General features: G+C 41.4%; 1 protein-coding gene and 1 long non-coding RNA gene across 2 annotated transcripts in view; both read left to right on the top strand.

Moving 5' to 3' along the window:
- The first annotated feature begins 39,472 nt into the window (after nt 1-39,472).
- On the top strand, nt 39,473-54,956 carry LOC146444680 (uncharacterized). The gene is made up of 3 exons (XR_014850589.1): nt 39,473-39,535; nt 53,769-53,859; nt 54,766-54,956. It is a non-coding gene; the product is annotated as an uncharacterized LOC146444680 (long non-coding RNA).
- A 15,284-nt stretch (nt 54,957-70,240) lies between these two features.
- OLFM4 (olfactomedin 4) overlaps nt 70,241-72,089 on the top strand; it is a 22,870-nt gene continuing 21,021 nt past the window's right edge. The window contains exon 1 of the mRNA XM_085058894.1: nt 70,241-70,325. Coding sequence (XP_084915020.1) covers nt 70,245-70,325 — 81 coding nt within the window. The 5' untranslated portion in view covers nt 70,241-70,244. The remainder of the gene's footprint in view (nt 70,326-72,089) is intronic.

Genomic DNA, 72,089 nt, shown 5'->3' with positions numbered 1-72,089 from the left:
TTGGATTTTTTTTTGTGCCTTTGGGCTATGAGAATGTAATTTTGGGGCTGTTTGGAGAGAAGTGAACTCCTGTTTTCAAATGACCTCCTAAGAATTTAGCATGCCTTTTGGCCTTTGTCAGTAAAATAGAAAGAAAGATTTGCAGAGGAAGAGAACAAGATCTTAATAGTGGGTAATGGAGTTGGAAATCCCAATAGCAGACTGTTGAGATGCATTAACTCCATTTATTATAGGAAGATTCATCAGGAGAGAAGACTAAATGGGAAAACCCGGGAAAATGTATTAAAATAAATAATTAAAAAGATAACTTTTAACTTTCTGTATTCACAGACGTAGTGTTTCATGAAACAGAACAACAAAAAAAGATTTTTCCAAAAAGTGCTCCCAAAACAGTGCTGTGTGTGTATGTGTTATGATTTCATTTTTTTTCCCAGCCTTTGAATTAATTAGCTACCATGTTGAATTCTAAGTGCAATAATTAAGCAAATTAATGCTGCAGTGAAGTTATTAATGAGGCAAAATATGCTAATATGCTTTTGATAAAGAACTCTCTTTTTCTGTCTTACCAAGAAACTGAAAAAGCTCTTTTATTTCAGGCCAAACACCTTATCTGGAGTTCTTAGAGAGAGGGTTCTCAGTCACAAGCTGGTGAGCAAATGCTTAAAGCAGGGGTTAATATCTGCATTTTTAGACACCAGTAAAATCTTTCAGAAATGTTGCAGTGACAATGAAGTTATCAACCTGGTTTCTAGCAGCATCAACAATGAGGAAAGGAAGGTGTTCTATGACCTGTACTTCCATTATGGAAGAGGATAATACCTGTTAAAGGATTGCTATTTTTATGAGGATATTTTAAATATTCAATTCATATGAAGCAGTGAAGGCAATTATTACCAAGACATAATAAAAAATACATTTCTCTATTCAGTGTGTCTGGTGCCATTATGTTTTCAGATTGCAAAAAAATATTCTGCATTGAAACATGATGGTAATTATTCAGTGGCTTGGAAATATGTGCATGTAACAATCATAACAATAATAACTAATAACTGGTTTCTGTAAACTTTGCCCAAGTGTTTGGAGATGGGCATGTAATCTGTAAAGCCATTTAAAACATGACAATAAAAGACTGTTCCTTGAAATGCTAAAAGTATCCATCTATGAAGAAAAACAGTCATGTTATAACTTAGAGATCCCTTGTATGGCTCCTGCTTTCTCTGCCTCTGCCTAACAACCACTTCTTTTAATCCCTGACAATCCAACATACACTGCATTTCCCCCCATTGAGTTCTTGTTTATAAGCAGTTTCTATGACTTTTAGGTATAGCTTCTCTGGGAAAACCTTTCAGCCTCTTCACTTTCACTCCTTACGTCCCCCTTGCGGTACTTTATCCTTCTTGTTATTTGCATCAGTTTGGTTGGATTTCCAAGTGCTGAAGGGCTTCTAACTGGTTCAAAGAGGCCCTCGAGCCAAGCCAGGCAGCTGTGTTCATTAGTTTCTTGTTTTTGTGTTTCATCCGTTTTTTTTGTAATTTTATTTTTATGTTCAGCAATATACATGCCTTGGAGATTTTCTTATCAATCTCATGAAAAGATGTATTCTTGCTGCCTCCCAGGATTTAATTTCCTTCCTTTAAACCTTCAGGATATTTTCCTGCTCATTTGCTGACATGTCTTTTGTTTTCAAATATGCTGTTAGCAGGTCCTTTTTTGGTACCCAACTAACCCCTTGGACATTTTTTAGTTATTTTGTAGTCAGTAAAAGTGGTTCAGGTAACATTATCTACTGTGTTTTAACTCTAAGCCAAGAATAATCTCTCCTCTTGACATGCTTATTTCCTGAAAATGCTAATTTTAGAGCATTAAAGTGGTGAGAAATAATTTCTCCAAATTTTCTCCCTGCAGGCAGTTTGACCGGTTTACTGGACAGTGGTTGAAGTTCTCTGTTAAAAAAAAAAATTAGGAGTTTTCTGCTGCTTTGATCTGTAACTGCAGAATCTACTTTCCTTTAACTTGTTCCAAGGCTAGCAGTTCATCCATATATTTATATCCTTACGGGCTGGGATCTGTATCGAATGGTCTCTGCTGTTTAGATCTCATCACTCAACATTTTTGCATCACTGGGGATGCAGGTTGCATTTGATTACAGCACAGCTCACCCATGTATTTACCCTCACCTGCCTTTTTGATGCATGCTGACTCTGCCATTATGGATCTCCAGCCTTCCTCTTGCCATTTCTGCAGTGCCTCTTCTGCAGGTCTAAAACTTCTTGCCTGGTTTTTTTTTTTTTTTTTCCTTTGCTTTTGGATCACTCTCATTCACATTGTGGCATTTTCAGGGCTCATCCCTGATGAGGAGCCTGCTCCGGTGAAGGATTTGTGTGTTTGCATGTTAGCAGGCACATTGCTGTTTGGTGCCCAGCAGAACAGCCAAGAGGTCCCCATGCCAACTGGTGAGACTCCTCCTGCAAGCTGGAGTTACGGATTGAATGGCCTTATACACTGGAGCCTCAAACACTGGCCAGCATTGAAGGCAGATGTCCAGTCTCAGGGAATTAAGATAGACTGAACTCCAGTTTATACCACCCTATATTTGGGTGTCTAAACATCAGTTGTGGGTTTAAAAGCCACAGTATGTGAATAGTATAGGTAATTTTAGTAAATTATCTTTCAGTGGGGTTTTAGAATATGGTAAGGTAATTGTTGGAACTTAAGTTAGAGGACATGGGAGGATGTAAAAAAGCAGAGGGAAGTATTTGATGACATCTAGCAGGTACATTGACAAGACACTTGTCCTTTATGGTCTGAGTCTGAAAATACTTTTTGTGCCTTTATCTGGTCTTGCGCATGTGGCTTGAGGTGAAGACACCCAAAACAGAGTCTGGTGGAGGTTCTCAACACATACAGCTCCTGCACTTACAGGGAATGCTGTAGTTCCTAAAAGACCCTTTCCAAATGCAGGCACTTTTTAAAGAGATTCACTTCATGAAGAGCACCCAGCTGCATCATTTGGTGTTAGCTTCAGTGTGGTCATACCCTGGTTAAACTTGGACTGTTGCTATTTGTTAGTGTTCCTGAGTTCCTTGGAATCTTTGGCATGGATCTGGACCTTGCTGTGCTCACACTGCACAATAGCAAAATGGAAAGGTCACCTCTGGAGTGAAGAATTCACACTGAATGGAGCTGAAGTTTGCACGTTACCCTCTCCCCCGAAGACTGTCCTCTTGGTTAAACATAAGGGCTCTAATATCAAAGACAGAAGGTCTTTCAATTCAAAGGCCAGGATATTTTTCTATAAATAGTGGCAGTGCCTAAAGAGGGTCTGAATTAGGAGAAAATATGCCAGGAATGATTGCAGCCCTTTGTATATTAGTTTGCTTTTCTGTATGGTTTTCTTTGATCCAAAATGTGTTGCTGCTTCACTTTTGTGGAGGTTCTCACATGATTTCCTTAGTCAACAGCAGAACTCCATCAGGAATTCATTAGATAGTGTTTGTACAGATGTAAAGCTCCCTCTAAGTGATCATATTATTATTTATATTGGGCCCAATCCTGACCCTTAGTCGCATAAATATTTCCCAAGAAGGCAGTCAACTGATGTGACAGAGAGGACTGCTGCAGTGAATTTAAATTTATGCTGCCAAGGCAGCAGTAATATTTTTCCTTGGTGCATATGAGTTTTGTTATTAATCCTAATTCTGGGTTTTTTCCTAGTTTTTAAATTGATTATAATGAACTACACTTATATATTGTGCACTGTGCACACTTCTATAAATATACTTTGAGGTAAGTGAGGAAAAGCTTACTTTTCACGTTCCAGGAACCATTTTAAACCTTTTTCTGTACTTCATTATATGTTCTATCTGGACTTCTGTGAGGTTTTGACACGACCCCCTACAACATCTTTTTCTCCAAACTGGAGTTGTATGGATTTGATAGTGCACTGGTGATTGGATGAGGTATTAGTTGGATGATCTCATCCAGCAGACAGAGGTCACCAGTTCAATGTCCAGATGGACATTGGTGACGAATGGTGTCTGTCAGGGTTTGCAGTGGGACCAAACCTGTTAATATCTTTATCAAAGGCATAGACAATGGGATTGAGAGCACCCTCAGCAAGTTTGCTGATGACACCAAGCTGCGTGGTGCAGCTAACATGCCTGAGGAGTGGGATGCCATCCAGAGGAACCTGGACAGGCTGGGGCCATGGAAACCTCATGAATTTTAACAAGACCAAGTGCAAGGTGCTGCACTTGGGTCAGGGCAACCCCTGGTAGGAGCACAGGCTGGGGGATGAATGGATTGAGACAAGCCTTGCTGACAAGGACTTGGAGATGCTGATGGATGAAAAACTGGACATGACCTAGCAATGGGACCTTGCAGCCCAGAAAGCCAAACATGTCCTGGACTGCATCCAAAGCAGTGTGGGCAGCAGGATGAGGGAGGGGATTCTGCCTCTCTGCTCTGCTCTGGTGGGATTCCACCTGGAGGCATGCATCCAGCTCTGGGGCCCCCAGTACAGTAAGGACATGGAGCTGTTGGAGTGGGTCTGGAGGAAGGTGACAAAAATGATCAGATGGATGGAGCATCTCTGCCATGAAGACAGGCTGGGAGAATTGAAGCTGTCCAGCCTGGAGAAGAGAATGCTCTGGGGAAACCTTATTGTGGCCTTTCAGTACCTAAAGGGAGCTTATAAGAATGGCAGGGACAAACTTTTTAGCAGGGCCTGTTGCAACAGGACAAGGGGTAATGGCTTTAAATTATTAGAGGGTTGATTTCAAGGAGATATAAGGGAGACATTTTTTGCAATGGGAGTGGTGAAACACTGGCACAGGCTGTCCAGAGAAACTGTAAAGGTCCCATCCCTGGAAACATTAAAGGTCAGGTTGGATGTGGCTCTGAGCAACCTGATGTAATTGAAGATGTCTCTGATCATTGCAGGGGAGTTGGGCTAGATGAACTTTAAAGACCTCTTCCAACCTAAACTATTCTATGATTCTTTGGTAAATGATGATCCAACACAGATGTCAACCTTATGTGATACTGCTGAATTTTGGGTCATTACTGTAGAACATAGCATTTCTGAGGTCGTAGTACCCAATTATTTGGCTGACAATGCAAGGAGAGAAAAGAGATGTTCTACAAATAGGGTAAGAGAAGATGAACAAAGAGCTTATTTTTCTCATAGGAGACCGTAGCAGTAAATATTTGGGGGTGTTTGGCATGAGAACATATCCTCTCAGCTGAAGTGGAGTTAATGGCTCATCATCTCAAAGCCAAGGGAATCAGCATGGTTGCAGTGAAGGTTGAAGCTGGTGATTGTTTTCAGCACTAAGCTGTGGGATGTTGATTGGATGAGGTGACCTCAGAGGTTCCTTCCAGCCTAAGCCTATGATTCTGTGAGGATTTATTGCTAAATGAAGGTTGGAAATGGCATTAGATGTTTCTTTGGCTTGAAAAAATACTGCCACTGTTGTATGTGCGAGTGCATGTGCACATAGGAAAATGGGAATACTCCTCCTACTGCAACTAGTGAATATTTTGGCTCTGTGTACATGAGGGACCGTGACACATGCAATGGATAAAACTTGCTCCAGGGTAAATACCAAATCTTTGCTGGAGGCAAAGGCTTTCCAGTGAGGAGGGTATGGTATGACCAACAAAGACTATTTCTGTTCTTCAGAACACACAGCTCATCTTACAATATTCAGTTTGAGACAGGTGGCATCGCAGATTCACCATGCTGCTGCTTCCCTGCAGTGTTGAGCTGAAAGCTTTGTCAAGCACTGGAGAGTTACCACTTTGGAGGAGGAAAGCTAATGTGCAATAGTTATGATAGAAGAAGTCTCATCAGGGACATAGAGGAACCTGGCTTCCGTATGTCTTCATAAAACCACTTGAAAATGGTCCTTTTGATTCTAAGATCCTGTAAAACCATATTCCTCACATGAATGTAGTGAAAAAAAGTCATCTGTCAGTCTGGAGACACTGGGTAGGACTGAGAAGTAAAAAAGCATTAGGTCTTAGAAATGCACATCCTCCTGAGGCACCCCTGGGAAGCTTGGTCCATGTATCAATGTTGAGTACAGTTGGCATATGAGGGCAGAGAAATGATTTCACTTCCCAAACACCACACATCTTTAGCCCATCTGGAGCACAGCATGGTTAAACTTATGGTGACTGAAGGCTCTATGAATGAATCTAAATGATTGTACTGAAGGTTTCTCAGCCAGCTGTTTGCATCCACTGTCTGGATCCCTCATGCTGGTGATGGATGGCATGCTGGTGATGACAAACCCTTGCACTGATGAAGCTGCACAGTGTACATGGGCTCTGCCTGGCTATGTCCTCTTTAATCAGATAATTTTATATTGCATAAATACTTGCAGGCTGGTGCTTTTATTTTAGCACAGCCTGGTTTGCACTGGGCAGACTGTGTGTGTTTTGTTGCCTGTCTCCAGCCTAGTTCAGGGCACCTTTGAAGGAATATCTGTTTGCATTCCAACTGGCTGAGACATAGACTTCAATTTTTTGTGCTCCTTTGCATCCAGGCAATAAATCTTGTAATAGCTTAACTTTTTATATGAATGCTGCCTCAGGCAAGGACTGTGTGGCCTAGAAAACAGGAGGTTTAATATTTTATAAAATCTCCAAATGCTGTTTTGCTGCTACCTCTCCTTGAGTGAATGGAAGCCACAGTGGTTTGATAGACCTCCAGACTCTGAACAGCATCAGGGAACAGAAATAATCATGGACCATCTCAGTTAACTGACATTACACAGAAATCAAACTCTGGGGAAAAATGGTTTGAGTGGAAACACTTGAGGAAATCACAGTCCATTTGGGGAACAAGCAAAATCTATTAAAAAACCCAACCTGTGCCCTGCAGGTAAGTAATTTGAGGGAAATTGGTCACTTGTCTCTAATAGTAGCAGGGCTGGGGTGTGTTTTTAGCTAGGCAAAGAGCTCACGTGAAGGTAGACATGAGGTAAAACAGTGAAGTCAACAGCCTGGCTCTGGTCTTTCAGTAGTGTTAGAACTTTGAATTGTTGAGGGGACATTACTGTGGACACTTTATTTAGGTCCATTGGGCACCACTTGCAGCAAGCCATTGGGAGGCAATTGGATTTGTTATACTGGAGGAGTACCTTGCATCCACCAAAACAGATATAATTCCCTTGCTGTGTGTAGGTTAGGACTGACCTGTGTGACAGTGGCACTTGCAGATTCATCCGTGACATTCATCAATACTGACTTAGGGCTGCTTTTAGACTTTGATGCAGTTGGAGCCCTTTTGTCTTCCTCAACTGTCTCTCTGGTCTCAGGACAGAGCTTTGAAAAGCCAAGTGAAAAACAAACCATGAAGAATGCAAAGAAGCCAAGAGACTCCATGACAAAGCTTAAGACCATAGCAATTTGCATTTTTCCAGGTATAACATACACCCTTCTCGAGGTAAAAAGGATCCTGTCTGCTGCTCTTGGTATCTTATGCAATCTATTCCCAACAGTGCAACACAAATCCTGTATGTATCCTGTCATGTAATCCAGTAATTATACCTTGGCTGTGGGCTGAAGTGACTGTTGGTAGGACTTGGGTCAGGAGAGCATTTACTCCCAGGGTTGAATGAAAGGGAGGAAGGAGTTAGGGGGTTGTGCCTTCCCCTCTGTCTTTTTTTGGTGTGATCGACTATGACATGTCGCATGCTGTGGTTGCATCCACTCCTCAGTTTTCCCCCTCAAAATGATTGAAGCTAGCCAGGAAAGGCAATACGGCTCACTTAAATACTTGAAATGAAACACAGGATTAAATGGTTAGCAGAACTGTATTTGTACAGTCCCTCTGGAGACTGGAATGAATTGGTTTGAGTCAGGAGCTCACACTGCCATTTGCGAGCCCTGCTTGGGATCTCTCATTTTAAGCATAAGCTTAAAATGGTCAGGGACGAATCCAGTGTTGCAGAACCTGAATGCATTTCATCATTAGCTTTTTTTTTTTTTTTTCTTAACAATTGCTGTTCTGACCACATTTTCAACCAGAGCCACCTGACAGTGATCTGAAATGAGCAGAATCACTCCCTGGAATTTGTCATCTCCAGGTGGTATTATCAGTTGAGAAAGATATCAGATGGGACAATTCATATCAATTTTTCTCAAAAAGAGGTGGGGAAGAGATAAATGATGGCTCTTGAACATGCTTCACTTATTAATCTATAACAACTGAATGGGTTAAAACTAGGAAATATGTTGGGCAAGGGTAAGTGGGACTAGGTTCTTCTGCAAAGTTTGGAATGAAGTACCTTTGGAAAGGTGCTTTGCCCTTCACATGGGTGGCAGATAAGTAGTCACTAGGAGGCTGAGACAGCAGTTCAGGGTGCTAGGGCTTCAGGCTGCTTTTTTCTGTACTTCTTTCCAACTCTCTGTTCCCATTTTGCATTTTTATACCAGTGCAGCTGCTCAGCTTGGTTCAGCATTGCCTCTGCTTTCTGCATTCCTGCCCTTCATTCCTGCACAGGTCCCTCACTCCCATCTCTTTCTCTTGCCTCTTTGGACAGCCTCTTGCAAAATACACCTTGGGACACCAATCCTACAGGAGAGTCTTCATGGAGCTTGTTTCCTCTGTGCAGAGATTAGTGGTGGAGTGTTGCAAACTGCGCCAGGGAGAAATCCCAGACAATTAACAATGCAAGAAATAGTCAACCTGGGCTCTGTCTAGTCTCTCTCTCTTCCCTTCCCCCTCCTTCTCCCTCCCTGCTTCTTTCTTGGGGACTTTGTCCTTTTTTCTGGAGTTGTGCTTGGCATGTTGATGCAGGTCCAGTGTGTGAAAAAACAGCCTGGGTCTGGTTCTGAATTTAAGGGGGATTTCTTTAGAGCCATCTGCCATCTCGAAAATTAAAGCAGGGAAAGGTCATTGGGATAAACCGATTTGCTAAACAAAACGGTTAACAACTCATGAATAAAACTTAAAAAAAAAAAAGAATATCCTGAGGGGAGGGGCAAACTTTTTAACAAGAGAGAAACACACCCCAAAAAACCCAGTCTGCACACTCTGATTTCCACCCACCCCTTTCCAGTTCATTTCCATCCTTTTGGGGAAGGGACTGATCCCCTTCTTTCCTTCCTGAGCCCCCCTCCCTCCTCCTCCTCCTGAGCTCCCATGCCCTTGTGTATGTCTTGGGAGAGCAGGACTTGCAATCTGTGCCGGGGATGTGGCCGTGAGCTTCCTAATGACTTTCCAGTGGTAATGTCCAGGGGGCTTTGTGCCTCCTCTTAGCAACTCTGCAGCAGCAGCAGTAGCAACCAAGTCACTTTTGTTCCTTGCTTGCTTCAGCAATGCCTCCTCCTCCCTTTTGCTGGGTTTCTTGCAGGTCACATACAGCAGCAGTGAGCCTGCCCCTGTGCACAAGAGAGAACACACAGCCCTGCACAGGCACAAAAAGCAGCAAAATCCTACTCCTTCCCCTCCCCCATATCAGCCGAAAGGAATAATAAGGATTATAGGGAAAGCTGGCTGTTGGAATATGGCTCACTGGCCATGCTGGCCACAGCTACTGCACTGCTTATCTGGGCTAAGCCTGACAAGGGAACAAGCTACCTGAGATGGAAAAAAGGAGGTGAGGGAGGCTCACAAGCCACCCATTACCTGCTTTTGTTTCTCTGCCCAGCAATCAGTTCTCTATATTCCCTGATGAGACCTTTGCACAAAAACAAGCAGCAGATAGTTTCCATGTTTGCTTACCACTCTGCAGGGCCTGCCCTAAGCACCAGTTCTCAGGGGTCCACTAATGGAAGAAATCCTTACAATGGCTGCTGTCTGCAAGACCTGCTAGGGGTTATGGGGGCCCTCTTGGAGATGGCTGAAGACAGACCCTAAAGATCTGAAAAAAGCTCTTGCAAGGAGCACTGTGAAACTGTTCAAAGGGACTGTCTCTGAGGGTGAGTGTCACATCTACCCAAACAGCAGCACTCTGGATCCTTGTCCTTGCCCTGTCCTCTAAACCATCAAGGTCATGATACAGCCTTCACTATCATGCCCTTAAGTCTGCAGGAATGATGAGAACTGCCCACAACCTTAAGAAAAAAAGCTTAAAACATCCAGTGCCTAAAGGATGCATGCCTGCCTCTCTACGGGCGATGAGGACGCAAAGGGGCTGTGTTTGGTTTTCTCCCCTCACGTTATTCTTCTCACCCACAAGTTCCTGACATGGGAAAATCTCCCCCACACTCTGACAATTGCCAGAGAAACTCAGGCATCATTTCATCCAGTCAGCAGGGTTTTGTCCACATGCAGCCAAAAAAGCTGTGAGTGTTTTGGTGTGGTATCTCTGGAGTCAGGTTCTTTCTTAGACTCACCAGGCCATTCTGGCAAACAGCTAGATGGGCTTGCTTCTCCCCCAAACCATGTGGGGCAAAGCCAAGTGCTACCAAGGCTACCAAGGAAGAGGGTCTGAGAACACCAAGGTATGAAAATGAGAAGCTAAGGTGTCAGGAGATGGGGTGTGATCAGGCCTGGATGCCATCTGAACCACGGTTTTGTCATGGGTCAGAACCACTGGCTCTGCTGCCATGGTCCACTCGTGGGTTACCAAAGAGCAGTTTGAGGTGGGGAGTGCTGCCTTGCCTGTGCTGCTGAAGTAAAACTACATGGGCTATTATGTAAGCCCTTTCTAAAGCTACTTTTTGTTGGTATGTTGGGAAAAGTAAGAGCACGTTAATGAAATTTCCCATTTATTTATCTGAAGTCTGATGACATCAATTGAAAGACATCCATTCAGCCAGTTCTTTTATAGTGGCTTTTAGTGTGTGCTCTTTTCTCTTTCCTTTCTCCATTTTATTTAGTTTTAGAATGGTTAAAACGAACAATATTAGGGGAAAATGGAAGTACTTGACTGAAAAGAATTAATGAATATTGTTATAGCTATTGCTACAGCAGAGTTCAGCTTTTCTATCAGCCTTACAAGTGAAAGCATCAAACTGCCAGAGCAGACAAGGAAGGTCCCTCTGACCATGCAGCTGGCTTTATCATCAAACTCAAGTGGGCAGAAAGGCATTTTCTGTGCTTTTGTTTAACTTCTCAGTGTAAATGAAGTTGGCCTACATTGCTGATATGCACCTATATCAAACTCATACTTGACTTTATGAATTGTTTATAGAATTCACACCATGAATTTTGCATAAAATAGTTGCAGAAGAATTGTGCCTGGACTATATTTGCTTTTCCATGAGTGAGGTGGTGGGTACTTAATGTTTAATTGATTAAGAAGCAGGACTGTCCAATATATTTTCTTTCTAAAATGCACAGTATAAAACCAAGAACGTGATACAACTAAGGTCAAAACACCATCAGGAGAAAAATCTCAGGAAGCTTGAGCTGCAGAAACATTTATAAGGAGAAAACTTCAAAATGGGTGATAAAATAAAAAAAATGTTGTTCCAGGATTAATTTTTACTCTCATTATGTACCTCATTTTCCCTTAACTCATCCTACATAAGTACATGTAGCTAGTGACTGCTGTTTATGCTTCCAGGTGATTTTTCCTTTGGTTTTGGGAAGTTGAATATGCATTTAATATGTTGCTTACCTGCTTTGATCTTTGACAGTCATTAATACAATTTTAATTTTAATTTTTGGACTACCGTGCTTATATTTAAAGTATTAACCCTGAAACATCATTCTTCTCCAGGGAGATGATTGCTCCTGACTTGATCTATTTAGAGTTAGAAAGAATCAAAGAGCCCTACAGGGTTATGGCAAAGCACTCGAGATAAGTGTTTTCCCCCCCATGTATTACTTATTTATTAAAGCTGGTGGAGCATAACTAAAATGGAGAAAAAAGACCAAAGAAATACAGAATACAATGGCCTTCAGATTTTAATGGGAGATATGGCTGGAAGCAATTTCTAAATTATTAAATAAATCGATTTTATCCTTGCAGTCACCCTCCAAGGTGTATTTGTCAGCCTTATTATATTCATCTTCAGTGCTATTCAAAACCACTTACAGAGAAACATGTTTTTCCTAGCCACAGTTCTTCAGCCTTCCTAATTAAACATGAGATTTACATTATAGGTACAGCATTCTTTCCTTTTCTTTCTCTTTTTCAGCCTTCATTTTTCCTTTCCTCAGTCAGTTCTCCACATGTTCGGTTTCTAGGCCCAAAGACAAGTAGATGTCAGGCTAACAAACCTGTAGGCAGCTCTGTTCCCATTTAAAATTCAAGACCTATTGGCTGGAAACATTTTTTAAGATAATGTGTGCAGCACAGCCCTGCTTCTAGTGTTCACAGAGGATGACAGGACACAAAGTGTTAAACAGCGTATTTGTGGCAGCAGGGTTGTAATAAAAGGTTATTGCACAAAGGAAAATACTTAAAAAAAGTATTTGATTTATCATTTAAGTGGTTCTGTGCTCTCTCACTCTCTCTCCGTGCAGACACACACTACATAAAATCCATTTGCTCAGCTTTTCCCATGAGTAATCCAACCACAGTGGTTTGGAGCAAAAACCTGAAGAAGCAATTGAGAAAATTCCGGTATTGAAAGTTATTATTAAATGCCCATCGATAAACCAAATGTGCTGGCGTGCTGAGAGGAGGAGAGGAAAGTAGTAAAGTATTTATTTCCCGAAGATCAACTTTACAGTCTCCAGCAATTAAAAATGGATAAAGGCAGTGCATTCTTCCCCCTTCCCCCAATTGCCAGTGGTGCTGATGCTCAGCACACTGAATCACAGGAGGAAATTGGGAGCAATTTTTGCTCCTCCCTTTATGGAGAGAGGGAAGATCTCTGCTGAGAACAAACACTTCAGAGCAGCGGCATGGGGTGTACCTTTTGTGACCATTCCCTCCACTGGCATCTTTGCTGGAATACTGACTGGGAAAGGTCTGTGAAGGGATGAGTGCATGGAACTCAGAGGTGAGGTACTTTACAGCACATGCCTAGAGGTTGTGCTTTTAAACAGGGTTTCTTTGTACATGCAAAAACCTCGCTAGTGTTCTGCTTTCTGTGTGGGTTTACCACAGTGAAAAAGAGCACAATGGTACTTAAAATAGATGACTACCTCTCTAGAAAATATACGCCCGCTGTGTAGTGTTCTTCCAGCTGACTCTCTGCTCATTGTTTTTTCCAAGATATGTAATTTTTATTATTACACATTGTACCCATAAATAATATGCAACTTGAGAAAGAATGAAAACATTCCTCAGCTCAATTAAAAAGCAGGTTATCTCAAGGCTAGAGCCGTTGCCAAGTACATAATGGCTGTTTCACTTTACTGCCACAACCGCTTTATTGCCAGAGCCAGGCTCATTACTTTGGGCTACTGTGCATCTCAAGGCTTTGCTCTGAGCAATGCAGAAGCTGGGTAGCTGCCTCATCTCAGGAACTGCTCTGGGAAACGCTGTGCCTCTTGCACACCTCCCCACTTCAGCTTTGCTGCAGGGGACAATAATTCACTGTTAATCTATGGGCAGCAAATTACATCAAGCCTTGTGCTGAGCAAGGTGTTTGGGAACAGAGCCCATTCCCCACTTCCCTTTATTCCTTCACTGCTGCTTCCCCCTCCCTGCAGCCCCCAGCTCTGTGAGCTGACAGATGGGCCCATGCCCACTGGTTTTCATCCTGTTGGATGCATGGTGAAATGAGCCTGGGCAAGGCACAGCCTGGAAGTTCCTCTTCTCTTGTGCAGCTCCTCTCCTTAAGTCACAGTTGCATCCTCTGTTGTGAAGGCACAGGGTGGGATGGCTGCAGGAACAGACCCACACCACTCAGCGATGTACCATCTAAAACTTTTTTCACTTTTCACATTTAGTAATGTGAGTTTAGTGGGGGGATACTGATTTTTTTATTCCAAGAATTCTGTTCTATCACATACAGATGCACAACACACATGAATCAGACCCCCAGCCCCGTTCCAGTCTAGACTGGCACCTTGGACCCTGGGGGGCAAATGCTTGCTCTGGAAGAGGGACATGTCAGGTCCTCGGTGACATCTCAGCCCCTACACAGGGTGGTTCCACCTGGGGCAATAGCTGCTTCACTGTGTCAGCTGTCCTAGTACATAGGTTCTCCTGCCCCCAGGGGACTGCTGTTTTTAACTATTTATTACTTTCTAAATTAGACTGTTGGCATAAGCTGCCAATGACTTTGCTAATTACATTGCCCCAGGCCAATCTCTCTGACTTATTCCTTACTAAGGCCAATTAGCAGTTGCCAGAGTGGTTTCTGTCACCCGCTGGCCTTCCGCCCCAAATGTGAGTTCAGCGACAGTTATATAATGAAGTTCACCTAAACCTCGGTTTTCTGGATCATTGTTTCAATCAGATAGAGCTGGGCAGATGTAGGCAAGGTCTCACAGGGGGTCTTTTGGAGGGGCTAGTGCCTCCCTGATGGCTCAGGACCTTCTTAAAAGAGATCTCACCAATAGTTTTGAAAGAAGTATCTAGAGCCCTACCTGGTCCTCTTCTATCTAAGCCTTCCCATGACTTCTTTCAAATATTTTGAAACTAACTTGAAGGCAGACACAGGACAAGCTCCATCTGCCCTCTGCATGAGTGCATGGGGATGCAACCACTTGTCCATGACATGTGAGGTCATATAACACACATTGTTCTTAGTGATTGTAACAGAGAAACTGCTGTTTTTCCTGTCTCCGTGTAAATCTGTGCAGGACATGAATGAAGATAAAGCAGTGACATGGGCTCTTCTTGCAGTCCCTTAATGATGTGGTGTCCCTGCTCAGAGGTGTAATGACTGGTGATGCTGACAGTGAACACATTGGTCAGTCTCACTTTTCAGTGGGGCATTCCACCAGAAAGCTCAAGAGGCTTTATGGGGTTCTTGCAGAGAGAAGCAAGCCTTGTGGAACACAAACTCAGTGAAGAGACTATAAAGCCCTGTTGGTAGGTGAATGGTGCTGTTTTTTTAACCTTGTTCTGTTTTTAAGCTTATTTAAATTATGCCAATGCAAGGGCCTTGGTGGGCCAATTAGTCAAACATTGCTGTTGATTTTAATCATGGAAATTATACAAGGCTGAAGCTTTTCTCCTTTGGTTTTTCTCATCTGCACTCCACTGTGGAATGTGATTGCACTGCTTATGTTTATGATATCAGTGCCAGAGCTAGCTATAAACTAGTCCATCTGGGTTCTGCTAGCGAGGTAGCAACAGTAACAAAAACTTTGCCCAGGGTTTGCATGACCCTCACTGTAACACTACAGACACAGGATTTAGTTCCATTTTTATTTACCAGCCAGCTGGGGTGAGAAAGGAGGCATGGTCAAGACCTGGAAGGAAGACAGCTGTCAAGGATGCCCCTTTTACTCAGAATATAGGGGAAAATGATAAAAAAGGACTAAGAATGAGAGCTGATCTAGGACAACATGGCTTTTGCCCACAAGGGTGGCAATGGTGAAATGGTTTATTGAGGTTTTCAGGTGGAGGGGAGCTAGGCATTTTTTTGACAATAGGCTCAACAGAACCAGTTGTAACAGCTCCATTGCACTCTGGGCTGCAGTCTGCACACCAGCACACAGTTAGTTCTGAGGATATACAGCCTCATGTCACCAGACCTTTCCCAACTGGAGCAACAAAATGGCTACTTAGGATATACAATAAATCCCATTCCTTCAGGACTGCGGTGCTGGCAACTAGTCCCCAGAGATTCACGTCACTGAATTACTTCATGCAGTTGTTTGTGTAGGCACTGATAAAGTCTTTGCACATGCCTTTGAAAGTAATTTACAGTGAGCACTGTAGAGTTCGCTAAATATTCCTGGTGCTAAATTCTTTACAGGGAATCATTTGAACATGATGATATCCTTATCCACTTTCAAAGGCAGAATTGGACAGGTTTTAATGATAGCCACTGTCTATGCATTTTATGCATTTTGGCTGAGTTTTTCAAAGCATGTAGGTAATGAGGACATCCAATTCCCATTAATTTTAGAGGCACCTTAAAAGGCTTTATAAATCTCAGCCTTTATGCTCTAGCCAAGAAGGGAAGATTGATTTCCATAGTGAGAAAAATTTTAGCAAAGTACTGATAACGTACTATAATAATGTCCATGATAGCTCACAGAAAAATTAACCTCATTATCTGCACCATGTATGAATTTCTCTTCTTAGTGGCTTACCTTGCGTATCAAGGTAGTTGAAGGCTATGATTGCTGGTGTGGTCGATGTTACATTAAGGCTGAAATTGCCAAGCACTTATCTTTTTTTCCTGCTCTCCTCCTGGACTCATGAAGTTGCTTAGATTGCTTTACACAGCAATGTCACTTAGATTGGACTAAAATTTGTCTAGGAAACAGTTTCCTATTCCTAGAGCTTCTAGACATGTTTTGTAGGAGCTGAGGTTTTTTTGGCAAGATTTTTTCAGTTCAGATCAGTTCAGCTTTGATCACTTTTGACCACTCTTTTTATGGTATTTTCTTCTTCCCCTAGGTTTTTCTTTGCTCTCCTTTTGATTGAGTGGAATTTGTGCTTTCTCCTGTAAATCTGTGATCCTTAAGCAGTCTGGAGACTTTATATAAATTTCTGCGAGCTACAAGCTTATATATAAGCTAATATATTTCAGTCCTTTGATTGCTCACGGGCTGTTTTCCAACAAATTTTACTTTAGGTTCATAGTTTTGAATTTCAGCTGCTTTGGTTGTATATAAAGGGTAAAATGATATCTTTGCTAAAGACAGTGATGTGGAAGAGAGACAGTGCTCTTAGTTCACATGCATGTGTTCGTGCATAATGAGGGAATTTGTTCTTTATTCAGAAATTGCTTGCACGTAAATTGCAATTGATATACATATCTATAGCTGTAGAAACACACAGATATGGATATCTGTCAGTGCAGCTCTCACCATTGCTGTCTCTCAGCACCTGCAGCTTCACCTTCCAAATCTCCCAGTGCTTCTCACCTTACATCACCACTCTCATGTGGGCAAACTGAGGCCCAGGCTGCCAGCTGGAGTGAGTGACACTTTTTGCATGCACCATGTAATTTTGTAGGTATAAACACACATCTCTTGATGAACAGTGATTATATCCACGTGGTGGGACCTGATAGTTCCTCCTGGCTGCTGGTTCTGATCACAGAGCATGGCTGTGCTCTGCCTGTTGAGGTGGACTGAGGACTTGATGTGGGGACACCCCTTCTGCGTCCTGATTTCTGTACAGTGGCAGCCTCCCATGCCTCCTGCACCTACCTCTTCACTGACCACCCAGCTCATGAATGGTTCTTGATAAAGAAAGAGCTACCATTGTACATATAATGGATTTAACACCTATACTCTCAGCTGGGTGGGGTTCAGCTAGCACAGCTTTGGCACCGCACCAGGGTTGTGCTGAGTGTCTGAGCTCCTGTTATTCCAGGTATATGCACAATAGCTTTCCAGACTCCACTGGAGTCCATGACTAGATTGTGACAGGGGACAATACCAGATCACAAAACTCATGGACTTAGCTCATGCCTATGTGATAGATACCTCATGGTGGGGAAAACTAAACCCACCCCTAGAGACTGTGTTGGGCTCATTGCTGTGCAACCATATGGAATGACCATTCTTACAGTTTGGCAGACAAGCTGTAAAAACTCAGCATCTCTGCATGGAGAGGTTTTACTGGGAGATGTGGTGCTGTACTGTGTACTCTCCAAAGCAGAGCTATGCATCCAGTTCCTTCTGTGGAAGTTTGCATGGGAATGAAAATGTGAATTATATGGTTCAGGTCAGTCCCTATTATGTGGCTTGCTGAAAAATGTATTGGTTTCTTACAGGCAAAGCTGTTCCCATGAATGCACTACACTAAATTCATCCTTGTTATATGCCCAGTGAGTTACACTTGGGCTGAGTTTCATCCAGAATTTTTATAGGTATCAGAATTATATAAAGCCATAATTATTAAATGCTTCCTTTTTTTAGAGCCGCAATATGTAATTGTCATGTAGGTTGCTGTGGTTTATGCCTTTAGTTACATTGCCAAGGTACTTAATGTTTAATAAAATCCTTTCATAACCCTTTGTCATTAATACATAACCTGAAAGAGCTGGGACAACAGTCGTGGAATCTAAATGAAGCAGTAAGCTTGGCACTTTTTAGTCTTCCTCATTATCTATCTTTCAAAGTAGGCTAGAACTAAAACAAACAGATTTCCTGGAAAGTGTTATTAAGACATATAAGACTAGTGTTATAGGAAGGAGCCCTGTGAAACAATTGTATATAGGGTAATTTTGTTGACAATGTTTATTTTTTCAGAAAAAACCATGAAAACAGTATCTCGTTAGAACAAAATATTCATTGAAGTGTTTTTCCTTTTTTTTTTTTTTCATAAAGTTACTCTGTATGCTTAATAAAGTTCCTTTACTGAGCAATTATGGCATTTTGTTCATTATGCATTACAGCTTGTCACATGTGATGAAGAAAACAGCAAACCCTTTCTCTGTCCTTGAAAACCAAAAATGTAAATAGTGGCATTAGTCCCGAGGGAAGAGCTGTGTTAACTGTGGAGCACTGCGTTAGAAATCCTGGATATTGTATGTCCCCATTGTTTAGTTTGTGCGGGGTGGTTACTGTGGGATTTAAACCATATGTCGCTTGAATTCCAAAATTGGCCTTTTCAGTCAGCTGTGCTTTATCATTCAGTATTGATCACAGATAATATGCTTTGCAAATTAGGGGTGGTTACAGTGCCTTTGTCCATAATAGATGTTGTCATTCATGTAGAATAGCCTGAAAGTGAAGAACATTTTAAACGGGGTTAAAGCTTCTATAGTCATCATTAATGAATTTTCTAATGCTGTCAGGATTCCATAATCGTGTGAAGATCAATAGCTATTACAGTATAATGTAAACAAACAGAGAATCCATTAGGAATGGAGGGGTTTTACTGAAGCATTTTACTTCTCGCCTACAATGCTACATTAGTTATTATCAGGGCAAAACTGAATAATTGAGTGTATAAAACAAAGCCTGAACGAGATGGTGATTAATGAAAGTGAGGCTATAGCTGAACGAAGACAGTCTTCATACCTTTTTTAAGTGAAATGAATTTGAACATGTTTAGCTGTAGTAACAGGATCCCTTTTAGGTATTGCTGTGGTACCAGAATAGTTATGATCTGGATGTTTGAAAACAGTGAAATAACAGGACAGTTTTGTTGTCTCACACCAACACTTACATTGTGGCAGTGCAGAGATGCTCTGCTGGGGTGGGACCTGCATTACAACAGACACCGGAGAAATGCAGAGGAAATGGAAGCTCTTGTCCCTGAAGGGCATGGTCTGAAATATAAAGCATAAGAATAAGAAACAAACAAGGAGGTGAAGGGATGACAGGAAGAGTGGCTGGTGTTGAGCTTCTCTCAGCATATTTTAGCATCGTCTGGATAGCTGTGAATCTCATCCAGCTGGCGATAGCAGCCTCCCCCTAAGTCCATTGCTGAGTTGTGGCATTGTGAGCATTTGCTGTTGCAGAATGACTAAATGTTGAACTCAGATGACAGCACGACAAAATCCACCACAATGGAGTCTGATAAAGTGCATTTCTTTTGTACAGTCTGTGATATTGGGTCACATGTGTGATTTCTTTAGAGCTTCATTAGCTTGATTGCAATGACAAAACTCAGAGGTACTTGTCCTTACTTGCAAGGAACATTGTATTTCGTCTCATTGTTGTGTGCCACTTATTGAAGCTCTCCTTACCAGATAATAGGAAAAGCTCAGACCTGGGAACTTGCCACAGGTTTGTGGGGCTGAGCCTGTGGAGGATTATTGGTGCTCCTCTACAGCACTTGGACAAGGCTGTGCGTGTGTATTTGCATGGAGGGAGGATAACTGCCCAAGAATGAAATGTGTGTCACACTCTACCTGCCAGCCTTCAGTGGGAAATGTCACCTGGAATATCTGTCATGCCACAGAAAATGGCTCCACTCTGTTTCCCTGTCTGCTAACTTACATTACAAAAGACATGAGAGATGTGTGAGCCCAGGATGCAGCACAGCTCCAGTTCATGGTTGTTTGTTCCATACTGTTTTCTGGTTGGTTGATGTTTTAAGGGGGAACTGTGGTGTGACACCAGAGGACCCACCTGCCTTGACTGTGACAGGATTACTCAAGGGTTCCCAAGGGATTTCTTTTCTGCTATAGTGCAAACCTTACTGTGACTTTGTGATTCAGATATTCATAAACCCACATGTCCCACATATCTAGAGTCTAATAAGAGCTGACCTCACTCAGCAGACTTTCCTTATGTGGTGCCATTAATGTCTCTACTAGGCCGCCTATTTTCATGAAATTTACAGGAACTTTGAGTCTGCTGTTCCTCTGTGATATTTGAAACAGCTTGAAGAGAGGCCATATGGAACTAACAAACAGAGGGACTGCATCTCCTTAAGAACCCGAGGAACAGAAAAGGGACAAGACACTTCCATCTCGAAGCAGTTTCCACTCTGTAACACACCACAACTGAAATACAATACAGCATGTCATGAATATAAAGCTACTGATTTCCATTTACCAGCACTTGGACACTCCGAGGAGCCCAATCAGTTATGAACATATACTGGGGAGCCTTCTCTGTCCTGTCTGTGAAGCTGAGATCCCCAGTCATGTCACTGCTTCCATTTCTGTGGCAAGGCACAGAAGAGCATTTGGCTTAATCTTTCCTGAGCTGACAGTTTGCTATTTGTGGCATTTTCTCAGATTACATACTCTGTGTATCTGACAGTAGCTTGTGATTTTCAGCAAGTGGAATGCAAGGGAATGACATGCATCCCTGGAAGTCTGGTAATACATCCACAGTGGGCTATTCTCAGAGCCCTGAAATGTCGAGCCTCTGTGAACAAAGGGCCTGGAGAGGCTGGGTCCACTGGTGCTTCCATCCAGGCACACATGTCCCTGTGTTTGCTATCCAACTTCCAAAGTATTACTTAATTTTTGTCCGAGTTCAGATTTGCAGGACTGTACCCAAAGAGTTGATCTGATTTCAAACCTGGATTTTCTTTTTTTTCTTCGCCTAAGAAACAAGCTTGCTGTAATTACCCTGGTCTGAAACTTGGCTGAGAGGAAAAAAGCATTGTGTAATTTTCTGCTATTTCTGATTTCTGAGATCCTTCTGGAGCCTTCAAATTTTGTGCAACTATCGTGTCTCTTGGAACATTTTTCTGTCATTCTAAATTGTCTTGCATTTGTTGTAAGCTCTTGAGGCTAATTGCAGCAGAGCTGTGTACTTAGTCCTCAGCGCTTCATGTCTCCAGGCCGCAGACTGGTCATGTGTGGGTGCAGATCCACCATGGCTGACTCTGAGCATAACTACTTTGGCTTGGTGTGGCTTATTCTTTCAGACACAGCACTGGCAGAGCCTGGCTGTATCCTTTCCTTCCCCAGCAGGGCTGGGAAGCATTTTAGCATTTAGCACTTTTGCACCACCGAGGCTACACCTGTACACTGCAGGCAGCCAAAACCTGTGGGCACTGTGTGTCCATGTCCTGGGAATGGCAGGAGCATGTGTGTGGCTCTGCATGGAGCTATGCCCCCTACAAAAAGGGTCATCCCAAATTAGACAGAACTCAAGGACAGGGTGCTGGCTCTGAGGGGAAGTGACACAACCTGTTTTGTGTCCATGGACCTCTTCTCTCCAAAACAAAGCAGCCTCGTGCAAACTGCATATTTAGGAAAATCCAAGGTCTGTGCTAGTCTGTTAAAGGTGCCTAGACATTGTGTGGGAGACAGTAAATCGTTATAGAGCAAAACCTTACCAGGGAATGTGCGTATAATTGACCAGTATAGACAACTGCAGAGCAGGGCTCAAACTCTCACATTGGCCCTGGTTTATTTTCCTGTACAGTCTGCTGGAACCAGGGTGGCTCCTGAAAAGTCTCCCGGTTTGCTTATACTCTGCAGATGTGAGCTCACCCTTGGCAGGGCTTTGCAATGAGGTGAGCTTGCTCTGCCTGCATTTTGAGTGGACTTGTTCTCATTCTGCCTCCACTGAGAGCTGAAAGCCAGCCTTGTGACCAAAGCATTCTGCTTTGACTGCATAAACTCTGCAGAGTTCCAGGGTTTATTACTTTTGGCTCAGGGCTGGGCAAAACTTCAGTTTGTCCATACATAAACTCAGTGCTAGTAACACCTTATACCTGGGGCCAAAGTGCCACAGGAAATACGTCCTGTGTCACCTAGGGCACCAGTGTGCTGGGATGGTAAAGTTCACCTGAGTTAACAAACTATCCAGAAATTCTGCACCCTGGGAAAGGGTGTAGGGAGATACTCCAGGAACAATGAGGCTCTGGGTGTGTGCCAGGTCCTGGTTTTCTCAGGGAATCACACAGGGTTTCTCCATGCTTTCTTCCCCAACATGTGTATTTCCCAAACTTTCTCCATGGCTTCTGATTTTTAAATTACCATTTTTTTTTCTGAAGACAGGGAAAGAACTACATATGTTTGTATGGTTATATATAACAAATAGCCAAATTATTCATGTTCAGAATTGGAAATTCCCCAATGTCCTGTACTTATTTGAAAAGAACTGTTCCCTCTAAAAGAGAATTTTCTGAGTAAGTGCTGCTGGTCACACTTATTTTTGGTAGCTGTTTTATGGAATGTGCTTCAGGCTTATGTCAGGTGCCAGTGGGATGCCAAATCCTGTATGTTACTGTACTTGACTTTGCATTTCTTTGCACTTACTTTACGTTTAATTTTCTATGATTTTTTTAGTTTCTTTTTCTTACATTGTATTACAATTTTTTTAGCTGTGATCTTAAAAAAAACTAAAGAAGGGTAAGGTCTGAAAAGGGAAAGCTACAGGTATCAAATGGTGTCTGCACTGTGAGTTCAGGTTTGCCTGCAATGGCTGCACATGGAACCAGGACTACATGAATATCTACTGAAGTGTAAATAAGCACACTGCTCACATGCCACTCTGGACTCAGACTTGCTTGGGAATGCAAATCTCTTTTGTTTAAAATACAACATTCTGCTTTTACGAAAATATTTATTGAGACAGCTGAACTACAACAAAGAAAGACAAAATTTTTCAAAAGAGGTTTTGGGAAAAAAAGGGGGAAGAAAAGGATATCCCTTAATTTCTGGGATGTGAAGATTTCACATGTGCGAGATTGAATGAGGGAAGTTGTAGCTACTGTGCTGCTGGGTGTAATTAGTTTCCAGATTATATCACTTTTGATAATTAGATCTCCATGAAACCTCCAGTCAAAGACTTCACAAGCATTTCTTGTATGTCAGCCTGGATACTTGCTAGTTGGAGTGATAGATCTACTGGATAGATCTAGGCTAGTAGATGCTTTGGGAAACACCTTCATCTTTCTTTTAAGCTGGCAGATGGTTTGAGTCCAGGCTGGACTGCCTGCTGTTGTTTTCAATGAAGGAGTGTTACCTTTTTGGATTCATGAAAGACTCTCAATCAAAGCTAAAATGGCAGACCAGTGCAGTGAATCAATAAAATCTCTACTTTCAGCTGGAGTGTCAGATAGTAATTCTTCTCGTGTCACTGCCTGGTTAAACAGTCATACTCCCACTAAAAGCCCTATAAGACATAATAGATTCATGTGGCGTTAGTCTATTGTACTGCATTTACCCAGAAAAAGGGAGAGAGGTTACTGTTTCACTAAAACAAACCAGACACTGATGCATTGTGTATCAAAATGTATTCACCCATTTCGCTCTGCCTCATTAGAGCAGGGGGAGCTTGTTTTCCCTACCACTTGTGGAGCAGTGTTAAGACATCTGACATATTCATTGCAAATCCTAGTTTAATGATGACTTGGACATCAAATCCCAAATGATTTTATATACTGGCTTTCTGATTTGCCATTACAGCATATATTGTGTGCTTTCTGTTTATTAAACTACAATAAAGATGTACAAACTGGATGTATTAGAACATTTTCCAAGAGGCTTTCGAATAAATCAGTTGGCCCTGTGGAGCAATTACCCAACTGTATAATTTCTAATTGCAGGAAATTAACTTGCTGTATCTGATTTGATGTATTAAATTTCCCAGTATATCATGTTTTAGTAGAAAATGTTTATGGGACAAAGAGTTTTCATTCAAAATGAATCTGAAAGTCCTTAAATGTTAAGTATCAAGGTTCAGGGCATGCAAGAGGGAATGACTGCTTTGTGCCCTGCAGCTGGAAGTTGGTGGTCCTAAACCAGCCTTATTCAGATGCAGTCAAGTTTCTGAGCCCTTGGAGATTCCCCAATTGCATATATCAGCCATAGATACCCTTCCCCTATTCACTCCTAGAGACTGACCTTGTATCAGAGAACTGAATTAGCAAAATACATGCAAGGATCTAAGTCAAAACTCTGTTTGGAGGTCTCTCATGTACATCACACTCTCCTGAGACAGCCCGAAGTTAGAGCTGAAGTTAGACCCAAAGGCAAAATTGTCAGTGCCTTAGATGGGGAAAGTTCATGTTCAAAATTCTATTTATCCTCCTTGCAAAAAAAAAAAAGCTGTTTAAGCAGTGAAAGTTTTGCTTCCTACTACTCACATGGTGCTCACACATCTGCCATATCTACTCACCCACCTACCTATCCAGTTACTTACTTATCTTCATGCATATTACTAATGGGAATCATTGATTATTTTTAAGAAAACCATTAAGGGAGTATTTTCATTCCTTATTTTGGAGAGAGTCAGGTTACCCTTGCTAGTATACATAGCAGTGCAGTTTGCTAACATTGTAATTCAGAGGTGATGTGCAGGATTTTTATACTTAATGAGACTCACATACCACATTATCTCACCATCTGCGTGGATCTGGGAATTGTTGTAGAAAGTTCCCATTAGTCATATTAACATCCATCATGTGTTCAGCTCACTGCAAGGATGCAGCCATAGAAATGTTTCTTTCACTGTGGAAGTTATTTTCCTTTGAAAATCCACTGAACTTTTGCATCTTGGACAACTTAAATATCCCTCTCTGCTGCTAGGTCAGGTATTACCCTGGCTAAACAAGGGCAGACTACAAAATATCAAGGGTCCCCTCCTCCACTTCTCTGAAGCAAACCTCAGCAGATGTAGACAAGATTTTAATAGCTACAAAAAGAGAAATGCATGACAACCTCATTAAGGGAACTATAATAGGCTGTCAGAATATCTCCAAGAGGACAATATATCAATGTCTGGTTTGTTGCAGCATTGCTAACTATGGTAGTTTGCCCCTCTCATAATCTTTCATTCATCCTCTATTGGTCTGATTTCCAATAATACTTCACCACCACATGCATCCACTCTCCTTTTCATCTGCCTCACAATTGCTGACATAACTCTTTAAGTACAGAAGAATCAGGACTGGTAAGTGACAGTAATAAAAAAGCAGTTAGTGGTCCACCCCACTGATAGCCCTGATACGGTACATTAGAAGGGTTTTCATTTTCTTTCCCTTTCTGCCATCCTGAGGACCATTTTGCCCCATCCCAACATCTGCAGGAGGTCAAGGTCCAAAGGGCCCAGGGATTTTACACCATCTGCCACCAAAAAAAAAAAAAGAGGGAAAGGAGGGCCTTAAATTGCTCTAAAGAGCTATTTAAAGTTATTTATCACTGTAATGGCAAGCCAATCTTTATTAATTGTACCCGCCCATTGTCTTTCATGTACACTGGAAGGCCATGAGACATTATTAAAATAGATTTAAGCCACTGCAGTTGGAGTTCTTCCCCCCTCCCCTTTCACCTTCCTCGACCCTTTGGGAAGATGAAATGGAGTCAAGTGATTTTGCTCCTTTTCTTTTGCGGTGAAGCTGGCTCTCCTGTTCTGCTGTTCTGCTGGGGATCCAGCATTTCTCAGAACTAGGAGTGGTATGTGAGGGTTGTGAGACATCTCACACTACTCTGTGACAACTGCTAAAACTGCTTCTGAAGCTGGGCTGGAAGCATAAGCAGAAACTCACACCAGAGACCCCATAATATTGCTTCCTCCTGTATATTTAAAGATTTTTTTCCCCACCTGCCTAGGAAACATCATTCCCAGTCAAAAGGCAAGAAAACAACAATGGACTTTGAGGCTTTTTTGTTCATGTGTCAGTAAACAGCACTTTTGGTGAACCTGGCTTTGTATATCTTAGGCAGCTGTGGTTACAATAATGTGTCTTGAATGAAATGTGCCAATTGGAGGAAATTGTCAATTCATTATTGTGGCTAACAACTGAGATACAAATGTTTCAGTCAGAGCAGGAGGCAATTTTGTAAACAAGGAGCATTCCTGAGGGGATTTTTATTGCTAAAATCCATATGAAGTAGACCTGAAATAATTGTAGTGACGAAGGGTACAGCACTGCTCCAGCTGGAGTTGATGACAAACCTCCATCTGATTTCCACAGGGCCTGGATCATGCCTTTTGGGGAAACACACCTAGCACTGGCTTGTGCTCTGCAGGGCTGGTCAGATGTGCCCAGCTATAACCTGGAGTTCAGCTCAGACAATTTAAACTAGCTGGTTAGATGGCCCAGTGCCCACATGGATGCTGCATTTCCTTTACTGGTCCAAACACACTTCCAGCAGCATCCCCCCACTGCTTGCTGGCTGTGACAGCTCGGGGCACAGACCTGAACTCTGCTGCCCAGTTATCCCAGTGCCCAGACACTGCCTGACCTACTTTTAGATTCCACAGTGCTGTTTTAGAGATGCCTTTTCTCTAGGCTTTGATTATATTTGTGAGCACATGTGCATAGCTCCCCTGAAAGCTACTGTGACACTGGTGTCCTTGTGCAGGCAGAGGAGACTGGGGTGTGATTGTATGGGAGGGTGAGGAGGAGGACAGGAGGAATGGCACCATGAAAACTTTGAGTCACCAAGAGAATGAAGCTGCCTCTGGGGACATGACAGATAGGAGAAGCTGAGAAAAGCCAGGCAGGAGGAAGGAGCTGCAGCAGCCCTGAGAACACAGAAGGCCAACAGAGAGTTTAATACCGTCTGCACGCTGTTTGACACAATGAAAGAGACATTAATCTTTATTTTCTGAAGGTTTATATTCTCTTGGGTATCTCACACAGCTGAAGAACCTTGGTCCAAAACAGAGGCAAAGTGTGGCATGGGATCAGTCAGTGGCACAGTGTCTTTGGCAGGAACTCCATGTTATCCTGGAAAGTGGTGAAAGAAGGACTTTTCAAAGCACTAACCAACAAAAAACTTGCAGAAGCCAGAGGGAACAAAAATCAAATTGAGGCCTGTCATCTCTTTGCAGTTCAGCTGGGATAAAAAGTATTATAGAATTGTAGAGTCATAGAATGTTTTGGATTGGAAGCAATTTTAAAGATAATCTGGTTTCAAACCCTCTGTTGTGGGCAGGGACACCTTCCACTAAACTAGGTTGCTGGTTTAGTGGAAAATCCCATCTAACCTGGCCTTGAACACTTCCAGAGATGGGGCAGCAACAACTTCCCTGGGCAACATGTGCGAGTACTTAATCAGAAAAAAACCCTCTTGTCTGCTCCCTCAGAGCCCCTCTCCTTCTGTCTGACTTTTCTTAAGAGAGGGACTGCATATGTAATGATGCAGTAAGGAAGGCAAAAGGTTTATGATGAAACAATGTACCTTTTATCATTAAATAAAAACAAAAATACTGGAACGAGCAACGTTAAGTTACATAAAGAACAGGTTTTCAAGTAAGGTGAGTAAAAATTAATTTCTAGTTGCAGATCTCCATGTGTAACAGTCAAGAAGTGCCTTACATAAAGACTGTTGCTTCAGAATTCATCCATAGCCTCTGAAATATTTAAAGAAATCTTGGCAAGCAACCCAGCAACTAGTCATTAGTATTCTATGAATTGTGGAACAACCCAGATGTAATCAGGTAAATGCTGGATACTTTGTTTTTACTTTTCCAAACACTAAGTATGTGCACGCTGAAAGGTCTATAGATAGTGCTTATCACAAAATGAACCATGTTTCAGTGTTTGAGCACACAGATTCCTTTACCCAACCTGTGCTCTACCTGGGGAGTGCACACACAGCACTGGGACTTTCAGGCACCCCTGCACTGAAGAGTCTGTTTTTCACTGCATCATAACTGGCTGCAGCAGGAGATGCTGCAGATCCCCAAAGGCAGGAGAGTTGTCACCAGGGACAGTTCACTATCACATGTGGCATCCAAGCCTCTGCTAAGAGAGAGCTGGCAGAGGCATTGAATCTTGGCAGCTGGACAAGCAGATTCTGGATGTACCCGAGTGGAGGGATAGTGATTGAGGGATGTGACTGTGGAAAGTTGTCTCTGTGGTCTCACAGCTCCCAGAGAACAAGGCTGATCTCCCACAAAGTAGACATTACTGTCCCACTAAGCAACAAACATGCCAGGGAGTGACTTGGCACAGATCAATAAATCCTTTTCTGTAAGAACTCAGACTGAGACCACAAGCTCTGATAAAGACCACGTGTACCTTTTCTAGTGAAACAGCAATTTCAACCAGTCTGCATCAGCAGAATCTGCCCTCTGAGGTAGGAGTGAAAGCACAATATTTCCAGTGGCATGCCTAAGGGAAGACAGGTTTGGGATTACAGCCATCATATTAACAAAAAATTTATGCCCTTCCCTGCACTGCCTTCTCCTTTCCAGTACAGATGACTATGTTCTTCCCCTCAGCTTCTGCATCTCCTTCCCTTTTAGTGACCCACTTGCCCCAGAATATCCTGTCCATGCTATGGCATATTTCCAGGATGCTTACAAAGAAACTGAGGCTCTGGCATCATGTAACATACAATATTCTCATGTAGCAACTTGCTGTTGCCAAATGGTGAGGTTTCTTTTGTTCCTCTGCTCTCATGCCTGGTTCCCTCGTGCCTATTCCTGTTTGCCAGACCCTTCCCAGAGCCAGTTTAAATCACTGAAACTATCAAAACCTCTTCATTTTCTTTTGGATTTATTTTCTGACATTTTCATGAGTTAGTTCAGCTTCTACAGGAACCCTTTAAGTAACAAGCAGGATGAGTGAGAAGGGACTTTTTGTACAGGGCTGAACAGTCACGCTGACTGGTCCAGCCTTCTAAAAAATGATTTTGAAACAAAATGAACGTAAAAACTCAGTTGCCAAGGTGCTGAACAACTGGCATTCTTTGCTGAAGCCACTTCTGTTCAGGTGCTGGTTCTATGGGAGATGCTTAATGCAGCGATTTCCCAGGCCTTGGAAATGAGGGCAGGCAGTTGCACTCACACCATTTACAGAGAATCACAAAATGAAAAGCATCAGCAGACAAGACTTTTCCTTTTACAGAACTATACACACACCTGGATACACAATGGCTTGGTGAATGGCTCATAAAAGGTGTTCTGAAATAAAATGGAGATGAGTGTTTTCAGCTCAGGCACCTGGCAAAAATAATGTGTGTGATGTGGGAAATAAACAGTAGCCCCTCAAATCATGTGGAATAGAGGTGGCTGTGAGCTCAGCATTTGTTTTCATCCACAAAAGGACCAACAGCTACATCTGAGCAGAGTGAAAAAAATTCTGATGAAAAGCTTGACATCTAGCCAGTGGAAAAATCTGGTCTAACTTTTCAGGACAGGATTTTCATCTCTATCATGTGAATATATACAGGCAAATACAGTGGTTCTCCTTCTGCAGTATGAACATGAAAATAGCAGAAAAGGACTACTTGTTTTGTACTTGTTTTTTCCCACCTAAATGACAACCTACTTTCTCTCCTTTTGGGCAGTTCAGTATTCCTGATTCCTTCATGTGCACTTCTAGTTCAAAGCAAGACAATAAAGTCTTTGAGGTCATGAGCAGGGACATGTATCTGGGATGAGACTGTACCTTGTTCTTTCTTGGAGGGCTCAAGCAGGTGGTACCTTACAGAGTAGTCTGAGGAGGTTGCTCTGACCAAGGAAGGGCTCTGCATTGTGCTGTGGCTCTCTTTAATGAAGAGCTTCAAAAATCCACAGATGTGGTTTACAGCCCTATCCTGCTCCATGTTGCTTGCCTCATTTATTCAAGACAAAACACAAACCCTTATTTTTAGATATGATAAAATGCTGTATTTAAAAAAAGATTCATTCTATTTGATCTGTCATTTTAAAGATGAAACTGAATTTTTCCAGTTCAGGAACATTTTGTACTCTTTTTTAAGCTCAGTGTTATACTAAAACTATTTCAGAAGACACACCAAAGAGAGAACCACAGACCCTGAGAGGAGCTTCTTTGTGTGAAAATATTGATTTTACCTGACACACCTGCAGTGAGTGAACAGAATTGTTCCACTTGTATAAAAGTAATTCCTATTGAAATCAGTCTTCTGGCCTGAACTGAAAAATCACAAATCTGAAAAGAAGTAACTTCCATTAATTTTGGTGGTTTTGCTAGTCAGCTTCATTATTTTGTCTTTTTACAACTATGAATCTTCTCTCAGGCATCCCTTATTTGACATGGCATGAAGGGTGTTAAATATTTTCAACTTAAAGGCTGTCAGCATTAGAAGAGTTTTTGGTTAGTATGCATATTTATTGCTCTTCACTAAAGACACAGGGTAATAAAGAAACCTATTTTCTTCAGATACTAATTATACAGGTGCATAATTAAACATCTTAAATAATGAAATAGATGCTCTGTAAAAGGCTAAAAATATGTGGTCATAAATTAGTCATCTTGGCTATATTAATAAATAAGTCCTGGATGTCAACTTACAAAGATTTTCTGTCTGTAATTTGACCACTGGTACACGCATTGCAAACACATCAGACTCCCCATCTAGACACTGCTCAGTTGCATTTCTTTGTGTTCCTGGATCACTGCACCTCACAGAGCTGGAGAGCTTTGTGTACACACTGAGTCTGATGAGATTCTTGTACGGACAATGGTTTTGTGCAGAGGGGTAGGGTGGCTGTGTCTGTGGAGGATGTATATGACGCTGTGCACCAAACCCTTCTAAGCACTGACCTGCCTTGGTATATGTGGGGTTGCAATTTCATCCCCAAAGCCATCTGAGAAATCTTGATGCTTGCCTGCCATAGATGCATTGCATCCTTAGGGAGCTAATTCCCTTTGCTACTTCATTTGCCTTTGCAGAGTGAACATTATGTGTATGTAACCTACCCAAATGAAGTGCTCTGAGGGCTCAATAACTGATATTCATACAGGACCAGGAAGAGCTCATGCTCCAAAGAAATGCTAATGGTTACTCTTAGCCAGGCTTCCTAAGGAAATTGGACTACCACAATCCCACAGTCTGTGCTTACCTTACTGTTATACTCTCCTTAACAACAATTTAAATGTCCATTTTAAGCAAATTCAACACAGCAGTAAAGGCTCTAGGTCACTGTGGTCTGGCAATTTCTGTGAAAACAGGCAGGTAAGTAGAGGAAAGACAAGCAGATTACTGCTGCCACCAAAGGAAAACCAGCAGTGAGAGCAGAGCCAAGTAGCAGAATCCACTAGAGAATCCACTTAGGAAAGAGAACATGGCTGCTGGGAAAGCTGTGGACAAGGATCACAGTTTATAAAACAAAGAAGCCACACAAAGTGTAGGCACCCTTGCACAAGAAAGTACTTATTTAATTTGGCTACCTGAAACTATAGGGAAAGGGCAAATTGTTTTTGGAAGAAAAAACCCACCCCACTTCTCCACTAGCCTTTTGCCCTTTTATAAAGCCTTGCTTAAATTGAATCTTTTTGAAGGTTCTGAAATATTTAGTTACTGCCTATCCTTTTTTTCACCTTTTTTTCTTGTGTTTTTCTGGACTGTGGCCAAAATGGGAAACAGATTGCTGAATACAGCAAAAAAAGCTGTTCTCAAGGTACTTCCATACCATCTGACAGCCAGAAATACTGTAAATCTTGAGCTAACCTGCACTTGAAACCTTGAAACTTGCTGACGGTGCACTGCATCTGTGCCACCAGGTATAACCACTGACTGTTCTTGTATTAGTAGGTCTCATCTTACGAGGGCTGGCCTGCAGGTATCAAGGTAATACTGCTGTTCTGTGTGGGAGCAGACAACTGTAACATCATTCAGTGCTGCTACTTTGCAATATGCACTCCTAATGCCAGCCAGGCTCTCTGCTGCATTGTCTCTGCTCTGCTGTTGTCTCTGTCCATTTTATCCTCTGCTGTCATTCTTAGAGATGAAATGGCACTAGCCTGCAGGCTCCTATAAACTCCACTTTCAGAACAGGAGATGGACTCTTTCTCCTACTTTTCTGCATCCCATCTCAGAGCAAAGAGGTGCAGCAGAGAAGAGCTGCTCTGTATGTGAAACCAGTGCAGGACTATGTCTGTGTTTGGGATATGTTTGGAAGAGGGTCTTATGAAGAGGGTCCATATAGAGGCATGGAAGTTCCTGTGATGCTGCTTTGTGGTGCAAACTCTATCACTGTGTCCTAGAGACTCATCTTTCCTTCTGTTGTCCAGCAGGATCAGGTGAGCTGAGGTGGAAAGAATTGTTCAGCTTTTAATGCTTGTCCCCTCAAACTCTCTTAATCTTGCCAGTTCTAGCAACATGTCATGGCTGTACTACATTACAGTACTTGCTGATATTGCATAGCTTTTTCATCAGTGTTATGGAACTTCTAATCAATACTGCCTAAAGTCACATATTCCTTCTGCTTGTTTGCTACAGCTTTGTCTTACTTTGATTTAAACATTCAAGATACAGGCTGTCCCTTTTCTAGGTTATTCATCCTCAAAAAAACATATCCCTGATGACTCTCATGATCTCAAGAAACTTTGGTAAAACAGACAAGGAACAATGTCTTCATTAAAACTTCAGAATTTCTAGCCAGCTTTCAAGATCATGTCAATAAACGTAGCTTAGGTAAGTTTCAGAAAGTAACAGTTTCCTCATACCCCAAATGGACATATTTTCCATGATTGTTTGATTTGGGTTTTTTTTAGCAAGCATAACCAAATCTAGAAAAGGGAAACAATGATTGTTTTTGCATCCATTTAATAAAAAATAGTGAAATACTACAGAGTGCAAATTGATTCCAACCATGTTTTCTAAGAAAAGTTCTAGTTCTTTTGTCCTGGATTTTATTCTCCTGGACAACCAATCTCATAAGGGATAGGCTGTGTAGTCTTTACTTGCACAGATAAGCTTGTATTCACATGAGAACTCCATTGGTTTCCTGGAAAACAGCCTAGGGAAGTAAGTCCTGCCACTTCTGCTGAGCACTTGGCAGATATGTAAATGGCAATTAAACATAAGTAAGGTCTGTATCACTCAGGTCTGTATAACCTATTCATTTGGAGTGCCACTTATCGATGTGAGTGTGTCAGCAGATCTCAGAGCAGCATGCGCAGAAAACCATAAAGGGACCTTTTTCCTCTTCGATTGTGGAGGAGACACAAAACCATTTATTACATATGACAATTGGCAGACAGAGAGAGAGAGAGAAGAAAGGGCTGTTCAGACACCTTGAGAAAGCCACTCATGAAGAGTTTGGGTTTAATTATTCTGTTTGATTGGTATTTGTACCTTTGCTGAGCCCAGTGTACCTTTATGGCCACAGCCCCTTCACAGCCTGACTAAGCATTTGATATTCTAGTATTCAATCATTTCTGCAATATGATTCTGAAGATTGATGCCCTGCTGATGAAGCACCCTGCACATGAACACTTCCTGTCCCAAGTAATTATCTTTCTAGAGAAGCAGACAAAGGATAGGTTTGGGTCACTTTATTTTTCCCCAAGGTGAGGAATTGGACATAGGAGAGGTAAGTGGCTTTCAAAGATTATAGAGAATGTCTGTGTCTGAGCCAGGAACTGGTTTCATGTTTCCTGAATCCCAAACTGCACTTTTAACTATCCCTTCCTCTCAAGTAAATGGAAACATCTATGAATTTGTGATGCTGGTGAGGTTATATAGTGATGGGACATAGGCCAGCGAGTGAGTGAGCAGGGATTTATAAGGAAGAGCACAAGCATAAACTATACATATGACTGAATAATCTTTATCCATAAATCAAAACTGTGTTCTTCCTGCCAAGGAAAGATGTATGCCTGCTTTTTTCTTTACAGTCTTTCAGTAAATATGGTTTGAAAGTGTACTTTTCACCTTTAAAGTGTATATGCTAATATCTACAATCCAATTACGTATCTTTTTGGGTTGAAATGATATTGGGCAATCATCTGAATTCAGGTGAAACCTCAAGCTCATGAAACTAAAACTTGCTACCCCTGTTCACTGTCCCTGAACTTTGAGAGAATAAAGAGTTCCAAAGGAGGGAGAAGACAGTGGTGATATTCTCAGTACATAATTTTTAGAGGCTGGATGGAAAAAAAAAAAAAAAAAAAGGAAAAGAGATCACTTATGCAACACACTGCAAATTTTCACATGATTTCTGTAAACGAGTTGCATTAGATGATCCAACCATTTAAAGTTATGCAAAATCAATATGCTGTCATCTGTGGATATGAACATGTCTCAAGGACAATTTAATTTCCACAGAGGAGGTTGATAGTAGTTGGGAAGTGCACATTGAGGTCTGGAATTAACCCAGAAGAGCCTGTTACCTATGAATAACATTGAAGTCCAGTAGGTAAAAGATTTACATGGAGGTAATCTACGAGAAGTAAAGGTTTACCTTCAGAGCCATGAATTTTCATATAGCCTTTTTTGTTTCTTTTCTTTTTAACAAAATAACATCACAATTATCTGAGGACCCTCACAAACATTTAATTATGATTACATTTAATGGTCAATATGGTGTCAAGTGTTATACTCCATCTCATGTGGTAAGGTCATCTTGATCTGGTGGTTGTGTTTCAAAGCCACAAGGTATCCAGAGGAGCTGAATTCTCATAGGCATGGCATGACTGGCAATCAGGGCTGGCTCATCCTCTTCTGTAAATGTGTGTCACTGTCTCTTACTGATCACAGGGCAATACAAGTTCTTCCCAACAAGAAGGCTGGAATACATGGTGCTTGCTCACCATTTGCATTTCCAGCCAGTGGAACAATACCTTTTTGAATCTTAATATCAAACAATCCTGCATTTTAACACACCAATATCCTTTTATTTGTACAAAGCAATTTTTTTCTTTCTCCTGAAAAAAAGCCCACCCAAACCCCACCCCAATAATCTTCGCTTGAAAATATCCCAAGTAACACTGGATTTACTTACTGAAATGTTAAGTGGGAGCATAGAGATTTATTTAAATTTCATTTGTTGTCATTTTCTAAAGGAAAATGAGCATCACAGAAAACATAACATTGGAGTGTATGAGGTTCTGGCAGCTTGGCATCTCTTTTATACTGTTATGGAAAGTAACTATCTTGCCAAAACCTTTCTGCTTTGTCTGAGCCACATTCCTATAAAGTAGAGACAAAACCTGATATTGGATGGAGATGGTAAAGTTATGATGGAAAGGTATTTGGTAGATTCATAAGTTTGAGTATGTTTGAATAAAGAAACCTGGAATGTCAGGAATTTGGTAGGAAGCAGCGAAGAAAATGACAATGTTCTTGATCATCTTGCACCACCTGGCCCAATAAGAGTGTTTTTCAAGGAAAATGAGGACCCAACATATGCTAGTAAATCTTTGATCTCAGTGAATAATTGCCAGCTCTGTGAAAATGGGGGTGACAGCATTTTGTACAGTAATGCTGCTGCTCCACATTCACTTACTGCTGTATGCATTTTCATGGATTCCTCACAAAAATGAAATTAATGGGGCAAGTCAGCCTTGTCCCACAAAAATTTCCGTGTTAAACTACAAGTCTGATAGTCAGTGGATGGATTTTTCCTTCCATTTTAAGTAAATCTTACTTGGTTGTCCTTTATTATGCACTAAATTAGTTTTTTCCATAAGTTTGTATCTTTTCAGAACAGCAGCTTTGCGTGCCATGCTAGCAAGTTGAAGTAACTTTCTTGCTGTTCTTCCTCTCCTTCAGACCATAAAAGATTTTCACCCAAGGCAGGGTGTATCATCACCAGTCTCCTTTCACATCCCCTGCTTGACTCCATGAGTTACAGCTCAGAGAATTTGCATCCACTTCAAATTTCTGACTGTTGCAGGATGTTTTGCCCTCTTTCCAAGGCCTCTGCCTATTATCCTGGTGCAGTCTGGAGATGAGCCTATCTTACAATGCTGTAGGCAGCAGAGCAGGAGTTTGGTATCTTTCCTGTTCAGCAGGTATCTTTGCTTTCCAACCCCTTCTCCTTTTTGGCAAGGCAAGATACAAAGCTGAGATGGATTCAAACCTGCTATAGGTTGATGGTTCCTCATTCAGAATGTAGAAGGTCGAACCTGAAGTTCAGACTCAAAAGCCTAGGTGAGAAAACAACCAACAACCAAGGTCTGGAGCATTTGAGAGAGATTCAAATTCTGAGCAAGAGATACAGAGAAATGAGAGAAAGCAGTAATTCCTCAGGTCCCTGTATGTGGCTTACAGAAGCATCACAAAACTTTTCCAAACAAGAATCACAGGCAGAAATTTCCAACTCAAGTCAGCAGTGCAGTTATATCCACAGTTCTTTTTGGTCATTGTCTGGTACCACCATGGTGCTCTGAGTGCTGGGAGGGTCTGCTATACAAACAAAACTTGCTTATAGAAATTCCTTCCTATTTGTATCCCCGTCAGTAAATTTCTAGCCTGGATCATGAACCAATAGCAATTTTCTGCCTCTTTGCTAATTCTATTGTAATTGCAGAAGCTGGTACTATTTGGACAAGTCTAGGGTCTTTTAAAAATCAGCCAACTACTGTCTTCTGAGATGTCTTTGACAGTTGTCTTCTGATATGCAGTGGCTGTTTTAGTTAAGGTGGATGATTAATTCACAATTTATATTTCCCTATATATTTTGCTGTTTTATATTTTATATGATGTTATTTTTTATTAATTCCCTCCCTGAATTAAACTTTCCTCATATTTTCTACTGGCTTTATACAGCTTTTCCTCTACTTTAAACAGTCTTAGTAACATAGCAAAGCACTGACAAGGTTGTACAAGGCTCCTGTGAGACCTCATCTGGACTACCTCATGTAACTTCTGGTTGGGAACTGACAGACTTGTGCACAAGTGGTTGGGGAAAGGGAGAAGATTATCATATGGGAGAAAAACAGAATATCCCGGCTTGGTTTTCTTCAAAAACTGAAGACTGAGGGAGGATATAACTGCTCTCTATAGAGCAGAGGGTTAAACACCAGCAACGAAAAAGAATTTCTTGTGCAAAGGCTGATGTTGACATAAGAACCACACGGGTATAGACTTGCTATGGATGTATAAAGCCTTGGAGTTATGAGAATGCTCCTCATGGTTCACACAGTGAGGTTCTGCAATGGCCTTTTCTTCAGAGTGGGGAAGGGCTAACTGCTTCCTGGATGGTTATGAAGTAACAAAGCATGATGCAGTGCCTGAGGAGTAAAAAGACCAAAGTCAGTGAATTCAGAGATGAACTCCAGTTTCTCTGTCTGGGAGTCCCAGGTACAGACCGTAAGTTTAGACATCTAGAAGAGTCTGAAGTCCCATTAGATTCTGCAGAGAATGGAGAACAATCAAGCTCAGCCAAATGTAAATACCAGAATTTGATCAATCTCCATTAACTGTAATAAATAGACACCAACTTTTAGACACCTGAATTTAGATGTTAGCACTGGAATCTCACTGTACTCTGAGTTAATTAATTGCATAGCCCAGGAGGGTTTGACTCAGATGGCTCAGAAAGGTGTCTTGTCCCATCTGAGAGGCCAGTAGGAAATCTGCAGGGGCAGGCAGGTATGGCATAGGACCTGCAGAAAACCTATTCTCTCCTGAACGAGCAGCTGGGGTTTCAGCAGCCATGAGGGTAACTTTGAAAGCATAACCTGCCTATAATTCTGGCAACTGTATTGGATCCCCGACAGGGTGAGCAGTGAATCCAAAGTCATAACCTTGACAACTTTCTCTCCTCTCCTTGTTCACTCTCATGTTTCTCTGATTTTCTGTTGCATTTGTTTAATTTGGCTACTGCAGTTACATACTTCAGAACAGACTCTAGAATCTGGAAAAGCAAGCAGAATTATGCATATTTAAAGTAAAAAGAAATCAACTAAGAGTGTAACTTTCCTTCCCAAATAAAGACTTCCATGTGCAATGGACATGTGGATTCCCTCTGTTTAGCCCCAAACCTTCTGCTGATTTTTCACCAGTGTTCTCAGCATGGTAAACTGAGCATTTTAACATTTACTACCAGGTTTCTCAATGACACCCGTGAGTTTCTTCTTAGCCAGCAGAAGTATTTTCATAATGTAGGGCAAGAAAGAACTTTAAGGAAGGGCAAACAGCACCAAAAGGTAAAGCGATGGTTCCCTGCAGGATCCCGGTTGCCAACCATTATTAATATGCTCATTTTTGGATTTGTCTTTGGGGCTTTCCTTGCACTGTGACATTAAAAGTCTTGGCAGATGTTAAAAGTAAACAAACTCTGCAGTGTTTGTTGCCTCTCTGAATGGAAGGAAGGTGTGACTGATCACTGCCTTGCAACCCCTCGATAAGAACAATCAGTGTTACTGAGGCACGTGAAAGGAAAGAAATCCAAGCCAGATTGTTGTGAGGGCTTCTTGAGGGAGAAAGAAGGGAAGGAGAATAAAACAGAAAATTTAAGAGGAGACAAGAGATTATGCAAATATGAGCTGTGAATAACATCCTGGCAGTACAACCCCTCCAGAGATAACTTGCCACCTGCATTTTTCTAACATGCACCTCCAAGTCAGTGAGAAAATAGAGTAGCTTTTGAACAAAAAGGGAAAAGGGAAGAAATCAAAATCAGACTAAGCACTCTTTAATTCTGGCCACGTTAAACTCTAAATGCTGCCAAAAAACCGGTAATAAAATTTAATTCCTTCTGAGGACATGACGATCAGTCATCCGACCAAAAATCAAAGTCTCCTGGGAGTGTTTCTTCCATTGCGAGGCTTGAGTAGACTTGACCCTCTCAGCATTTCATATTTCATAATTGAACTCAGTGTCCCTCACACTTTTAACATCTTCCTAGATTAAAAAAGAGCATTAATCACCCTCGACTTGGAGCAGTTCTGAAGAGGGAGGTAGCACATCAGGAGCAGTTTAGACAGACCTGGGGGATTAAGGCGATCAGTGTCTCTGTGCACACATTAGTGTGTGTCCATGTCTGTGTCAGAAACAAACAACAAACTCTGCAATAATTGCTACAATATATACGATCTACCACCACCTCAACAGTTTCACAAAATTGAGCACCGTGCTTCTGCGGCTTATCTCTGGAGATGTAAAAAAATAATTTAAAGAAAGCCCTTTTTAACTGGGTGCTTTGTTATGATTTATACATTTCTTTTTTGAATAGCTGGGGTTTATCTCTTTCAGCTGCAGGAACTTAGAGCAAATGATAAACGAAAACATCAAGCCAGAGCCTGCGCTAATGTCTGACACAAACATGTCATTCGATATTTAAGTATTTATTTATTCATTTATGTTTTTGTAGTCTCTTCTTAGGCGCAGAACCTTTGTATTTATTGTAATAATGGTGACAAAATGTGGGAATGGGGTGGGGGTGCGGGGGGGGAAGAATGAACATAAACGCAAGGGAAAAAAAGCAAGCAGCGCCAGCAGAGACGGAGGGACGGTCCCCGCAGAGGTGGGGCTGTCTCTCCCCTTCTTTGTTTTTGGTTTAACTGAGGAAATCCCAGCTGGGGAGCGGGCTGCACCCCACATCCGAGGGGAGCAAGGCCGGGAGGGCATTTCGGGCCCTGGCCAGGAGGGGAGACGGAGGGAGCGGGGGCAGCCCGCGGCCCTGGGGGGAGAGGCCGCTCCACGGCCCTGGCGGGGCCCGCGCCCCATGGCCATGGCGGGGAGGTCCTGCCACCAGCATGGCTACAAATTGCCGTGGCTGCGGGCGCGGAGAGGGCCAGAGCGGGGCTATGGGGAGGTGGGCAGGGCTCCCCTTCCGCTTGGACGGTCTGCGGGGAAGCCACGGGGCCAGCGGTGCAGTGGAGCGAGGAGGGGACAAAAGAGGTGGCTGGGGCTGGTTGCCGGAGAGGGGTGCCCGGCTGAAATCCTTCACAGCTCCAGGACACAAAACCTCCTAAATCTTCATCAGAAAGTCATTAGAAATCTGTTGGCGGGGCCGAGCGCAGATTGTCAGGGGAGGGGACTCCAAAGCCCCTCCGGGCTCCACAATACCTGAAATGAACTGGAAGGGATGGGGTGGGGCTGGGAAGCAGATTTCCTGCCATAACTAAAGACCCCTTTCAGCCTGCTCTGCAACAGTTTTACGATGTGTTAGAATTTACATTCACGTGTTGTTAACCATTCTTTGGTGCAATGAAACGTTTTATCTGTCTGACCTCAACCTTTGCCATATGCTGGTGCAAACTGTTCAACTTAAGCCTGGACGAGTTTAAGAAAAGGAGGAGAAAAAAAAAGAGGGGAGAAAAAGGGGGGTCCAAAAAGCACATTGCTGGATAGGCTCTGTTGTTGCTTGTGATAGCTGCCTTCCTCTCCATTTTCCATGGAAACGTTTTGAAAGCCAATTCCAAAAAAGAAGAAAAAAAAAAGGAAAAGAAAAAGATCCATGCCGATAAATGAATAGAGGTTCAGAACACACCAGCTCTTCGCTAATTGTCCACTTTACTTATGCTACTTCATGTCTGGCGATTCCTTTTGTATTGTGGAGAGATGGCAATGAAGCTTCATTGTGCTAGGTTAAGGATAGGTGTATTGAAAACGATCAGAATGAATTTTATAAGATTTTTATTTATTTTATTGTAATTTCCTGATTTCTTTCTCAACCCAGTTATTTTGAAAGAATAACAGATACCGGTTGTGGAAGGAGAGTGGTAATTGTGTGACATAGCCTGGTAATTCTTAATGAAGGATCTCATTTTATGCTTTTGGAGATGTGCCTGGTTAACTTGAGGTAAATTCAACCTTATTTTTTCTCAGAGACTGGCACTTTGGCAATGCCCCAGGCTTGCTATTCTTTCCCTCTAAAATGGAGGTTATGGACTTGTGTCTACATCTTGCCTCCAGTATCTAGATGTGGTTAGGTATTTCTTACCTTATGTTTTGAGTGGACTAAACAATCCACAGTGCACTTCCTAATGTCTAGTGTGATGGATTTTCACTGTTATTTCTGTTATGAGAAACATCAGATTTCCTTCATCCCACAGATGCCTCTGGAGTCTAGTAAAAATCATCTTGGATAGGTCCCTCAGGAGGATGTCCACAAAGATGTAGTGTTGTCATGTTCAGCAGCAGGGGAACTTTGGGATCAAAAAACCTTGAGTTCAGCCATTCAGCTGTGAAGCCCATGCCTGCAGAAGGTTCATTTGCACACATATGCAGTTGTTTATTACAAAGCTTTGAATGCTTTAGGATATTAGATTATTTAGGAGTTAGGCAAGTCCTTAGTGACTCAACTGGTAGCACTTACATTCCTGGAAGCTCCCCATTGTTTTGAGAGCCTCCCTCTGTAAAGCCATGCTGACCCTGGGGGGCATCCAGGTAAGAGAAGTCTTATGGCTAGATAAGGCTTGTATACTCACCATCATAATGAATTCATTAAATTCAACCTAATTATGTATGTTGGTGTTGATGCAGCCCAACAGTAACCCCTATCCTGGCCCAATCATTGCTGCAGTCTCTTGCAGCATATATTTTTTGTATTTCTTGGTATGTGACGTGATTCTCAGGGAAATAAAAATCATTGTTGCTTTCTGTGAAACCCTGCCACATTTTTATAAGTAATTTCCACTCTGCTATGGTCTATTGCACATGATGTTTTGAAAGAGTGAGAAAGAGTTAAGCAAAATGAAGACCATTATCAATATTTCATTTGTCACAGCTGAAAAACTGCATTTATAGGTCAGTCCTTTTCAATCCGTTCATTGATTTCAACACTCAAAGCCCTTCAGGGAGTGTCTAAAATCCACTGATGTTTCAGAGTGCTAAGTTTTGTGTTTGGATTTCTGATAAAACTGAAAGATGTGTCAAAACCGTGTAACAAGCTCTGGATCTGATTTACCACTGTACACTTTCAGTCTCTACTGGTGTTAACTCCAGTGATTTCATTGAAATGGAGCTGGTATTGATTTAATTCTTATGTCGATGTGACCCTCCAGAGACATACTTTCCTGCTCTTATTCCCACTGACTTCAGTTTAGAATATAATCAGGATCATAATTAGAAATGATGACCTGATTCAGTCAGGCATAAAAATACAAGTCAGTCTTGAAGTTTCTCAGTAACGCTACCGACTGCAGTGGCACTGTTTTCCTACTTAAAGTCAAGTGTGGGCTTACATCCTTTTCAGATGGTAACCTATGTATTTAGGATCTCTCTTGAATTCTCTGAAAGTGGAAGTCTTTTGACTGGCTATAACAAGCTTTGGAACAAGTCCATAAATAGAAGAATCTTAGTAAGAGATTTAAGGAGACTTGGGAGCAAAACTATGGTTGCTCCTCAATCCCCATCTATGCAATTCCATTTGCTTCAGTTAACTTTTATGTTTGCAACTGGAATGCATGGAATTTGATCAAAGTCCCTTTCAGAGAATATTCATGGTATTGTCTACAAACCTATTACTCTCAGAAAGCAAAGTAGGATAATGCATTTCTTCCCGCAGATTGTGCTATCTATTCTAGTTGCCATTTAAATACCTGGTACCTCAACAAGCATACCCAGCATGATTCAAATGCCTTTATGTGTATTTTTCAGGCAAAAACTTGCCAAACTCCAGTTGCAGGCTTCTGGGGAGAGAACTTGGCTTGGAATGAAATAGCCTGGAAGTGGACTGGATCCAAGAATGAGTAAAATCATAGCTGAGGTGCAAACACCTCACTACAACCATTATCCAAAAATTCAATGTAAAAATAAGGAAGATATTACTCATCACATTAACAGGTGAATTTTTCTAGCTCCACTGAGAGATTTTAAAATCAGCCAAAATATCAAAAGTAATCTAACTATCCATGATCAATATTTACATTCAAGTGAAGGGGAAGAGGACTGAGGCAATGAAATTTAGAAATGCATGGATTGTAATTTGATTTGAACAGTCAACATTGGTAAAAAGCCTAACTGTTTATTAGGAGATTACTTTCTGATTCAGCATTACCACGCAGATCTACATCTGTTACACTTCATTTGAATACAAAAATTACCTCTAATCTAATTAAAACTAGAATGAAAACAGGAGCTTGATGTCCTTTGAAAGTCCTCAAACTTGTTAAAGCTAAAAGTAATTCAACAATTTTAAAGAATTAATTGGATTAATTAATCAGGGGCTAGATTCTGGCTAGTGAGCTCCAGCTGGAAAGGTAACTGTGAAGAATAAGATTTTTAATGCAGTGTTCTTATTGCTTGTTGGCATCAAATAAGTGTCAGTGACATACCTAAGTTATCTTTGAAACAGCTAATTTGACCTACGTTGCCTTTGAAATGGCTGATTTGTGTTGGGCTAGTGGCAGCAGTGCTGGGCTCAGGGTGGCTTGGCTCATCTTTCTTATACTGCAGGAGACCAACTTCTGCAGTTCGGCTGGTAGCACTGCAGACTGGCTCAGATCTACTGATTCTCTCTCTAAGCAGTAACGAGTTAGGTGACAGGAAGAGAATGTAAATTCAGGTAGGCTGGTTTGTGTCATGCCTGGTGTCACTTTCCTTCTCTTGCAGATCTTTAAACTGTGGCCTGAAAAGGACTTGCATCAGAATTTCCCTTCCAACACAGTAAAAACATTATTTCTCTTAAGTACATTAGATTGCCTCTAAAAAAAAAAAATCTAACATCCTAGCAATATTTTTTTTTTTAATTCTGTAGACTTGGAAAAGCCTTCTGTTCCTGAAAGGCTTTGAAAACAAACATAGGCATATACAGGGAACAGAATATCTGAGTATTACATCTTATGAAAAATGGTTAAGTAAAATAGGCAAAAGTATAGTAGTCTTAAGTATTCATGAAACATTTTCTATTCCTATTTAACATCTCCAGTTTCTGTAACTAAGAGAGGACATTGGTTTGTCTTTTTAATGTGGAGATGAGTGAACACAGTATAGTAAATGTCATATTTGTGTCTGGTCTTCTAGTAAATCTTACTGAATTTCTTTGCAAATTTCAGGTGAGATTCGTTTCACCCAGCCTCAGCTGTTCACAAAAAACCCCAAAATTCAACTAGCATGAGGTAGCCATCTAGGCCTCACATTTAATCAATGAAGAACAAGAGACTTCTTCAATTTGTGGTGTATTCTGTCCTAATGGACGCACGTAAAGGAAACTCATTAGAGCAAGACTTTTTATAAGGGCATTTAGAGACAGGATAAGAGTGAATGGCTTCAAACTAGAAGAAGATAAGTTTAGAATTGCTGATAGGAAGACATTCTTTATTGTGAGGGTGTTACAATCTGGTTTAAACACAGAAGAGCAGAGGAAACTAAGTCTCTGTGAATAAAACTGATCTAACCCCAGAAAGGTTCGAAGCATACCCAAAAATCGTGATTAAAACCAAACGAGGTTAGATGTTGGTGTCAAAAAAATTGATATATTTTATGTAATAATAAGAGAGGCAAAGAGAAAAGAAGGAGAGAAATAGAAAAATAGAAATAGTGTATGTGTGGGGGATGGGGGGACAGGGAGAGAGTGACAGGTATTAGATAGAAACACATCACCCTTCTGAAAGTCCCCACGATGTCTCGTTTTTCCCCTCCATCTGATCTTCTGGGTGGTGAGGGTCCCCCGCTGCCGCCACGCTGGAGAGTATGGAATCCATGGATTAATATACATCTCGGGCAGGTGGGAATGCCCACGTGTCTCTGAGGAGGCTAGGTTTGACACTGTCCCTTGCAACACTGTGGATCTGTTGCATCATCTCTGGTGCAGGGTCTGAGGACCTCTTGGGGGGGCCTGTGACAGGCCATGTCACCCCCTCAGCTGTCCTTCCCGTGGATAAGCTTTTCCCAGGATGAAGCGGCTCCTGCAGCTGAGCTTCTCTGGACATTCACTGCCTCTGACCAGAGGCTTTCTTACCACACACCCAAAACCTCTGCCCCCGCCTTTGGTGTCAGGGTGTGTGCTGGCCTGGCAGCTGAGATCCCTGGGCTGTGGTCTCCACCCTGAAGGTGCTAAGCCTGATACCTCTGTCAATGTATTATTTTCTTTTCGTCACCTTGTCTCCATCAGCAAGCAGTCCAGGGCCTCAGTCAAGAAGGCCTGTTCAGGTTGTAGTGGTCTTCTCTGCAGCTTTTGTAATACATTTTTGCTATAATAGGCAAAAGTCCTTCATGAAAATGATTAAGTCATAAACTAGAACATTTCAGTCTCCGGCAGGGGGTGGAGAGACATTGGCATAGGTTTCCCGGAGAAGCTGTGGATGCCATGTCCCTTACTGTGTTCAAGGTCAGGTTGGATGGAACTTTGAGCAACCTGGTCTAGTGAAATGTGTTCCTGCCCATGGCAGGGAGGTTGGAACCAGATGGGCTTTAAGGTTCTTTACAACCCAAAACATTCTGTCATTCTATGAATTTGGGGTCAGTGACCTTTGGTGAGCACCAAGAAATGTATCTCCACAGTGACTGTGGAGGCGGAAGCCCAGGGAGCAACTGGCTTACCTTAGATGTTTAGTTCTTTGACAGCTAGAGTTAGCTGAGGTAAAGCTCTCCCATTACGGTGCTGTTGCATGTCTGTGAAAGGGAAAAATGCTCCAGTTGGTGTTTTCAGTAGATCAGATGTAGATGATTAGCTGTAGATTTGGTAAGGTGAATGCTGTCTCTGGCATTCCTGGAAAAAGACCTTTATTTCTTACTGTCATTTTAGGGAATGGTGGTGGTGCACCACACCCATTTGTTGTTCAGCATTCATGTGTCATGTCTGGATGCCATCTCAGAAGTGGGGTCTGTAGGTGGTTGGCTGCTAAGAGGAGCTGTGATGCTGTAAGTAGTCTTGGGTGTGCCTAAGGTACCCTACTGTCACAAGCAAGGAAGTGTGGTATGCCATCCTGCTTGCCAAAGGTAGAGGCTTGCAGATCTCTGAGAGAAGCCATTTCAATACGACTGAGGTGGGACATACTGTAGGCGTGGCTGCTCTGCAAATCTCTTTTATTTCAAAAATGTTGAGCACCTTGATCTAATTCTCCAGATAAATTATTTACCAATAATATTAGATTGTCCTTTTGGAAAGTGTCAAAACAGAAAGATTTGATACTATAGGGGTAACTTTGAAAGAATTCAGGCCCTATTATTTAAAAATATGGCATAGGATTAATCTCATCTGCCTCTAGAAGTGTGCAGTTTAAATGGTGTCTGTTTGTGAGCTAGGACTACTAAAGGGCATGTCTTCAACACCTGCTCTATGAGAGACGACTCACCCAACTGCAAGTGCTTAACTCTTCCCACTGACTCGGCTAGCCTGAAGCAGCGAACTCAGACTAGACAGCTTGGGTTTAGACAGCATTAAGTGGGATAAATCCTGTTTTTAGTCTGTAAGTACTGCTATTTAAAAATTACAGATAAAATTAATGGAAAAGTTGCTGCTGATTTGCATGGGCAACATGACCTTCTGTCCCCATGGTAGTTACTCACGTAAGTAAAACTGATGGGACTATTTCACTGCTCACAGGATCTAAGCCATGCTTACTGCTGTTTAAATAAAAATAACAGTCTCAGTTGATTTTAACTGGTATCGTGTTAGGATCCCACTGTAGATCCTTCCTTAGTATAATCCCTTGTGTACCAGGATGAGTATTCTAGTTTGACACTGGTACTTCCCAGAGCACTTACAGGAAGATTCTCAAGTCTCCCTAGCAGCCATGGAGTGCAGCTCCAGACAGCAGGTAGCTTTGCAGTATCTGTGTGGCATCCTGTGGCAGGTGCTGTCTGTGCAGCTGGGGGCTATACTGCTGTGGGCTGCTGTGGCTGAAATGCAAGATCTGCTTCAGCCCACACACACATCGGGTGTGCTGCTTCTTGCTGAGTACTGCTGCCACTGTCCTATTGCTGCCTGCTCCTGTCTGCTCTCCAGCACTTCCTCTGGTTGTGCAGGAATATCAAAGGTGGCTTTGCTGAGAGGATTGTGATGAGTGTATGATGAAGAAATGGTGCAAACTGTCTGTCCCAAACGACCTCGCCCTTGTCCCTGATACTCCCCCTTGGACTCTTGTTGCTTCTGCTGCTGCCTGAGATTGAACTGCCACTAGTGATTGCTCTGAATAGCCAGAGGAACATGCAAGAAGCTGGAGAGTGAAAAATACAGAAAGATGGCAGTAGCAGAAGCCTAGAAGTCTTGTTACCCACCCATAGCATGTCTCCTGCTTACACATCTGGTGTAAATATCTATGTCTCACTGTCCTTCTTATGCTGCTGAGTGCAGAAGTGCATTTGCACCAGTTTCATACTGTTCTTGTCATCTCTTCCATGAGGAGTGGCAGAATACAATGAAGAAAGTGAATTGTTTTGCATTTTGGGATTTCAGGGCATATGTCTCCCTTTTTTCACCTCGGGATGTCCTTCAGGGAGTGTAGGGAAATTAACCCCATTCACAATGTAAGTGCTTGTAATTTGAATTCTCATTCACTCTTAATAGTCACTGGTCTCCATCAAAGGCTTGATTTCCAGGTCTGTTGCATAGTGCAGTGAAGAGGAAAAGAGCTGAAGGTACTAAGCTTGTTGGCAGAATGAGGGGAGCTGCTCTGTTGCCTCTGAGACCAGGGTCGAGAAGAGTGAGCCATGCTTGACATACCCCAGGGTGCTGTGTGGTCTTGAAAAGCCGGTCAGAGGAGAGAGAGTGGGGCTTTTAACAGCATTTTATTAGACACTAGGGGCAGACCAGGAATGGGTTTATAATCTGTTGTCATGGTTCAGCTGACAGATGGCAACTGGTGAGCAGGGGAGCCTTGAATGCTCCATGGGACTGAAGCCTGTGCTAGCTCCTCTAACCTGATGGTAAACTGATGAAAGTGCCCCGTGCAAAGAAGCTGTGCTGACTAAAGGCTGAGTCGATTTGAAAATCAGTTTTAATTACACTAGTGCAAATTTTGTGAGTGAGCACACAGTCACCTTGGAGGTAAGAAGAGAGATGTTATTAGTGTTGTGTAACTCCGGTCCATGCTCTCTAGACCAGGCTAGCACACCTGGAAAGAGTATCAGACACAAGGTAATTACCATTATATAATTACCATAATATAAAGGTTAAAAGTTCCCCTATATTATGATGGTACACGTTAATCTGTCCCATCTTAACAGCATCTAACTGATGAACAAGCTGTAATTCAGACTTCAAAACTGGGAAAAACCCACTAAATAGAGCTCTGTAAGGTGTATGAACAGTGGATTAACAGGGTACAAGGAAGCTTGCCAGATTCGTGTTGTATCCTAAGCTGCACCATCCCATTTGGCAATCTCTTTACAGTGCAACAAGTGTCACGAGCTGGCTGCACGCTGACACATCAGATCTGTGACCTCGCTTTTCAACCCCGTGCAGCTGAACTGACCCCTGCAGCCAGGGATCAGATGGAAAGCCATTAGGGCTGATTCCTCACCAGCACCATGTCCAGACTCATGTCACTGCTGCTTCGAGTCATCCTGGGAGCAATCATCCATGCATTGATTTTATGGCAGTGCTGACACTTGCTTTCATTCTTTTGGAGCCGGGGAGAATTGCTCTTAACCATGCCCCCTGCTGCCTCGGGATATAATCTCAGGAGCATAGTTTAGGGGCACAGCCAGCTTCAAGGAGCATTACTTTGCTTCAGTGCATTTTTATATGTTTTCTTTTCCCTGCAGGCCTTTTTCTGCTAAGGGGGATGTTTGAACCCGCGAATGCACTTCTTTTTTCGTCTTCTTCTCCTTACTAAAGTGACAGTCAAAAAGTCTAAGTCTGTGTGCTGTTGTCAAAAAACACAAACATTTGCCCCATTTGCTCCTGGGTAGCGTCCTGGGCTTATGTCTTAGCTTCCAGCTTGATAATAATATCCTCTCTTAAAAAATGACTTTGCAAGCAAATCAGTTCATCAATACAACAGCATTTTAAAGCCTGCATTTGCCAAATCCACAATCCTGGGAATAAGTTTTAAAGGATAAAGCTTCAGTAAGACTATTTATGCAAAGACAATTTTTTTTAGCATCAGGACAAAAATAAGATTTTTTTTTCATAGGTTAGAAATCGTTTGAAGTACTTGTTTGTGTTTATTTTTTTTTCCCAGTAATTCTCATTAGCTAAATTAATTGTTACTCTCTTTTGAAATTAAGGAGAACAAATTGTTCTGCTGGTACTGAAGGGCACAAGAAAATAATTGCCAACAGTCTGTTTGTACCTGAGTTTTTATTATATTTCTCTTGAATGGAGCTTCAGAAAAAAAGGGAGGAAATCTATTCACAGAAAAAAAAAAAGCCCAGTATATTAAAGAAAGAAATACGTTTGTGTGATGATTTCTTGTGGATGCATACAACATTGCAGTGTTCTGATAATGGAAACAATTAGTTTTAGAAACAGTACAAAGCTTGCTAATTTCCAAATAATGGGAAATGGTCTGCCTGACAGGCTTTTCTTTCTGGTATTTATCCTGCATATATAGTAGCAATATAGCAGGAGCAGAGGCAAAGCTGGGCAGGCAGGGCAGACTCTCCAACAGCTGCATCGAACCCCTGCTGTGTTTCTGCCAAAGCCGGAGCAATGGAACAGCGACAAGGAGACAGGCTTTTCGGGGTCCTCTTATGTGATTAGCCCTCTCCTTTTGGGCTGAAAAGGGAGAGAAATGTCAGGGTTTTGTTAGAGGAAAATGAAGGCCACACCTACATAGGCAGATGGGTTGTTTTCCATATTTTTCTATTCCATGAACAAATATCTCTAAAAAACAAGCATGATTTAGAAAGGTAACCTTGCAGAGCTACATTTTTCCTAAGTAATTTTTAATTTTTCTATTTCATTTCCTGCATCTGAAACAAGGAGAGGGAGCTTGTGCTTTTCTTTTTGCTGTTGTATAAGGCAAATGGGGTTGGAGGTCTCTGGATTAATAGAATAGGAGGTTGCTTGCTGCCTTCAGTCAGTGGGAGATAAAGGTGCCTTCTCACCTCACAGATCTTTCAGAAACAGTCCATGAAGTTTGGTGTTCATAGAGTGGGTGAAGTGGGCAGAGGGAGGCACTTTTCTGGAGTAGAGTGCATACTTTCTATTTACTGGCCTTTATACTGATCTTATGAGTGTAGTGGTCATGTTGCTCTGGTAATATTTGGGATGAAGGGCAATAATAGACTTTTTAGGCAGCTAAAGCTGATTTTTGGAAAGAGTGGTTAGCCTGCCTCCTATTTAGCCAAAGAAAGACCTAGAACTGGGATGGCAAAGCATGAACAAAACCATCCATGCATACTCACTTTACAAGATATGAAGGTTGAAGAAGGGCTGTCATTTCTTCTGCTTTTGGCAGCTCATTTCTTCCCCTGTCTACATGAGAAGGTGTTTAGGAGGCAAGGAAGTACTAGTTCCCCATTGGTATGTAGTGATAATACCTGGTGGCATGGTAAGTCACCGAAAAGCATCACATATTTTGTGAACCATCTCCTCTACTCTATAGGGATAAGGTCAAGTGTTCAGTCTTTTCAGTTTCCTATTGAATTCCTTACAGTGACATGTCTTTCTGAAATATTTTAGAAAGGTTAACAGTCCCTTAAGAATCGTATAAACTTCTAGTCTCATAGCAATAGAAGATCTTCAAATTTACTGTCTCTTGGGATTTTAAACCCAGTAAATCCTAGAAAACTTTCCATGTGACCAAAATTGCAAATATATGGCAAGTAAAGGGTGGGACTCAGCAGCCCAAAGCATGTTGATAGCAGGAAGATCCAAGACTTCCCTGTGAGGGCTAGTTGAGTATCATCTGCTCAAGAAGGGCTAGAAAGATACCTGGTCAAGGAGGGCTTAAAAGGATGGAAGGAAAAAAAAAAAGAAAAAAGTTAAAGCAGTGTTATGAAATGCCCATGAGAAAAGGAGGAGAAAAGAAGACTAGTGCACTTGTGGGCCTTTCAGGCTCTGTGGAGCAAGGGCCAGCCATCTTACACATTGTTCACAAGGCACAATATACTGCCTTGTACATGGAAACACACATAACAAGTCTTGTTATCATTTTTGATATGATTACTTTGATTATTCATTGTACCATGGACGAGAATGAGCAATTAAAATAAAATCTAAATGTAGATTTTATTTGCACAGATACTGAAAATTATTTCTCTTTAGCAAAGCCTTTTGCTATTGCTCTTTGCACCTTGGGGAGTCTTCAGATGCCTGATCATTTCCCTTGGCTCCCCAGCTCTGGGGAAATCATATTTTTTTGCTGGTTCCCTTGGCTTCCCAGGCAATGCGAGGAGCTGGCTCAATGTGGGACATAAATGACAATTCATTGCCAGAAGGGAAGTAATTTTCAGGCTTCCTCCCCTTCTTTTCTTGCCGTGAATATAATAATACACTTTGGAAACATTACTGCGGTAATCTGAAAACAGCAATGCTGTCAGAATTCAGAAAATGCCTGATAGAGCTGATCATTCACATAGCTTAGCTATGATGTGTAGAATCTCTGTACATCATATTTCATTCTTCCCTAACATCCTGACAGATTTTTCCCCAGTGAGAAGTTGTCTTTGCACTAAAGCAGTATAAGAGGACTATAGGTTGGATGTTGTTATTTTTCTTCTCCTTCCTTCCTGTCTACCTTTTTTTTTTTTTTTCTTTTTTCTTTTTTTTTTTTTTTCCTTTTACTCTTTTCCAAAAAGCTACTTCATGTTGCAAAGATCATCAGATGAAATGAATGCAGCCCAGCTGGGATTTGCTGGAAATGTGTTCAGCTTGGCAACACCTCTCACAGAGTATCTGGGTCCCTAAAAGCTTTGTTTAAAATGATGAAATGAAAACAAAGGAGACATAATTAGCTGCTGTGTAATAATAGAAAAGGCTTGTATCCAGTTACTGTAAAAGTCATTTAATGAAGGGTAATCTGGACATAAGCCCGCACACCATAGCTGTAAAATATTTAAGCTTTTTAATGAGAGGGAAAATGGGGAGAAGGGTTTGCTAACGTGATTAGGAAAAATGCCTTTCATAACCATTTTTACAGGGGCTTGCAATTCCTAAACTGATGTTTGAAGCTTTCTTCAAGCCAAAGCAGCAATAAAACTTTTATGCCACACCAACACTTAAAAGCTACATACATCACATTGGTTTTATATGTCTGAGTGGGAACATCAGCGTACTGCTTTTTATGTCTGCAAAGGGCTACACTGGCTATTGAGTAGCAGCTCCAGTTTCTTCCATTTACTTCAGATTGTAGAGTGCTTGTGGATGAGCAGTCATTAATCTTAAACTGCAGTAAAAGTTGCTTTCAGTGATGTTCTTTCTCATCTCCCCCTGCTTGTTCTGTTTTCCCCATCTATGTTCCCTATCCTCCCCTTCTTTCTCCTTCCTGAAAAGCTTCCTTTTCTCATCCTCTCTCCACTATTGGAAGCAAAACAGATGCTGAGGTGGACCAGCTGCTCTGGTATGATGAATACATACCATTATTTTTATTCCATTGACAGGTTACTAGGCAAAATGCAGGAATCAGCTGGGGATTTTCTGTCATGGGGCAATCATAAATGATATAATAAAATGTTTTTGTACTCCTGTGTAGTGTTTAGAGGTTGTATTTACTATTACTGTGATATTTATCTATTCTGAGTGCAAGTGTGTCTATGTTTTTGCTGCCTATACCTGGTATGAAGGGATAATCCTGTTCCCTGCAGGGGACACCTTCTTTCAAATCATTGGAGAAATGTGGACACCTGAGAAAGGTGGGCACATCTGTAAACCTCCTGGATTACAGGTGTTCCTCTCTCTGTTCAAGAAAAGGAATGGAGTCTCACAGTGGTACACCAGATTTCCCAGTCTTTTCTAAGACGCAGGAATGGCTGAGAAGGGCCACAAGATATTGAGACAGTGTGTATGGTTATCCATGGCTCTCTGAGATCTAGGGTGGAAGTAATGGAGACAGGATGGTTTCTACCCTAAACCTCTCCATGGAAAATCTGATGGTTGTTGATAGCAGGATGGACGCCGGTAGAGCCTTCCCTGTCATCCTCTGGGCAGTGACTGGTGAGGGGGAAAGGGAGCTTGACACTGAGGAGGAGCTACTGGGCAGTGGTTGGAAGTTTTGCCACTGAAAGTTTGAAGGGTGAAAAGGAGAAAGACCTGAGAGTTCATGTGCCTTCATTGCGCCGAAACATTGCCTGGCTTATGTGCACTGCCATAGATGAGCTGCCTTCAGCTGTGCTCTTCCCCTTGTTTCCTAGCTGCCTATTTTCAAGGGCTCCATGAATTGCACTCATTGTCAGCACAGCCAATTAGAGTAATTGTTGCCATTATTTCAGTGATATCTCACAGAAATAACATGCTCATAGACACAGCTTTTTCACTCCTTCAAAGTCATTACTGTGCCATCAGAATTTTAGCTCAAAGGTTTTGCTTAAACATATAAATAATATTTGTAGGTCTGCCCCTTATATTCTTGCAAATTCTTCATTTAAGCTTCCATGTAGAAATAGAGATAATAAATATTCATGCATTTCTTCCTACCTTGATATGCTAATTCTGGTATGAATGGTAATCTAGAAGCAGCTGAAAAAGATGGCTTGATTCCGGTATTATTTATGAATCCTGCACTGAAGTATTGGGCTAGGGGTGTGACAATGCCAGTTAAGACTGATTTAACAAAAATTGTTCTCTGGAGATACTGTCTTTGCTTTATCCATTGCATAAAATAATTTAAGATTATTGAATTCCCTATTTATTACCTTATTACCTCAGTGAGTTGTCTCAAATTAAGTGAAATTGATTCTTTTTTTCCTCATCTCTTTCACAGCCTTCTAAATAAAGTGCTGAACTCAAGTGCTTTAAGTTGTGCATCTAATAGTCTGACTTCAATGAGCTAGTTTAACAAAGCCTAAATATTGGTAAGAGTGATGGATCTTTTATGGTTACCAGCTGTATAGAATAAACTGAAGAGTTTGTTTCTGAGCAAGATGAATGGATGTTCAAATTGACTTATTTAGTGTCTTTTAAGCAGTCACAAAAATATTTTCATACTATTGGAGAATTAAGGATATGTCTCAAATGAATCTCTAAGGCTAAGATCCCCAGATTTTGTTTTAAAAGCTTCATATTTGAAAAATCAGGGACAGTCCTGGGTGGTTTTTTTATTCATCTTGAGCAGAGATACAAGCAGTTGCACTATACCTGATATTGGTAAATATTAGGACAAAAATATAGAATCATTACTTTTTCTTAGCCAATTATTTGTAGTACAGACCTCAGGACTCTGCTATTGCCTTCAGTGGCAGCAGAGACCTATTTTCATCAGTGCCAGAACCTAATGGAGTTAGAAGAGCAGCAGTGGCTCAAACCCAACCAGTCACTCCGAGCTAACCTCTGTGACAGATGCTTGAAAGAAAGACAAAAGACCACTGGATCTACTTGTAAATTGGTGGCTCTGATCAGTGTGTAAACTTTGTCCTGCACCATATTGCGTGTTTGCTAGAAGAGGTGTCATGATAATGGACAGAATTAATATTTTTTAAATTTTTTAATTTTAGCATTTCAGTATAATTGTAAATAACAGGAAGGAGCAGAAAAACATATAACCCTGACAGTTTTACGTGTCACTAACTGGTCTCCATTTTTAATAAGTATGAAATGATGTTTGTCATGTCAGTAAACCTTGACTGCTAAAAGATCAAATGACCATTGAATGTAAGAGTTTAAAAAGACCAGATGCTCAGAATTGAGTTAATTGTAGATTCAAAGTGCATAAAACTAAAAGCTGAAAGACTGAGCTTGTGTTTTCTCATTTGATGTTGCAGGTCACTGAGGTTACATGCTCTTAACTATGTGAAGGCCCTGTGAATATGAAGACTTCTTCTTTTCATCTAGTGGCTTGGCAGCAGAGTAACGCATTATATTTATAAATGACAATTTCCTTTTTAAAATTCTGGAAAGACAGGAAGGGCAAAATTTAAAACCCTGATTCAAATATGCCCAGTTTCAAGCTCTTTAACATGGGAACTATGAGGGTTGTATTTAACTGGTGGTAGATGACGCTCAATGAAATAATATCAATTTGGCTCATGAGCTGCAGTGTCACCAGATGTGCCCATAAACTGAAAACATCCGCTTTATTCTGTTTTTCCATCAACACTGACTAGGTGAAAGAATATTTGCCTTTGTAAGTGGTCAAAAATTCTCAAGTCCATGAAAATGAGAAAAGCTAGTAAAAATTGTTTAAAATATATATAATAATTAAATATGTTTTCTCTATTCTCTCTGTAATAGAGTTACTGTAAAAGTATTATTACAATTTTCAAACAATGCTTTCTATTTGTAAGATCAGTTGTTTATCAGATTAATTTTATTGTGGAGAGGATGGCTTGCCTAATTTGACACAAAATACTTGTCCTAGGCCCAGATTAGCTGGACCCAAGTAATTAGATTTATGGAGATTACAGATGCAAAACTGTTTTTTGTGTTTGCTCTAGACCAGTCCTAAGAACAGTGATATTCATTGCATCAGATTTATTCAGTCTCATTATTGCTATTTCACCCTGCTGCAAGGAGGGCCTGAGTGGGCAGGACTCTGAGGATGTGAGAATTGAATAATTCTCGTTAAAGATGTGCAAGACAATGGAAGGAAGAGTGGGACTTCTGCCAGAGGTGTCAGTCGGAGAAAGTGGGTCATTGATGCCTTTTATCAAAAGGACAACTCCCAGTAGGAGTTCCTCATCGTAGTCTGTTTGGGAGCAGTGGAAAGGTAGTCAATTTTGTTGGTGACAGGGGTGATCAGGAGCTGGCATTGTATCCATTGCACCCTCCCAACTGTAGTGCTGTATGACCTGCTGGTGGGAAATGCACTGTATAAAGACAGGCACTGCTGGAATGGGAGGAGTCCTGCAGAAGTTGAGAGTTGTCAGGAAAAAGAACTGACAGCTTGTGCTTTTCAGATTTGGTAACCAGCTGATGCATGGCTTGTTTAGCTGTTCTGTGAGGGTAGCAGGCATTTACATGCTGTTTTGTGGTGGTGTGGTAAGTGTGTGCTTCTCATATATTGGTTTGCTCTGCTCCTGCTTGAGGTTTGCTTTTGTTTTTATTACTTTCCTTGTTTTGGGAAGCAGATTATAAGAATTACTTTTGTTTCAGCAGAACAAACCCTTAACATACCTTAATCTTGAACTTAAAGATGCTGTAGGCTATTGCATGCATTGGTCTTACCCAGGTATAACTGTCTAAAAATTAGGTGTCTAGCCCTAATTAGATAGCTTGCCTCTAGACTCCACTGCCAGTGGGGGGAGAGAGAGAGTTGATCCATATAGCCTGTTTTGTACGGACAGACTCGACCCTCTCTGAACCAGCTCTTGCTTCTACTGTTTATGAAAGGATCTGGTGGCTACATCGTTGATAATTAAAGATTCCTGTGCCTCAGCTTTGCCATATGTACTGACTGAAAAGTGTGCTGTCCAACACTGCAACACTCCACAAGGAATCGAGTGTGTCACTGCTGAAGGTAGCCTTAAGAGGTTGTTTGCTGCCATTGTCATGTCAGGGAGTAGTAGCAAGGGTGGACTTGAATCTGTAAACATTTCTTCTTATCTGTAATCCAGGTGTGCACATTTAAAGTGCTTCCCAGGTTCTGGCCTCATTACTGTCTTCATGGGAAATTTTTACACTGCAACTGTTTTGTCCCTAGACACAAAAGGAACGAGTTCTCTGTAACACATTGTGACATATTTCGCTAGAGGGATAGAAATGAGTGTTTTACTGACAAAAAGACCCCATTAAACAACATCCATCTTCCTTTTTGCAAAATGGGCAGTTATTATTAAGTTATTTTTGTGAATGCTGCTGCTATTTTCTTTTGCATTTAAACTTGTTCAGTACCTCTTCATTAGTGCTGTTAGATCCTTAGGAAGACCAATCCATTGTAGTCACTGGCTGGGATGCCAGACGCTGGCACAGAATGAAATTCAAAGGGTCACTATCTGCTTACTACATTGCCTGCCAGGAGTGAGATTCACCAGGAATGTATGAATCGTTTAATACATCTTTAAAATGGAGCACATCTTTTCTTGGTGCTCATACCTGTTCCTCTCTGTTCAAGTGAACACTTGCTTTTCACTTTGTCAAGAGTGTGACTGCTCCCTTTGAAAAAGTTTGTTGACACTTTTAAAGTCTCTGCTAAAATACCTTATTCTTGGTCATGAGAGGTCATGAATTTTTATACAAAACCATGGGATTTTTGGGTGCTGTTTCCTTCAGCAGCTAGCAATCCTGGGATTTTTGTGTGCCTCAATCAAAAAGAAGTAAATCTTTATAGAATAAAACCAACATTGATGTAGGCACCAATAAAAGGATTTATTTCACCTCTGAAAGTCAGATGTCCAAATGAAACTATATCTTTCTTCCTCTTTAATTAACAGAAGAAGAGTCAGATCATAAATCTTTCCAAGACACTTACCTTAGTGTCATGTATGTCACTCCTTGGAATTACTTTGCTGTCTACCTGTTTTAGAGATGAATCCCGTTCCTCTTTCCCACTGTTTATCCCTTGATGTCAGTGGGAAGTTGTATGACATAAAAATTAAGCATCTAAATATTTTTATGGATATAGGTCAAAGCTGGAAGTTTAACTTCACAAGTATTATCTTACCTTTTATTTTCACAGGGCAGAGGAGAAAAATCTCTGTTTAAATCCTTTCCTTTGAAAAATACTACAATCAGCTGAACACCAGTAATTGTGTTCTAAATCTTTATAGCCTTAGTTCTAGCCTTTAAAGTATATTTAGAATAGCATATTTAGCTGTATTTCTTCTGTTGCCTTTAGAATGCCAGGCACACCAATAGAACTATATGAATAATAAATTATAATACTGTTTATCATCTAAATTGTTATCGTTTAGAATTTTTCTCTCAAGTGTTTCTTCTAGAAATCTATTCAACCCTCCCTGATGACACATTTGGATGAACATTTTTCAAATGTGAATGCCTAAAGTTAATCATCTAGATCTATATTTAGGCACAAAAATGAATGACCTGATTTTCAGAGTTGCTGATTACTTATTTTGATGCATTAATATGAATTTAATAGCTTTGCTGTAGGTGCCAAAGTCTTAAGAATGTTGTTTTTTTTCCCATGCACAACTTGTCTATCAAACTGCAGAACACATGGAGAATTAAATTACTAATGAACGATGACAATATGCCATATAAAAACAATGTTGCATTGATTCATTTATTTGTTTACATGGTTGGGCAGGCTAATTTTATGCAGAAAGTTCACGATGAAAGCTGATTTATAGTGATTTGAACAAAAAAGCATGCATTTCTCCCATTTCATATTGAGTCAATGGATTCTGTGTGAAGAAAGCACATCCTCTGGTTGTTCTTTGTTGTATGCCAAAGAGAAATATAATCTGAACACATTTTGCTCATTCTACAGAAAAGCAAACTTAGTTTTTCCTGATGACTTTCATTATGCTAAAATTGTGGAAAACTGGATACTGCACAATAAATTGATGCATATTGTAAAACAAAAGCCTTTCAGGAAACATGAAGAGCCATATGCTCATTTTAGAAATACTGGTGCCACTTTGAGATGTGGCTTCCTTGCTGTTTGAAGACCTGAATCATCAAAGCTCTTGGCTACTTACATTAAGGCATCATAAGGATTTGCTTAAAGACGTTACTGAAAAGGCATAATAGCCTGATTTGCTATACCTTGTCTGGCTGAGTTTGTGAAGGTCCCCAAACTACTTTGAGAGTGCCCAGGACTCCAAAGAGAGTAAGCACTGTTGAACTGTAGTGTGAATGGCAGGATCTAGACTTCGAGGATAAAGGTAATAAATGCCCTTTTTTCAGGGTGTTATCTGTTCTTTCACTGAATTGTTCTTGATGCACACAAGGGCGTTTTGCAAAGAAAGTAAAATGAGGACCAGATGCTAGTTTTCCTCATCTTTAAGAGCTGGTCTTTGGGCCCTGATCAAGCCAGTGGGGAAATTCTTACAAGCCACAGGGAAAGTGGGTGCAGGATCCCACCTACTGCAGCTAATTTCCTTGCAAAAGTCTAAAGGAGATCAACTTGAATAGAACTAAGCTTAGTGAGAACTGCACAGCTCCACCTGACATTATATTGACAGCAGGTGGCAAATGTGGATGGAAGTGCCTGACTATCACTGAATAAAGCACACAGTCCCTTCAGCATCAGCAGCTGTGTGATCACTGGGGAGTTGTTTGGTTACATGTGGTTTTTTCACATCTGTCAATTTAACTAAATTGGTGGTCTAAATGAATAGTGTCATGCACAGGAGCATTACATGGATTTATGACAGCTGAAATATATAGCACCTAGAGGATTTGGGGTCTGTGAAGCAGTGAATGGATTTCAGAAAAGCATGATTTTCATCTGTGGTAGATATAAGCTTGATCCATTATTCAACATGCTATGCAAAAGAGAATTGCACATTGGGTTCACAGGGCAGTCTTCTGGCATTTCAAAAGAAGAAAAAGGAATTTAAGAGAAAGATTTATGTGTTTATGTTGCCTCTGTTTATGATGTTAGCAAAGGAAGTCCAATTTCCTCCTAATTAGATTATAACAGGTGCAAGCAAATCCAGGCGAAGGGAAGCTGCTTGTATAATATCTGTACAGCATTTGGTGTGCATGTGGCAGGAAAACAGGAAACATCTCTCAGCCATGGTTTTCCCATGTTGTGGTCTGAGACCTGTCACATGCTCTGCCATCAGATAGCAGTGTTACTGGGCTTGGAGACGTGGCCTCACCCTGGCTCAGGTTGGGCAGCTACATTCAGCTGAACCAGCTGGGGGGGATGTGAGTTCCCTTCTGAGAGTTATTTCACACTATGCTTTGTTCTTCTGAGAGCTGTGTTGCCTCAGGTGCTCTCGTTCCATCTTGTACACCCCTTTTCTTGTAGGCTTGGGTCCATTGCTTGCTTCCATGGATATGTGGAAGGTGTTGCAGTCCTCGGCAGTCCTTCACTTCTGATCCCACCACACGTTCTCCTGCACCCCTCCAAACCAAAGAGGTGGTGAGAAAAGGGTAACACATCCTGCATGCACACTTTGCTTTCTCTAGCCACTTAAGCTGAGATGCTGAGGTGTCAGCAGAGACTTGGAGAGTGTCACACTTTCTGCTGCACGGCACTACCTGCACAGTGGTGCAGTGGACTGTTGGAGGCACAAAACTCTGAAAGTGTCATTCCAAGAATGGCCACAGCTTGCCTCTCAGGGATTTCAGGTTGTCTTGGTGTGTAAAGATGGCACAGTTTTTCTCCTTTCTCCTCAGACTTGCACTGAGGAAGCTCTATTAACATGTCTCTCTGACTATGAGAACAGAGTCCAGATGGATAGAAATTGAACAAGTGGTGTAAGAAGATGGATGGATGTTTCACTCCTGTTTTTAAGCAACCCAGGGAGCAATGGTACTTCAATTAAAATGAAAACTAATGAGTTGAGAAACTTTAATTGCATTTTAAAGGCGGGGCAGACTTTCTACTTTCATTTTGAATCTATAACCTAGTATAGAAGAAGGGTGAAGATCTACTTTTTAATTAAACAACTGAAGAGATCAGAACTGAGATCCTAGTTGACTAGGATGCTAATGCAGTTCTTTAAAAACTACTAATGAAATATATAGAGGATTAATTTATGATTATTATAAAGGAATACACAGAATCATTCATGATGGAGGATTTAATAATTTTCTTGTGGGCAAATTGAACTGTTCTGATATAATGTGTATTTTTGAGGAAACAAGGTAAAGTCTGTTTCTGTGTAAATACATTTTGCCATTGCTTCAGACTCCTGGTGAGATCATAATGACAAAGCTGCACAAATACTGTCACAAACTGGCAGAAACCAGCCTGGCAGGAAATTTCAAACCCAATGGCAAACTTCCACAGGCTATTGGAAATTAGTTGCTGTACTGCTAAAACAGTCATTGGGAGTCTTATGGGAAGAGAACTGAGTTTTTAGTACATAGACATGCAGATGGGTCCTTGTCAGCTTTATGATGTGACACTCATTTACCTTCAGGGAGAAGCTGAAATCCAGACTGTAAAGAAAAAACAGGTTCCAGAGGCAGGATCTGTGGAAAAAAAAACCCCAAAAAAACCAACCCAGCTTTTTTTTTTGCAGGCTATTCTCTTGACTATTCAGAAAGGTATGTGAAGAAGTGCATTTACAGAAATGAATGGCTAAATTTGTGAACATTATAATTCCTTTTTTAATTTTTTTTACAACTTGAATTTTCTCCCTACTTTCCTTTTGGTCATACTTTCATCAGGTGCTACATTCTTACATGTTTTTGATACATGTTCTTCAGCCTTATCTACATAGGGATCTATTTACAGCGATGCATTCTCTCAGCAGATGCACTAATTCCACTGATCGAGTGTCTTCTTTTTGAGTTAGCTTAACTCCAGTTGGTGTGGCTTTGAACTGCTTCAGACTAAGCCTATTTTGAAATAAGAGAGCCTATCCAAAAATTGAGGGAAAATTAATTTTTCTTCAAAGTTGACACTATCTCAGTTTAAACACACTTTGTGGTGTAAACAAGCCTGAGAGAGCATACCATGTGTTTTGAATTACATTTTACAGCATGTTACATGAATTACATGCAAGCTTTTGTGAGTACTCCAACTCATGTTGATGTGCAATTCATCCTACAGCAATTCAAGATGTTATCACTTCCCCACCTTCTCTGCTATGTATCACAGTCGGTCTGTCAGAAGTTCTTGCCAGGGTGGCAGATAGCAGACTAGAACAGCAGCTCATTCGAGTTCCAGTGAGAAGTGCACTGTTTTAGCACAAATCTGGATTCACTCATGAGTTACACTGGACTACGAACTGGAATGTGACTGAGGATGCAGTTCTGTTTCTTTGACTCTTGTTTTGGGGTTGCTAAATTATTGCAAAGCAGCAGATGGATACAACATAGCACTGCTGGATTGAGATTACCAAAGTGCAGCACTTTGTCAGAAGACGCCTGAGAGGTGGTGTGGCTCTGTACCTCACCTGGGGGTCTGGGCATTATAGATTCGTGTTCTTTCACCTATCCTTGTTTAAATGATCGTGCATGGTGTCTTTGTTATTATTCTAAAAAGGAATCAGGTTTTTCTTGGGGTCAACAAGCAAGGTTTTTCAGCCCCTGCACTAGGTTCATTTGAATATCAGATTCCTCTGAATGCCAGTGAGGCTGTTCAGAATTCTGCCAAAAAATAGCATTCAGAACTGTCTGTTCTCCTTTAACCTTGTTCTCAAAGCAACAGTAGCAAAAAATTGTTCTGGTCCCCTGGAGTCTTAAAAAAACATTAAGGCAGGCACTGAGCTCAGACACTTGAAATTTGGCTGTATTACAAAGGACTGAAAATGAGACATTTGCCCTAGTAAATGTCTTAATAGAGGGGTCATTACCTGTGCTCGCTCTGTGACTGGATTAAGCCCATTGCAGCTGAGGATGGATTGTACTAATAAACTCTGGAGCCTATAGAAAGTCTGCAGTAGTCAACAGCAGAGAAAGTAATCAGAGTTTGTGTTATAGTGTGAGCATTATTGGAGGAAGGCTCGCCTTGCTCAAGGGTCCCCAGGGCTGCTTGGGCAACTCTATTTCCTTCAGTTGTCTGAAAAGTTGAGAGCGGGTATGTTAATTTGTTCTGAGAAGCAGTCTAAGTTGCATAATAGCAGCTGCAGGTGATGCAGTGCCTATCCCATCCTGAGGTTTGCAGAAATCTGGCTTGCCACTATATTTACAGTTCAGGTCAATCAGCAGCAGAGAATATCTCTGAGCATTACTCTCCTTTGTGCTGCCCAATAAGCATGTTCTTGTGTGGTCCATTTTTATTTCTGGGAGACTTGGGCTGCTTTGGCATTGCTTGCAGTTACCTATATGAAAATTATGTATCTAGTCAGAATGCATCATCATGTTCCATTTCAAAGCCCAAAGCACACGTGTCCATGTCTACAGGTACTGCAAATAGAACATATGAATAGCTTATAAAACCAAATTATGACTTTTTCAGGGTCAAGTGTTATTTGGGTGTGAGCTTTCTTTTCCCTGAGTGATGAACGTAGTTGAAATGAAGGGACTACTCATGTGAGTAGCTGCTGGTCTGGTCTATTTGGCCACAGCTAAGCCCCTGTACAGCCTGTCTGACATGAGTGGCTCAGGTCTATGCCACCCAGTGTTGGGCAGTTTGAAGATACAATAGCCACACCTTGATCCTGGATGTAATAACGCCATGATGATGCAATGCTCCAAGGAGGCTGAGTGAGTAGGTGGAGGATCCATTTAACTTTTGTGTGCATGCCACAGGAAAGGGATGAGAATATTCTCCTTGCCTGGGATCAATGAGGCCTTTGAAATACATGCTACAGGTCTCTTCAGGGATATCTAATATTAATGTGAAAATGTTCACAATGCCAAAGGCCAAATAAAGCTGCAGCTGTATCCAGCTGATAGTCTATAGGTTTCCTCATCTCTTATTCCAGCTCAGATATTTTCCATGTCCCCTTCATTGTGATATCTGGCTGAGGATGAAAACCTGAAGGAGGAGCTTTTTTTGCAACTGTGCCAAGCCCAGAAGAGAAAGTGGTCATTAATGTTTTTGGTGGGATTGAACACTTTACATTTTTGGCCCATGGAGAGGGAAGAGATTCTCTTTGTGTCTGTGAGAAGCAAAGTTTTCATAGAACTGTCATGAAAACACATTTCTCTCATTACCGTCTTAGGCTAGTCAAGACAATCCTGAGCTGAGATTCAAAATGGGTAGAAAGAGTAAGAAGGAGAGGGCCACAGCTTTCAGACATGGGATTATTGTGGCAAAGAAGATTCTTTTGCTTTTTCTGTCCCTTCATTCTGCGCATAGAAGTGTGTGCACTTTTAATCAAGAGATTACTAAACACTTGCTGCCTTCTGGCTGGGCCAGCCACATTCCTTGTTCACAGAGCAGCCAGGGCTGCTGGTGCATAAGGCTGGTGCTGCTCTGCAGCTTGACAGATGCAGCAGTTTGTCTGCAATGTGCAAAGCCATAAAAAGCATCTGGGAGCCCTTTCCCTCTGGCCAAGTGGCTGCATTTATATTCACCAGCCACAGGCATGTGCAGGCATTAGAGAAATGGCTTTTACTGTTTTAATAAGGATCTTATTTTTGTTGGGACTTGTGATATGGTGGTATGTGGAACAGATGTTTCAAGGACCTTTCTGTATTAAGTCTTCATTACTTAAATGCCTGTAAGTGTTTGGGTTCATATTAATGACTCAGACCACATCCAGGCCATGTTCATCTGTTCCTTGGGACTGGGACATATATATGAAGGACAAGTTTTTCTGAGGGAGTAAGTATTCTCAGCATTGGATACACTTTTAGTGGGAAGGGGCAGGACGAAATGCAAGACTAAGAGTTTGAACTTCAGTGTACTGAAGGACTAAACAAATAGCTGCTCAGATGAGAAGACAACCATTATTAGTTTGAGGCCTTTTCTAATTGTGTGTCAGCTTTTACTTCTGAAAATTATTTATCTGCAATATAATACCAAAGTAAATAATTTCTTTCAATGTCATGCTGGGCTGGTTTCCACGATGCCTTTTGAAGGAGCAGTTATCTGTTGTCAGCAATAACATGTCCCCTGCCTTGTCATTGCCCCAGGTTATTGTTAAACAATTATTCCTTCTTTAAAAAATTTACATGCTGGTTTCTCCTGCCTTTTTACATGTGGCTAGCTGTCCATGAAAATCTGTCATAATCCCAAGGCAGCAGTATACTTCTTTCATAACCAAACTTTCCTCTAACACTCCTTCTCCTGGTTGTTTTCTTCTGCCTCCCTTTGCCATGCTGTATGAATATATGCTAGTCTCTGGAATTTTCATTTCATTTAAGGAAGTAGTTATTTCTTCTTAAGTGTCCTTGAATGGGAATTGATTTTCACTCACCACCCCAGCATATTTTGATATTGCTGTCAGTATTTCATGTATACACCCTTATACTCCTCTTCTAGATTTTGCTTTTCATGCATTTTGATGTTCTCTAACAAAATGTGTCAGTTTTAATGTATGCTCTTGCCATTTTGCTGTCCACTCTCCCTTCTGCCTGTTGTCTTCCCATTCTTCCAGACCAGGACTATACTTGATTGACATTTTTTGTCTTTGAACTCAGGCAGATTATGGTTAGACTAAATTCATTTATCCAAGAGCCTCTGGATTGCTTTGTTTCAGGGTAACAATATCTTCTGCCAAACCATGGAGTCTGTGGCTAATAATTTCTCATCCTTCTGTCTGGTGGTACCTCAGCTGCTGTTGTCTTGTCTTCTTAGTGAAGGTCTTTATTTTTTTGACATTGAGGATAATTATTTTTCGTTCATTTTTGGTGGCTCAATCAGCCCCGTTGGTGTCAGTGGCATTTTTAATGGTGTAAAGGAAAATTCACCCTTTCTGCAAATTCCACTCAGTTTCTCATTCTGCTCCTGGAAGATGTCCCTTTCCTGCAGTCTCAGAAAATTGAGACTCACCCTTACTAACATAATTTTTAATCTAGGTGTTAATATTTCCCATACACTTTCCTATTTAGAACATGGCCCAGAGGGATGTTTTTTAAAACACTAACCTGACATTCTACTGATAAAGGGATTAAATGAAAGTATTTGCATAATGTCTTCCAAATAGATGAGCTTTATGATAGATGACACTAAAATATATTGCATAGGAATGCGAATCACTTGGAGAGGGAAAAAGTGCAAGCAATTTATAAAGGGATTAGCAGAGTAGAACAGGTCTATGTCGAACATTGGTATCATGAAATAGATGGATTTCATGATGACAATTGTTCCACAGCACCTTACTGAAAGAGGCTGACCCCCCTAACCTCCTTATTTCACTACAGGATGATCCTATAATCAAAGAAGACCAGGCTCATTATTTTCAGAAAGAAACACCTTCAGAAAAGAAAAAGGAATATTAGCTGCTGTGTTCTTGTATCATAGGATGAATTTGAATTAATATTTCCTCCATATTTTTGGCTTTACATCAGGAATACATAGTTTGGTGGGAGGAGGGATTTAACAAGCTTTAGGCAAGCTTTGCTAAATCCACAGTATAGAGGGTACTGGACGACATGCACTGAAATGCTGATTCCACGAGGCTCGGAGTCTTATCGCGTCTGCAGGCAAACAGTAGAAATGCTTTTACATTAGACTTGCAAAATGTAATGTGCAGTGCAGTACTTTCTGTCTGAACCATTCTGTCAAGTTAGCACGGTGAGGTACTATATTCCACTTTGGATCTAGTGATTTTTATTTTCTTGTTTTAAGAAAGTACAGGTCATACACCTGCCCTGGGTATGTACTGAAAAATTCAGAGAGAATTTGAAATTGTGGCATCTGCTAGGATAAATATATTTGTGGATGATTACTTGATAGATGGAACCACATAACCTACATTCAATTCATTCTGTTATTGGCCTACTAAACTGAGACAAGTTATATGTTTTTTTTTGTATGTATTTTTGCATGTTTAATGTGGTCCCTGTTCTCTAATAGTTAAATGCTTCTTATTCTTGTTAATGCATATAATTGCAAAAACATGGCTCTGAGGCAGAGAAATACTATCTTTTCCAAATCTTGATGGGAAACTGAGATGTAAAAGGTTACATTCATACCACCAAGCATGATCAAGTAATATTTGACTCCCGTGACTTTGGATCGAGCCATCAGCTTTAGAGAGCAGATGATATGAATCACCTATCTCTCTGCTGAATAATAATCATGATAATCTCTGCTGTAATAAAAGCAGTGATTAAGTTAGGCTGGGTTGGAGAAGGGCTCTGCTGAGCAGGTGTCTGAGAGACACAAATGTTCTTTTTGCAAACACATTTTGCTGTATAGCTCCCACTGAAATCAAAGACAAGGTCTGTTGCAAAAGAAGGGACTTTGCCCTAAATTGCCCACTAGGACTGTTGCAAACAAGGAAGTACTGATGAGGGTGCAGTTTTACAAAGAGAAAATAGTGGTATTTTCCTGTTTTCCCAAGTGCAAATTTCTAAATAAGTGCAGCTTTCCTCTATGATATATAGTTTCATATGAACTAAGTTTCTCTCTTCTAAAATATAGACAATGAGTCTAAATTATTTTTGCAGATGAAGAGTTCCACATAGATTCGGAGAAAGTATTTTTATTTAGAATTAATTATGCTTTGATTAGGAATAAAAATATAAGTCCCCATTGTTCTGCAAGGTCATATGCAAACACAAATACTGGGGAAAATGCCAAAGCAACTGATTAACTATCATTTCTTAGCTAGGCCAAAGCAACTGATTAACTATCATTACTTAGCTAATATTTGCTTCCTACCTCAGAACCGCCCTTTAAACATAAAAGAAAAATTGTTGAGAAACTTTTATGCTTTGTGGGTGTTTTTCAGTCCCAGCCTCTGGAAGGAACAGAGTCTAACTGTTATGCTCAGAAAACAGGTTTTTCTCCTGATTAGATATCAGGCTCCAAACTCAGAGGCCGTCTATGCTGACAGCACAAAGCTGCCTATGAAATCTTACTTGCTTGCTGCACAGTGGAGCATGTGAGTGTGGCCATGTGTGCTGCAAAATTGCCCTCTCTGTAGCCAGCAGGACTCGTGGTGCCTTAGCAAGGCCAGTGGGTCTGTAGGTGCCACAGGCAGCTGCCTTCAGGCAGTTTGCAAGCTGCCAAGGAGTTGTTGCATGCATGGAGCATGGAACATGCTACTAATCTGGAGTCTGCATACATAGAGATGCATCTGTACTGTCAGCTTGATTTACCTGTGTCTCTGTGTTATGCTTTCCCTTGCTGCTTCATCTATCCTGCTAAATGCATTCTCCCTTGGGAACAATACCTGGTCCTTAGGAAAAGTGGCCTGTTTGTATGCTGCTCAGAGCTTGTTCCTTTATAGCAGCCTGGTGGTTTCCCTTGTATCCTCATGATGAAGCATTTATCCTTTTAGATCTCTTCTGGGCCCTTTGGTGCTAAGATGTAATCATTACTGTTCAGTGTGGGTTCTTGTAGGTCTTTTTGGTGTGGATATTTTTGTTTGGAGCATCAGAAATAACCTTGGCCATGGGTTGAAGTCTACCAGGGTGGTGTTTCCATAATAAGAGATGTGATAGAAGGGCTTATGTCAGGAGTTGGAGGGCTAGTTAGGACCCGGCAGGCTGATAAGGTGCAAACCCTCATCCATGACACCTTTTGGGAATGATCAGTTTCCAGGATTTCACTCAGTTTTGTATGGAGATCAGTTCACCACCCCCCACCCCCCCACCCCCCCCAAAAAAAGAAAAAAAAAGAAAAAAGAGAAAGAATCTGGGAAGTGGCAATTATGCAATTTCAGGATATCACAACCTGAGAGTAGAGCTAACTTGGTAGGCAGCATAGGTTTACCACCTGTCTGCAACATAGATGTGCTGGTTTGCACCGGAACTCGTCTCTGGTGAGGCCAAAGAGTTTTTCTTACAGTGCAAAGGATATTTCATAGCCTTCAGCTGCTCTGACAAGGGCCAATCTGCTTCTCTTGGAGCTCAGGTCTTTAGCCCTGACTATACTTACAGCATCAGTCTCTCTCCATTCATTTGACAGCACTGGGATTTGCCCAGGAAAGCACACCACTGTAACCTGGGAGGAAAAAGCCTGGATTCATTTGCTTGCTCTACCAGCATGGCTTTGGTTCTTTTTGCTTACACATTATCACATGCCTTCCAGGTCTTGTCTATCTTACATTGAATTATTAGCCATGAAATCCTCCAGTAGAGATGCAGCTTCTGCTATGAAAAAAATGTCTTTGCAAGAAGTTATTATATCCTTACCCTGCAAGATGCTGCTGCCAGCCTTGTGAATACGTCAGAAAGCTTATGCTTATGCAAAGCTGTGGTTAAAAACATGTTACCTCAATGGACATGGCTTCTCTCAAGAGTTTTCTAGTATGGATTTGCCCTAAGTCTCAGCTTTCCCATTGCCACCTGGAGCTGATAGTGCTATGGTAATTCAAGGAAGTCTTAAGAGCTCCTCACCAGGGAGATGAGTTTCATACGGGGTAGCACTGTTGCTCAGAAGTACTGCTGCTCCTGCCCTGACCTCTGCCCACCAACACTGGAGAGGCATAAGGGTCTCCAAACCACTTCCTTCCCTTAGGCACGGCTACAGCCTTTTGTTGCTGACTCAGTAGAAGCCTGACAGAATGAAGAAGGAAAAGGAAAATGATATTTTGGTAATGATCATGTTTTGATGTTTTCTTGACTTTTGCAAGTGCATAGATATAGCCATCCTGACTAGAACCTGCCTTCCAAACACCAAGCTCAATTTCCCAGTGATCTAAAAAACTCAGGAGAGAAATTTTAATTTCTTCTGCACCAGGTGGAGGCTTGTAGTTGACTCTATCAAGGTAGTAGTTTGTTGGACATGGGGAATTCCCATGGTGGGTTGGGTGCTGTGGGAACTGCAGGCAGCTCACTGCCTCTCCTACGATTGTGTATCACAGCTGGGGAGTGTGGGGGCCACACTAATTACTTGTGTCCTTTTCTCATCTCTCTGGATCAGTGCTTTAGAGACAGGACAGTGAATTATTGTGGTCAGGTGAAATGCAGCTCTGTGAAAAGAGAGCAGGTGAGTAAGCATTGATGGGTACACAGTGTTAATGCGCGAGTAATCATTAATGGGTATGTAGTGTTAATATATGACACACAAACCTGCTGGGAACTAAATGGAAGGTAGTCTGTGTCCCACCTATGCTATGTGAGAATTAAGGGAATTGAAAAGCTGTAGAGACCTCTGTATTTTACTAATTGGCAAAGGTTTGTTTGCCTTTGGGAAAAGGGAAACATGGTTTTGGTGTGTGAGCAGTCTAGCCTGACCTGCTCTTCTCTGTACATTTAAGAAATAATAAATACCACAAAGACCTGTATTGTCTGCATAACTTTGAAGGAATCTACAAGAATTTTTATGGTTGAGTCACTGTAAGGGGAATGTCTGTTTACCTCTTGTAGCAAATAAGCACTTGGTGTTCCATAGAACCAAGATTAAGACCAGATACTGTACCCAATGGACAAGGTTTCCTGTTAAAAAACTGGATATAGTTAATTTATAATGGGGACACATGTGTTCTTTGTACGTTAGTAATTTGGTTTTTATATGAGTTTATGGCGTCACTTACTGAAAAACCTGTAAAAATATCATACAAGTTCCTTAAGGTTTGGTTGGGGAAATCCCCAGACTCTACTATAAAAGGCATCCTTTCTCCCTCTGCTGTCACATTTGCTGGCTGAGAAGATGAAGCACACACAGGTGGCTGTGCTTCTCCTCATGCAGAGCATGAGTGCTCTGGCTGGGACAACGGCAGCAGCAGAAGTGGTAAGATGGGAGTCTCATAACCTGAGCTTTGGTGCCTTCTTGTTTTCTCACATAGTTTAGATTGCTGAAAATTCTTTTAAATTTACTAGAAAATTATTAGACAAATGTTGAGATCTCTGCATGGAGAAAATTTAAAGTATTCCTCCATCCTCCCCCCAGCTAATGTATATGGACTGGGTAATAAATGTAAAAGTGAGGCACAGGTTTAAAGTCAGAGTCAAATTCTGCCTTTGGTTAGATGAGTGCAACTCCCAGTGAGGATCTGAGTGGATATTAAATGCTCTGTGTAGCTTCTAATTAATTAGCAAGGGCTTATAGCAGGAACAGATCCACATCTTTGATGTGGAAGGAGTTAGGAGGTAGGAGCTTTCCCAGTTGCATGATTGCTGTCATACTCTGTGACCAGGCACAGGAAAGCCATATTGGGTGGTTTTTGTTGGGTGTTCTCCTTCTTCCCTAAAAAACTGTATTTGGCTGGGCAAGACAGAAATTCAAAGCAGACCAAATCAATTAAAAAAATCCTACAACAACCCCCAGCCAAAAGCCACATCAGATTCAGGCAGGAAGGGAGAAAACTTTGAAAATGTTTTTTTAAGCAAAAATTTATATTAGTGAACATTTTGATTTTGTACTGTCTTTTTTTTTTAATTTAGAAAGGGGTTTCAATTTTTAGAGAAATGTTTGTGAATAGCTTAAGAGCTTTTTCAAATGAAGCAAAGCATTTTGGTTTTGTTTGACCAAAACCAACTGCCTTTTGGTATTTATTAGTTAAAATTTGGGAAAAAACATTTTGGCTCCCAGTAATTCTTTCTGATTTATCTGGTTTAAGTCACCAACCAGAAAATTCCTGTGTGCCCCTAGTTACATTTTTTTGAAGTTTGGGAGTGCTGTGGATGCAGGCAGTGAAGTTAGCACCTCCTGGGAAGGTGCTTTTATCTGCTCAAGGAATGAAAAGTTGCAAAATTCAAGATGGAGGTGTAAATACATGTTGATAAGCTGAGGGTAGAAATCTTAATAAGGGAGAAATTCCTCCTTAGTCTGCTTAGCTTTAAGCTAGTCCTCAGTTTGTGTAATTTGCACAATTTGTGATGCTCTCTGCCCTAGCACTGTTAATTGCTACCAGCTGCCCATCATGTTCAGCCTATTCGTATGAGCACACAAGTGCCTGTTCAAGAGGGTTTATTTGACAAATTGTCCCACAAAGCTTGTTTACACTGTGCCACTTAATAGACCTGCCCTTTGCTGGCCATTTGGATTTCCCCACCATTGGCTGTCTCAGGAACAGGGTTCCAGCTGGGATTTGGGAAAGACAGAAAGACCCAATGGTGAGTGTCCTGTTGCAGGGGAAGCCCATTTGATGCTCCATCTGTTACACCATTTGACATTGAGGGTGTCTTGCTCTAATTCCCACCTTGCCACAGGTCTTGGTGAAATCCCATTGTGGGTGACAGTGTGCTGCATTATGGGAATGCACTGTGCTCTTCACACTGTGTGGGGATGTGGTAACCCCTGGTATGGTGCCAGGGTGACAGCTGCTGTCCTTGCTGTGGCAGGAAGGCAGCCACAGATGGAAGTTAAAGGGAATGTATATTGTCTTTACTTGCAGCAAAACAATACTATATATTATTTTACTGCATAAAAGGCTCCTAAGGTGGATCTGGCTGTATCCTTGGCAATGTGGTGTCTTCTCCCAGCACTCCCTCTCCACGGTGGGATGCTGTCACCTCCATGGTGCTAGTAGCAGAGTAGGACACATTCCCCAGC

The sequence above is a fragment of the Lichenostomus cassidix genome, chromosome 1 (genome assembly GCF_008360975.1).
Source record: "Lichenostomus cassidix isolate B80296 chromosome 1, HeHo_3.0, whole genome shotgun sequence".
Taxonomy (NCBI): Eukaryota; Metazoa; Chordata; class Aves; order Passeriformes; family Meliphagidae; genus Lichenostomus; species Lichenostomus cassidix.
The sequence above is the reverse complement of the archived record's forward strand: the minus strand, read 5'-3'. Positions and strand labels throughout refer to the sequence as shown.